The sequence below is a fragment of the Triturus cristatus genome, chromosome 4_2, assembly GCF_964204655.1.
Source record: "Triturus cristatus chromosome 4_2, aTriCri1.1, whole genome shotgun sequence".
NCBI classification, from domain to species: Eukaryota; Metazoa; Chordata; class Amphibia; order Caudata; family Salamandridae; genus Triturus; species Triturus cristatus.
The window spans coordinates 361,817,764-361,889,852 of record NC_140586.1 but is presented as its reverse complement, the minus strand read 5'-3'; positions in this window follow the sequence as shown (position 1 = coordinate 361,889,852).

Sequence of the window (72,089 nt, the reverse complement as noted above, 5' to 3'; positions counted from 1 at the left end):
TCATTGCCAAACCCCAGATTCTGGAGCACCGCAAAGAGGTAAGGCCATTCAACCATGTCGAACGCCATAGTTGCCTCGAAGGAGACCAAAACCACAGGTTCGCGTATAGTGTCTGCCCTGCCAAGAACCCCATGAACGCGGTGCAGGTTCAATGCTGTATTACAGCGCGGGATAAAGCCAGACTGATCAGGGAGGAAGAGAGTTGGTATGATTTTGACTAGGCGGTTGGCTATCACTTTCGCAGGGATTTTGGGTTCAGCGTTTAGAAGAGAAATAGGCCGATACGAGGTACAGGCCGTTTTAGGTTTGCCGTCTTTGTGGATGACAACAATGTTAGCTATGCGCTGATCCAGTGGTAATTCACCCAACTCCCTGCTCTCCTCAAACATGACTTTAAGATGGACTGCCAATTGATCTGGGCAGAGTTTAAACAGTTCTACGGTGATACCATTAGGGCCAGAGGCCTTACCCGATTGGAGCGATCAAATTGCCTGAGCTATTTCATCGGTAGTGAGAGGACTGCCCATCAGATGCTTGTCGGACAAGGAGAGGGTGGGTAGAACAGAATCTCTCAACAGCTCGGCGGAGTCATCTTCAGTATGTGATGCCCCCGTTGTTTACACTGCCTCGAAATGGGCAGCGAAGTGGTGAGCTATATCCTGGGGGTCCATTATGCAGGTATTAGTAGTGTCATGAAGGACTGGGACCAGCCTACTTGCCCTTTCCCGTTTGTCTAGCCAAGCTAGCAGTTTTCCAGCCTTGTCACCCAGGTCATAGATTCTCCTGAGTTTTCCTCTCTCCAGCGTCCAAGCTGCCTCTGTGACTAGCGTCCTATATTCGTCTTGCTTAAGGCGCAATAGTTGGGTTGCCTCAGGAGTATCCTGCCCCTCCAGCTTCCCTTCAAGTCTATGGATGTCGTCTTGGAGGTCGGAAACCTCCTTACGATGTTCCAGTTTATGGCTTTATATTAGGAATAGAGCTTCCCCCCCTGACCGTGGTCTCCCAGAGTGTCTGGGCAGAGGCCACTGTACCCACGTTTTCTTTGTAATAATTATCCCTTGTGGCTAGAAGACCTTTACGTATTTTGGCATTCCAGAGGTACCAGGGGATGATGGGAGCAATTCTACCCACGCGATTGTGGTCCAGAAGTAGGTGTACCCATAACGGTGAATGATCGGAGATGCCCCTGGCCAAATGCCAGACCTCGTGAATGTGTGAGATGTGGGACCAAAATGTAATCAAGGCGGGAGAAGCTGTGGTGGGCTCCAGAGTGTAACGTATATTGCTGTGTCTCGGGGTTGGATGCGCGCCAGGTGTCTATGAGCCCCATGGTTTCTAAGAAGTCAGGGAGCCAGCGAGAACTGGGTCCCAGAGCACGGGGGGATGTCGGTCCAAGCTCCCCGAGCCCACAGAGTTAAAATCGCCCCCAGCACTAATAGACCCTCTGGAAGAGAGAGAAGGGTAGTACGGAGGTCCTGGAAAGTGGTGTCTTGGAGGCCCAGTGTGACGTAAACAGAGAGAAGTGTAAGGACCCGTCCCTCCCAAGACCCGGTGATGCCAACATATCGACCCCTGTCGTCCGTCTATGCTAAGAGGGAGCGTAGTCTTCACCATAATGCACACCTCTCTGGAACCAGACGTGAAGCCTGCGTGCGCCACTAGCTTGTACCCACTCCTACTCATCGCTCTACAGGATTGACCCATAAGGTGCGTCTCTTGGAGAAGCACAACATCAGGGGCCTGTCTCCTAATATATTGTAGGACAATGCTTCGCTTAACTTTGTTCCCCAACCTGTTGACGTTCCAACTTAAGATTTTTATGCTTTTATCCCAGTGTGTGTGCATTGGCAACGTGAGAGGTTATGTGTACACTTGCCGAGCCTGCAATCATGTGTCGATGAAATAAAACCAAAACAATAACAGAAAAGCCCTTTCAAATCCCCCCACCAGCCACCCCCCTCCCTGCTTCCCTGCTTCCCTGCCCTCTGGACTCTGAACTGCCCATACCAAACCGGCAGAGTGCCTGTCGCCCAAAATCTGATACTAAGGAAACAACTAAAAGTAGAAAAGAGGAGGGGTGCCAGCACTCCATCCCCCGACAATTCTGTGAATCACTTGTCCCCAAACAGCCTATCAGCGATACAATGCCAGACATTTCAAGATCCTGTTCAGCTGCGGGACTCCTTGGGCCCCGTTACCTGATTGGGTCTGCATGGAGAATTACGCCCTCAATAATGTTCATACTCTGTCCTGCGACTCCAGATCGCCCTCCGCCGACCCTCCCCCCGGATCCACTGTCCATTCTGCTTTCTAGCCAGTCCGAAGCCACTGCTGGGTTGTCGAAGCACCATGCCCGTCCCTCCACCTCCACGCGGAGACGAGCAGGAAACCTCATTGCATATGTAAAGCCCCTCTCCCTGAGTCTCTTCTTGACGGCCATAAATGTTCGACGCTGCCTTTGCACCAGTTGCATAAAGTCAGAGAAAAAGGATATCTCAGCGTTCTCATAGTGTAGCGGGGTCGCGGTCCGCGCATGCCGGAGGATTGCGTCCCTGTCCCTGAAGTTCAGGACATGTGCTATGAGCGGGCGCGGAGGAGCACCCGGTTTGGGTCGTCCGCCCTGGAATTCTATGTGCACGCTCGATGGTGAAAAATTTCCCCAGTCCCTTAGGTTTGAGATAGTTCAGGATGAGGTCTTCGACAAACAGGTCCGGTGCTGGCCCCTCCGCTTTTTCGGGCACACCCAGGATGCGGACGGTATTGCATCGCGCGTGACCTTCATAGTCATCCAACTTGCGCTCGTTCGCTTCACAGGAGGATTTAAGATCTTGCACTTCTCGTTGGAGTAGGGATACATTGTCTATCAGACTGGCCGTCTTTATGTCCAATGTTTTAACTTTTTCATTCATTTTGGTGAGATCTGCCCTAATGTGGTTAACATCAATGGAGATAGTATCCATCTTATGTTCCAGGGATGATTTGACTCCATTGATGGCTGCCAGGACGTCTTGCAATGTCAAATCCGGAGTAGCGCCCTCTGGATCTTCCACAGTCTTAGGGGTGTGGCGCAGGTCTGTAGGTGAGCCCTTGGGGAGGTTGTATCGGTCAAGTTTATTTGATTGAACTTGTTTTGCGTTTCTGGGACCCCGGACCGGGCCCTTGTCTGTGTCATTTCTCCCAGCTATTGCGCACCCAAGCTGCCAAGCCCGCTGTCCCCACCCGCGCCGATCGTCACTTCGCGGGTGCGAAGGGGAGGAAGAGGGGAGAAAGGTCCGCCACTTAATGCTGCTGACCTCAAACAGGTGCCAAGGCCAGGTGTGTTGGGAACAAATGGTGTGTGCAGCAGGCTCCGCTGCCAGCGTCCGAGCTCCTCTCCCCAGGGAATCGCAGTCCCGGATGCCAGAGAGCCCGGGCAAGCAGCCAGCAAGGATGAAGAGGCCACGTGCACGAGCAGGAGGGGGGGCACTGGCGGGATGGCAAGGGCAACGAGGCGTGCCCCACTCGCTTGCTCCAGTAATTTACAGGGGATATGGCTCATCAGCACCGGCATTCATCGGAGGAGATGCAAACAGGCCCCAGGTCTCTGATTAGGCCACTCCGTTGATGTTGCGCACCAGCGCTATGGGGAGGTGCGCCCGGCTGCCACTGGCACACAGGAGCCCGCAGGTGAGGAGCAGCGCCCCCCCAGCTCCATGGCACGGCTCATCAGAGGACACTGCGTGGTGCAAGAGAGGCGCAGTGAGCAGCTTTCACCCCGGGGCCGGGCCGGGCGGTGCGGTGCAATGAAGGCCTTCACTGGCAGACATGCCGGCTCCCGGGCGAGGTCCGATTTGTGTACCGGTAGGTGCCAAAACTACTGAGGGGAGTCCAAGGGGATTGTGTGATAGCAGCGATACGTCCTTAAAAGGACGATCGCGCACGTCACCCACCGACCGGCGACTTCCGGTCCGAGCAGCCGGCCAAACCCCACACTGCCGCGGCCAGTCCCTGCACTCCAGCCCCCGGTGCGGAGCTTGCGTCTAGGCCCCAGAAGTCTGGACCCACAACTCCCAGAATCGCAGGGATAAACACCGCTACCTGTCAGTGGTCGATAAGGGATTCAAGCAGCAGGATAAATGCCAGGATATGGGTGTCGGGAGGACGGTTCTGACGGAGCCGAGGTCTTACACGTCCATCTTATTCCGGCTCTTGGCCACGCCCCCACTGTTGTCCTTTCTTATAGTAAAGCTTTGCCCTGCAAGAGATGAGAGAACATTCAGATTGCCTTCCAGACTACTATTAGTTCACTCCAGTTAGATGTATTTTTCTCCAGCAGATCCCAGCTACCATCTGTGGCAAGGTTGTCCAGAACCACTACCCAACCCAGAGCACTGGCGTTGATTGTAACAACTAGAGGGTTGGAATGGGCAAATATGGATCTGTGTCATAGGGAAGCTGAATCCGTCCACCAGGCCAACAGCTCCCGGATCAACTCTGGCACAGGAATCATCTGTTTGTAATTGTCCTGAGGCACCCCAGGGACTGCGTATGATCATGGACCATGTTTCCTAGGTGCAGGCAAGACCATGAAACAACGCTCATAGATGCCGCACAGAGAAGAAGAAAGAAAAAAACTGGACTTCAGTGGAAAAAATGGGTATAGGAAAATTTGGAACCTCTAATAGGATAGGGTGATCTCGTTAATAGATCTACCAGATGATCTAAAGTCTTTTCCTCCTGTCCTCTGGCAAGAAAACACGGCCAGCAGTTGTGTAGAAAACTGGGCCTATGTACTCGAACCTCTGGGACGGTGTCAGATGGGACTTCAACCAATTGATGAGGAATGTGTAGCTCTGGAGAGTTTGGATTGTTATCTGATGGTCTCCCAGGGCCTGTTCCTGGGTCTGAGCTTAGATCAGCATGTCATTCAAATAAGGATCGACCATAATGCCCTACAAGTGTAATATTCCTAGAACAGATGCCAGAGATTTCTTAAACACTCTGAAGGAGGTCTTGAGGCCAAAAGGTAGTACCTGAAACTGCCAGTGCTGGTTCTCTATGGCAAATCTGAGATGTTTCTGATGGGCTGGTAATAATGGAACATGCAGATATGCGCTCTGGAGGTCTATCTTGGTTAGAAAGTCTTCCTTCAAAATTATTAGAATTACCTTCTGAAGTGTATTCATTTTGAAGAACACCTTTGGCATAAAGGTGTTGAGGAAACAAAGATGGATTATCATCCTCTAGTCCCTTGAAGGTCCCCTCACCAGAAATACGCAAGATTAGCATCCCCTCTTTCTCTGCTGTGAAGGGACTGGAATGACGGCCCTTTTCTTGTTTAGGGAGGTAATGCTGTTGCAAAGAGATTTCCTCATCCCTTAATCCGATCGGCATGCTGTAGCCATATAGTGGCGGAAGACACACAATTGATGGACCAGAACCTGAGGAGATTCTTCTTTTGCGTAACCTTCTGCAGCTATGTATAGAACCCAATTGTTTGAAAGTGATTCTCTCTACCGCTGTTGAAATTGAAGAAGGCAAACTCCAACTGGGATCTCGAGCTCCTTGGACTAGTCAGGGCCCTCCTACTGTCTACCTACGGACTGACGGGATGAAGAGTTGGAACTGCACCGCTATGCTGAAATCTCGATCTATTCTGGTAGAAGTCAAGCTTTTTACTCTCGTAATTGCTATATTTCTTCTTTACACTCTCAGTAGATTTCTGCTTGTAGCACAAGGATTGGTTATGCTTTTGTGACTTGAATGACTTTCAAAGGACCTCCTCCAACTCCTCCCCAAACAATCCATTGTCCAACTAAGGCAATCTTAACAGACGACTCTTCTGAGCATCATCAGTCTTCAAGCCTGAGATAAAGATGACGGGCCCGATTCACAGAACTAACTTAAGACAAAATCCTAAACTTACTACCATTTTGGTATTCACAGAAGGCACTTACACATTTTGGTATTCACAGAAGGCACTTACTCATTTCGGTATTCACAGAAGTTAGGAGTCCTAACTTTAGGACTCCTAAATGCCTTCTGTGAATACCGAAAGCCTTAAAATTTGGATTTTTCTCAGTTTAGTGGTAGTATAGTTAGGACTCCTAACTTTAGGACTCCTAAATGCCTTCTGTGAATACCGAAAGTCTTAAAATTAGGATTTTTCTCAATTTAGTAGTAGTAAAGTTAGGACTCCTAACTTTAGGACTCCTAAATGCCTTCTGTGAATACCGAAAGCCTTAAAATTAGGATTTTTCTCAGTTTAGTAGTAGTAAAGTTAGGACTCCTAGCTTTAGGACTCCTAAACTGAGAAAAATCCTAATTTTAAGACTTTCGGTATTCACAGAAGGCATTTAGGAGTCCTAAAGTTAGGACTACTAACTTCTGTGAATACCGAAATGAGTAAGTGTCTTCTGTGAATACCAAAATGAGTAAGTGCCTTCTGTGAATACGAAAATGGTAGTAAGTTTAGGATTTTGTCTTAAGTTAGTTCTGTGAATCGGGCCCGACATGTTGCCGCTACTGCTCATCCAGAAGCCATAGCTGAGGCTCTTAAGTTATGGAACATTAGATCTGATACTTAGCCTCGATTTCCATTCCACCCAGAAGCTTAGAACATGGACTTAGGGTGAACAAGAAAATGAATGTGTAAAATCTCAAAAACTTCCTCACACCCATCCACCCACTTACATAAGTGAGAGGAAATACATAAAATAGAAAAAGGTAGTGGCGGGTACACCTTCTCCTAAAATATAGCAAAAGGGTTCCTTCTGCCTTTTTCCTACAGGCACCAACTGCTCCGGTAGTATTTACAACTTTAGGCTCCGCCCTGGCCTCTGTAACCACAGAGAACGAGGCAAGTGAAGCCTGCTGTTGGTAGGCAAAAAGGGGAACCAGCACTGTGCAAGAAATAGAGGCTCAAGGGACCCCATCCCCACGAGCAAGCAGCAGGCCGGTGCACCGCTAAACAATCAGTTGCTCATGGGATCCCAAACTTGCGAGCAACAACAGAATCAGGCTACTGCACCGTTTACTAAACAGGCTCGCGGGACCCTACCCATATGGCCAGAAAGCAAATCACAGTGGGCTGTTGTACCGCTTAATAAACAGGCTTGCGGAAACCCATCTCTGTGAGCCGAAACAACAACAGTTGCCGGCGCACCATTAAACAGTTGGGAGTTCCGTGCATCCCAACCAAGCGAGCAATAAACTGCAAGAGGCACGAGGAATTCCCAACCCTGCGAGCCTTACCCCCAAAGCAGGTCCAAGTACCAGTGGAAGCAATGGTAAAGCAGTTCAAAAACCACTAGAAATACATGCTTGCAGGCGCTAGCGAATCACAAGCAAACTCTTTACTGCAATAGAACAAAAACTACAAAAAGAAATAGATTTCTTATCTTAAGAAGTCCTCAGTAATGAAGGGGGTACCTGCACCCCAACTACAATCAGAAAGCACCCCAGCAACCTTCCTGAAGAGTCATGGAATGGAAGGGCACTAAAAAGGAACAGGATGTGAAGTTAGGGGAGATGGATTTAATGGATAATTGTGTATGTTTATGGAAAGTGAAGAAAGCGTTGGATCTGTGATCAAGCGGCAATAATGCTGCTACATTACTCACAAACGTAAGGAATGGGATGAGTGAACTGAAGAGGAGGTATTGTCTCTTTATCTCACTTTTGCTGGTTCTTGTTAGCCCCTGCTTTCTCCCTTTGAATTTTTCTATTTTTCTTTTCCTTCTCCTCCCCTCTCCCTTACATGACATTATTTATTTTTCTCAAGGCCAAAGCCTGAAAATGAAAAATAAATAATTGTTCCCAAAAATGAATGCTGGTAGCCACCACCTGCTACCACAGGCACAGAGGAAGCACTGGCGATAGCAGGAGACCCACAGTCTAATCGAATCGCCTATTAGCACCTGAGATGTGGTGTGGAATAGTACAAGCTTCCGCCTTGCTTGCAGTCCAATGGAAACATGAAAGTTCACTGTCCCACTCACACCAATGACTAAAGTGCAGCGGTAGCCAAGTCTGCACCCACCAGAACAACTGACATTGGCAAATATGCCTCGTTATCCCGCAGTCTTTTCCCCGCAGGGAATTACAACGCGGTCGTTACAACGACCACGTTGTAATTCCGCATACCATTACCCCGCAAGTCGTAACAACGACTTGCGGAGGGGGGGCGCTGGATGTTGAAATAGTCTAATTTACTATTCCAACTCCAGTCTGTGCGGACATTAGGGAAGGTGTTGGATTTTAAATCCAACACCGTCTCCCCCCTCCACAAGTCATTGTTCCAACTTGCGGAGCAATGGTATGCGGAATTAAAACGCGGTTGTTGTGACAACCACGTTGTAATTCCCTGCGGGGAAAAAGTTTAGTGGTAAACGTTGTTTACCGACATTGGCATGTGCCCCGTTGGAAAGAATGACTGGATGATTTTGATGACTTCATAAAAGCATCCGGATAGTTGTTAGCCTTGATGAACCTGACAGGCAAGTACATCAATAAAATAATCAAGGAACTATCACCCGAACTTTCAGCATCTTATCAAAAAGTACAAGAACCACCGAACAACAAATGTTTACTCCAAAAGAAACATTGACTACGAAAGCTGCATTAAACTTGGCATGGCAAGAGAGAGGAGAAGCAATGTGTGAGTTCATCGGTCATTTCAGAAGACTTCTGCTGCTTCACTTTGAATGTAATATTTTTTCCAATATAAAAGAAATCCACCTTAGAATCGTTGCCAAATGCATGTCCGTTGCCAAATGCATGTCTTAGTCACTTCTTTGACAACTACTATACACTGGATGAAATAGATGAATTGATACTCATTAATGATCAAGCAGAAATGTAAGGGTGAAAGATCAAGGCAGAAAAGCGTGAGCAGGAATTACAGCTACAAGAAAAAGCCATAAAGAAATATCACTGAAGCAGTTGTAAGAGATCACAATCAAGAGAACCCTACTGAAGCAGGTGGAACAAAGACTGCTCCTGTGAAATGAGAATACTATCACTATGGAAAGCCACGCCCACACTCGGTAACCTGCCTAGGCATGAGACAAGAGTTCCAGTGAAGTGACAATGAGAATCATTATGACAATGTGTGCAAAGCATGTAGAAGAGAAATGTCTCAGAAAGAAAAAAAAACAGAGGACACAACACCATGCAAGGGTAATAATAGGAGCGTTAAACCTATCAGCCTTTGAGTGGTCTTCCCTCAAATATTTTGCCTTCACCCTCCTATTTATATGAATTTGTTTTTGCTGGGCTTAAGACTGTGCACTTTACCACTGCCAACCAGTGCTAATATGTTTGTGCTCACGCCCTAAAACATGATATAATTGGCTTACACCTAATTGCCATATTTAATTTACTTATTAGTCCCTAGTGAAGTGGTATACCATATACTCATGGCCTGGAAAGTAAATGTCACTAGTTGGCCTGCAGGACTTATTGTGGCTCCCACTTAAGTAGTCCCTTAAAACATGTTCCAGGTCTACCATTGCATCCTGAATGCAGTTTACTGCCAGTTCGACATGGCTAATACCCCCCTTGCCAAGCCTTAAACACCCCTTTTATTGCCTTTAGGTCACCTCTAAGGTAGGCTCTTTACAGGCCAGGCCCGAGTGCATTGTAATTAAAGGACTGGACATGTACATTAAAGTTTTACTTTTCCTTTTAGGGACAAACACACATTAGTTTTTCACTATTGAGATGCCTACCTCTCCCATAGGATTACATTGGGTTGCCTTATTACGTTTAATAATTACTATCTTTTGATTTGGAGCAAGAAGAAAATTCATGTTTAGTGTCTGAGAAATTGTAATTTAAAGTTCTCTTTAACCCCTTCCATGCTTATGACGAGCCCAGCTCGTCATGAGTCGCAGCGGAGCTGTGCTCATGCCGAGCTGGGCTCGTCATAACGGCCTCGGTCCGCCCACGCGCGATTGATTCCCTGCCTGTGCGGGCGAATTAATCAGTGGGCGGAGTCGTGATGAGCCCAGCTCGTCATGAGCACAGCTCCACTGTGACTCATGACGAGCTGGGCTCGACACGAGCACCGCGGCGCCGTGGCCCTCCCACCCTCAGCCCGCACCGTGGAGGAATTACCCCGCGGCGCAGGGGTTAATGGTAAAGTCAGATTTTAAGTCACAATTTTGAAAATGTCGCTTTTAGAAAGCTGGCATTTTCTGCCCTAATTATTTGGTGCCTGCAGTCTTTTACTGGGTCACGTGACTGGGTGTAGTGGGCAGTTGGACTTGGTTTATTCCTCCCAGACAGCCATACAATAGAGGGATTAGGTAGGACTGAATGGGCCATCACTGGGGGGATGGGGATGAGGGGAGGGCTGGGTACAGCCCCACTTACAAGTTGATAGGCTGTGCCCTGTCTATGTCGGGGTATTTCTAGAGCGCACTGTTACTCCAGGGAATGTCCTGGCGCTGAATGCTGAAGGGTATCAGTGGGGGAAGAAAGGGTTACGTGCATGAATAAAGTCAAGGTTTCATTTTTTTTTTTTTACACAGTGGTGTAAATTCAATGTTCCTGAGGTGGATGGCCAATTTATTCCAGAGGGAATCTCCAAGGCAGGAGGGAGCCTTACCCCCCGTCCTAGCCTTTTTAATACGGTGGATGCTAGCCAGCAGCAGGTTAGAGGAGCGGAGGTTTCTCAGTGGGGCATAAAATGAAATCCTGCATTTAAGATACGCTAGTCCCGTCCCAAATAGGGCTTTCTGGGTCACTAGCAGAGTCTTAAAGATTACTCTTTTCCTCACTGGGAGCCATTAAGGCGACTCTGGATGTGGGACAAATGCACATTTCGAGGGAGCTCAAAGATGGTACATGCTGCTGCATTCTGGACAAGCTGGAGCCTGTCCAGCAGATAACTGGGCATGCCCAGATATAGGCCATTCCTGTAGTCCAGCCGGGATATAAACAGGACTTGAATCACCTGTTGTCTGGCAGCTCTAGACAAAAAGACAAAAAATTTCCAAAGAAGGCGCAAAAGAGCAAATCGTGCCTACTACTGAGTTTACTTGGGCGAGGAATAGCAGCTGGTTATCAAATTTAAACCCCAGGTTTTTCACCACCAAGTTGTTAGTCGTGGGAGGGGTGGGAGTTTCTTCTGGCTAGAAGAACTGCAGCGGCATCTCTGCATCCAAGCCGAAAAAGAGTAGCTCCGTCTTTCCTGCATTACATTTCAACTGATTCACAGCCAACCACCCAAAAACAGCTGAGAGGCAAGTACTGATTAACTTACCAGGACAGGGCTCGTTGTTCTTCCAAGTAAACAGCAGCTGCGTGTCATCTATGTGGGACACAATTTTGGCCCCTAACGATTCAACCCTCGAGGCCAGGGGTGTGAGGTAGATGTTAAACAAGGTCGGACTCAAGGCCGAACCCTGCAGGACACCAACCTTCAGCAAACGAGATGTGGCTGGGTAGGGATGGCACCTGACCTCCTGCCCCATTCCCTCAAGAAAAGATGCCAGCCATTTCCAGGCCCGACACCTGATGCCAATCGAGTGGAGTCAAGTAAGGAGAGAATGGTGCAAGACCGTATCGTAAGCGGCCGATACGTTTAGCAGAACCAGCAGCACTCTCTCCCCTGCATCCAGACTCAGCCAGATGGAGTCGACTACCTCCAGTAGAGCGGTTTCCGTACTGTGGTTAGGGCAAAAGCCCGACTGGCTAGGGTGAAGAAGGCAATTTTTTTCAAGAAAGGAAGATAGCTGTTGGTTCACATGTTAGCCCTGGCTTCACACAAAGGATTTCACACTAGCACATTGTACCTGCAGCAAGGCTAGAGCCAGGGCAGGGAACGCAGGAAACTCCAAGCACTTCAAAGGAAAATCTCTAGAAACATCTCCTACTTCAAATAAGTCACCAAGTATAAAAATAGGACCCTCAGAACCACTCTTCAGGGTACCATCTGGACCTGCAGAAGAACTCAGAGTACTGCATGCTGCTGTGACCTGCTGTGTACTTCAGAAGACTGTTTTGCTGCACCTGGAAGGACCGCTCTGCTGCCTGAAGCCTGTCTTGAACCCTCAAAGGTCTGCCCTTCTTCTTGAGCCCCATTCCACTTCTTGAACCCAAGGCTGCCTGAGTGAGTCCCAGGGCTAGTTGGCTGATTACCTGATCAGAGCTTCAGGAACAGAAAAGACTCCAACTATCTGGTCCCAGCCTGAGCGATTCTTGACCCTCCTAGTGGTGACCGTCCAGTCCTGGACCCTTAAAAGTAGTACTAAAGATGCCAAGATAGCCAAAATCCAAAACTTGGGACTTTGAACATTTTTGGCTCAAAAGTGCTCTGAGACCCAAGAAGAGACCAGGACCTATCTGCTTGTCGATCCGCCCAAGGTACCTCACCGGCTGGCCTAACTTTGTGGCTGCTCCCGATATGCTCTGCTCCGCAGCAACAAATCCTGTTCAGCGGCTCCCTCAAGAAGGGGTATCCGGCCTCATGGAGCCCTTGGTGGTTACATCCTTCAGTTTTGTCCCATTATGGGTTTTTGACGTTCAAAAAGAGACTAAGTCTGAACACAGAAATGTTCGTCACAGTTTGATCCAGCGGCTCCCCGACGATGATGCCTCCTCCTGAAATGAACGCAAAATTTGAATTTCAGCAAGGGGTCCTTTGTGTAGCTTGCTTATGTTTTTCATAAAGAAACTAATCGTTTAAATCAAAAATTATGTAAAAAATTGGAAAAATAGAAATAAATGACATTTTCGTCTCTAATGTTTGGCTCCAATGGCTGATTTACAAACGTATTCTACTGTTACGTCTTTAAGATCCTTCTGGTCACAGGGATATGTAGTGTTTGTTGGTTCTCCAAAGACATGCAACTCAAGGAGACAACAACTGACCTGCCACTTATAATCATTTTTCATTGTGTATCAAAAATGCAGCAATTCATATGCTAAAATTTAGTTAAGGAACAAAGCTATGAGAGAAACCTATGCATTTTTAAATGTGCCCAAGATACTATGGTTAGAAATAGTTGTTATTTGTACAAATCTGAATTTAGGGTTACCCATACTATCCTGTGATTTAGATAAACTTTTTGCTAAAAGTGTTCTTTCTTGCCGGTGAGTTTACTCTTAGAAGCCAACAATAGAGAGTAATCTAATTGATAATAACACATGTACTACTTCTCTGTATTTCCACTCTTCTGACAAAAATTGAACCCCTTGTGCCGCGGGGCTCATTGCCCTCAATAGAAAAGGCCCCAAAACACAACACAGAGACATCTAAATTTTTGCTTTACAAATTTACCCATTTTGCTGATGTGGGATAGCTGCGGAATTTGGGTCCAAGCTCTGTCTCCTCCCCTCCCCCGGAAGCCTACAAAACCCAAACGATTCAAAAAACTTGCCTCCCCAGGGAGTTGAGGGTGGTGTGACTTGCTTGCATCCCACATCATTTTCTAACCCGTAATGTCTTGCAAACGTTGGCTAAAATTCAACATTGTTCTCATATTTCTGAGGGGAAAGTTCTATAATCTGCAGGCTCCACAAAGTTCCTACCACCCAGCATTCCCACACTTCTCCCAATACAAACAGTACCCCACTTGTGCGCTAGGGCCTATTGCCGGGAACAGGAATCGATTGTGAAAGAGTGTGTGGGTGTTTAGGTTAGACCGGATAACTGGGTGGGCTGCCCCCATTTCATAATAAAAAAAATAAAAAAATCTCTGGTACCTAGTGGGCTTTCTGCCCTCTAAGGGGAAGGCAGAAAAGCTATGGAGCCTGTTATGGGGATTCAGCACAGCCCAATACCTAGGTTGGCCACCCCAATGGGGTGTGGGTGGGGTCCTGCCCAATGCATTGACAGGCCAGCCCACATCTTTTTTCAAAATATATATATATTTTGCATGGTGGCTAGTGTAGACGTTTTACTGCACTCCCTTGAATGGACAGATTGTTAGCAGGAGACAGAAAAACTTTGAACCCTTTTATGGGTGGGGACATAACCCAATGCCAGGGAGGGCAGGCCCACCCCCTTTTATTCTAAAAAATTGATCCCTGGCTTTGACATTTCTAGGGCGATCCTCAAGGAGGGATCCACTTTTCAACAGTACGTTTCCCACTTGGAGCTCTGCTTATGGGCAGAGTTATGTCACCAGAGCACCGATTACGGTGAAACCCAGCACACACTCGTTTCACTTTCAGTCGTTGTGACGTCAGTGCGTTGCGCAGTGATTGGAAAAATAATTATGTTGGGACGCAATGGAAGCTCTCCCTTGCATCTCAGCATTTTTAAAAACAAAGAAATCCCCTAGTGCTTCCACCAGAAGCATTTTCTTTGTCAATGCACTTGACAAAATGTTGGTTAGCTCCACTACGAAGGCAGTGCACATGACATGGTTTGCCAAGCACACTAGCAAGGTTTATGATTTTTCCTGACGCAGGCCAGTGCCTTTTTTTCAGAAGGTTTATGAGGTAACCTTATCCAGGCACTGGAAGAATTGGGGCAGAATGGCAGACACTGAGAGGCCAGATCTATTGTGTCCACAATTGCCAACAGGAGAGCTCCTTTCACTGACAGCCAAAGGACTTCCCCACTTTCTCAGTGGTGCAGTAAGCTGAATGGGAAAAGAAGAAAAGCCCGATTATGGTCCTTTCTCCTTAAAGACCCTCTCTACTTCAACAAGGGAGAGGATGTGGCATAATGGCCGGAGCTGCTGACTTTGGAACTGAGGAACCAGGTTGGGTCTCGGCATTGGCTCAACATCCTGGGATTCCGGACAAATCACTTACTCTCCCCATGCCTACCAAAAAATGAATGATTCCTTGTGTAACGTAACTGGTGCTTATGTAAAGCGCTGCAGTACCTTCAAGTTGAGTTGGCGCTACATAAAAATTGCAACAAAAAAAAGTCTAACAGTTTTTGGGGGACCACTGGCCACTGGGTGCGTGATGCATTGAACTAATCTTGGCTTTCTCGGTGACAACATTGTTTTGAGACTTACGAGTTTTTACTTGCAGTAGCAACTCTAAAATACAAGTTCTAGAATACCAAGTCATAAAAATTTATAATAAAAGACTGTCAGGGTTTCACTACTTCCATTGTGCATGCTTTTTGTTCTCAGCAAACTGCAGTTCTGCTAGTCATCACTTGCAGTCTGGAACTATTGAAGTTCTCCCTGCTTCAGTCTCACCAACTGTTTTTTTTGTTTAAAAAATGTTTATTTATGTTTAAAAGATAGAACATATTGTCTAAAGACCTGTGCATTCTTGTCTTGACAGACGTACGATAGTCATATTGCATGCAAAATGAGATAAATTGAAACATTCCATTATATCATATAATAATGTATAGATCTTTCGATCTGCTCGCTGGTAGGTGGCATCGTTCTGCTCCGCTTCGGTGGCGTCCGCTCCGGAACTGGCATGCGTGGAATCTATATAAGCGCAACCCTGGCACTCTGATGTCGGTTCTTTTTTTTCTTGCACCAGATAGTGCTGATCTAGTCTGGGCTACCTTCAGTCCTTTTTTGACTTTTTTTGCAACTTTTTGAGAGCTTTTCTCTTCTGGTGTGAGGAATGTAACCCGGGAAACCGTCTGGTTTAAAGCCATGTGGAGCCTGTCACAGGCAGATGTTTGGGACAGACCCAAACTTGGTGCATTTGTGGTGCTTGCAGCATGACCACGACTCGAAGATCTGTGAGGACTCCCATGCGATGCACCCAAATGTGCTGAGAGAGTGATCCCTCAAGCTCCTCGCCACCCATCATTCGACTCCATGACTCAAGATCTCAGTCATGCTGAATGTCCCAGGGTCATTTGCTGAGCCGCACCCGCAATTTTCGTCACACTGCAAGTCGTTGGGGTAATCAGGTAAGTCCTACACGCACAAAAAATCTAAGAAGTCAGAGGTCTTCGACTTCACAGCTTCCAGCGAAGCACCCAAAAAGGCGTTGGGAGCATTGGCACTTCAGGCCTTGTGGTTTAGCAGAGCCTGAGTCAGGGTCTGTTCCGTGCTTCCCTCACTTTCTGGGTGCCGGAGCAGCCCCTGCCCAGCTCAAAGATTTTTATGAGGCCATGCACCTCATAACTGGGCAGCCTGGCCCCTCTGGAGCACCATTGGGCTCCACTGGTTTGCCCTCTGTGCTATTCAGGACATGGATTTCTTGATGAATCTAGAGCAGAGCCATTGGAAAGACCAAGACCTTCCTTGACGCACGATCCAGTGCCTAGGCCCCACAGCGGCACCATCACAATCCTTATTCCCAATCCAGGGCTGGATAGGTATCGCCCGACGTGGGTTCTGGCACCTACCATGAACATGTTCTCCGGAGCGAAGCCAGTACCTTTTACTCTTGATAGGCCTGGAGTGGGAGCAGAATGGAAGGGGTCTGGGGTCCCTTATGGTTAGCGGCCTCCCTTAGATGAGGAGGTCAACTGTTATGAGGAACTGGCAGAGAGTGGGCTTGAACCTCGCTAGACACTGGTTTGGTCTCTCCTCCTTCCGTGGCTACGTGGCCTCTTTTGCTATGATGGTGCATAGGGTAGCTTAGGTCTTCGACCTTAAAATTCAGTCAGTGTTGCAGGCCCACTAGTAGCATTTGCTTTACAAGCCCTGACAGGGCTTTAAGTGGGATGAAAAAACTAGGGATCTCTCATAGGGGCGTGGCTGATGTAATTAGGGCGTGGCTTAAAACACTTAAGATAGAAATCTGTTTTTAGTATAGTGTGCTGCCCCAAATGGTATTTTGCTGCTTCTGTAACAAGTAACATTACACCTGCAACAAGCCAGGACTATTGGCTTTGACAATGGTTGTACATTGCATATTATAAATAAGCAACAACTATGACTTCATTGTATATCATTTTGAAAATGTTGAACATTTTTCACTTCTTGTGCATGAGGTTGTAGCGTAAGGCTAGAGCTGCCGACTTTCGGACTGAGAAAGCAAGCTCGAGCCCCACGTCGGCTCAACATCCTCGTATTCAAAACATGAACATGTCGTTGTGTGGTGGAGCTCATGTAAAGCGCTCCAAGGTTGCGCTGTATAAAACTGAAAAACAAGTCTCTTTCAAGTTACATCAAAAACAGTGATGAATGCAGGGTTTTGTTTTTTTCACCCTGAGGGTAAAAATGGAGAGCTTGATAGGGACCCTTCTTGGCACCTGCTTTTAAGAACTGCCGGTGCTGAGCAGCTGCCAGACCCGGCCCATTTAAAGCCCTGGGTCCTGGCCTCACATAGTGCACTTTACTAGGGTCTTACTATTAAATGAATGTCTTTCGCCCCCGCCAGCCACGCCCAGATACAGCTCAGAATCTTCGTTTTCACCAGTGACTGTAAAGAGAAAAGCCGGGACAGCTGTCCTACCCGTGAACAGGAGAAGACGCTACGCTGCTGTGGGGCTCCAGACTCGCCTGAACACATCGGGACTGCGAGGACCGGGGAGCATTGCGCTCCGCTAATCAGGCTCACCTGCTCCTCTTCCTAACGACCCGCCCCTCTCTTATTATTTAACCATGTCCACGTGAATCCGCAGCGCGGATCGCAGCGCGGGCGAAGCCCGGGCCAAGGGCGGGCCCGTTGTAGCCCGTTCGAGACCGAGAGAGACCGGACCGGGCTACCCCTCTGTCACCTACGGCTCCAGCGCGTATGGGCTTATTACATGTCATTTTTATTGCATGTGGTTGTATCGTTTATATTGTTTTGTGGAGGACATATCGCTGCCAAATCAGAGTAATTGTGCACTGTGTTGCATCCTAACTAAGCATGGCAGCTAAAGAGGGTAAGAACCATGCGACCAAAAGCAATCTCACTGGTACATTAGATCAATTCATAGTTAGAGCCAACTCGGTGATTGACCAGGGCATTGTCCTTATGGAGCGCAGAGTGTCGCAGGATCTGGCCCTAGCAAGAAGATCTTCTTTGGGCCTCCTTGCATCTGCACGTACCCCAAATGGCACTGGTAGCAATGCCCTTCCTCTTACTCAATTCATTGATGAGACTTCAAGCAGTGAAACTTCTAGTGACAATGAACCCGGGGTCAACTTTAGAACTACATCCCCCCCAGTGACTAGGTCGGGACAGATCCTACGGGAAAAAAGGGCCACTAAGGTAGGGCTGTCCACAAACTCCAAGCCAAAATCCATCAGGCAAGTTCGCTCCAAGCCAGGGGGAGCTAAATCTGCACATCACGGTGCAGTTTTGGTGGCCGACTCGATGGCTAGAGATGGTCAGGGCAGCTGCTCCCTCCCTCCAGCTTCGTGTTCCTCGTTTAAGTCTCCTGGGGATCATTCAGCTCAGGCATCAGCTCCTCCTGCATTGGTGACACAGTCACAAGAGGATGTAGTAGTACCGCAACAACTAGATCTAATGCTGCGCGCGCTACTGGCACCCCTGGAATCCAGGTTGGAGGGAATAGCGTCCCTTATTACCAAGCTTGAACAAGGAATTAAGGAACACACTGAGGGTGCTAACAATAACAAAGTATTCCCCGCATGCTTTTGCAACTGCCACTGTCCCACCATAGCCGGGGCTCTACCAGCCCCGGCGGCCCACTGTGCAGCTCCACGGCTACCATCTGTCCCGAAAGCTACATCACTGGCAACTCCAGCCACACTTAACGCTCCCTCATTAGAACATCATGAAGCTAGGTCTCTCACTGATCACCACGCAGACAGTAACACCTTGGGAGAGGCCACTTTGGGTAATATTAGTGACAATATGAGAACAGTGAGAAAGCGAACCCAGGATAAGGCTAATAGGATGACTTCTAGAATAGACTTGCCCCCGGAAGCTAGCCCTTATATGGTTGTCCTAACAGGGGTTCCTGAAATAAATGATAATAGTATTGAGGAGTTCTCGAACCTAAAAAACAAGGCAATCCACTGGCTCTCAAACCACAGGCCCCTGCCACCGCAGGTTAGTTGTGAGGTCATTATGGTTAGAAGGGTGGGGTGGGTAGGGCACACTCCTAAAAACTTAACTGGCGATTGTGTCATAGTTAACTTCCGGGATGCCAGGATAGCAGACTACATCTGCAACTGGAAAAAACCACGCTTAGACACCACTATTGCGGTTCGCCCCCTCTCCTACTTCTACCCAAATGATCGTATGAGAATAGAAGAGAGCGGTTGGACATATATTCCGCATTTACAAAGGGGAGGTGCTGGGAAATCAAGGCATCTGCCCTCTGATGGAGACTGGGCTTATCCTGTCTGTTTAAACAGGTTTAGCTGCCTCGACCAGGTCGATTGACTGGCCAAGCCAACCCAGGTAGCTCAGGATTCTATGGGGGATAGTATTCTAGGTTTAGAGCCCCTTGGGCTGCATGACGAAGGGAAATTGACTCTTGACACCATGGGGTGCACCACTAGTACAGGGGAGACCAGTCTCGGCAGTACTAATGGCAATCCCCAAGCGTACTCTTAAAACAGGCAAGGATAGATTGGGATTGGGAGAGATGGGAAAGTTTATCATCAGCCCTTGCTAATAAGGAATTGAACAGATTCTGGGCCATTGTGAATTCTGGGTGCGCGGAACCCCGCAATGCAATCGAAGCTAATCTTGACCCGGGGGTGTGGGAATCCCATTTTAAAACCTTGTACGCTGCCACCTCTGATTTAGATCTCTTGCCTTTTCGGCTTCCGTCTGCGGGGGATGCCGAAGCTTTGGAATTCACTGTAGATGATGTTTCGATTGCCATAGGGAAACTGGCACTGGGCAAAGCACCGGGCATAGATAAGATACCCGGGGATTTGCTCAAAGATCAGCCTAAGATATGGGCACCGTACCTTTGTGCACTTTTTAACTCAATTTTGCACGGCACGGAGGTCCCTGATTCGTGGCTGGGAGCGGAAATTGTACCGATATATAAGAAGGGTTCTCCCTTGCTCCCCGTTAATTATAGGCCTATCAGCCTCATTGACGTCCCCCAAAAAATAATGGCAAGACTTATTTTAGATCGCTTGCAGGACTGGATCAATGAGAATGATATCCTTTCTCCCTATCAGGCTGGCTTCAGAAGCAAAACATCTACCATGGATCAGATCTTCCGCCTAGTAATGTTGTACTGGAAGACTGTGGCGTTGGAGGGTGGCAGTCTCCACATGGTATTTGTTGATTTACGCTCTGCGTTTGACACTGTTCCTAGGGGCAAACTTTGGGCTGTTCTACGCGATCTAGGTGTACCCATCTCCCTATTGGGTATATTGGTGAGGTTAAATACCGAGAATTTTGCCCAGGTCAGGTGTGCAAGAGGAGGTGTACTGTCTGACAGGTTTGCTGTAAACAAGGGAGTCAGGCAAGGGTGTGTCTTGGCCCCTACTCTCTTCTGTATTTACGTGAATGGTCTGATTGCCAGCCTGGACGCAGTCCCTAACAACGATGCACCCAGGTTGGCAGGTAGGAAAGTAGCAGCCATAATGTTTGCGGATGACACCCTGCTCCTTTCCAAAACACCAATGGGCATTCAACGTATATTGGAGGGATTCAGCAACTTCTGTAGGGAGCATGGACTACAGATCAATGTAGATAAGACCAAATACATGATTTTTAATCCCCCAACACACACCAGGCCACCACCTACCCTTGATTCAGTTGCACTTGAGAGAGTTCACACCTTTCAATATCTTGGTGTTACCCTAGGTGAAAAACTTTCCTGGGGCCCACATCTTGCAAAATCTCAACTTAAACTGACCCAAATATCTGGGGGAATATTAAAGATGACAAACGCCTCTACTTTTAAACCCATCAGCCCTAGTCTTGAAATCTACAAGATGAGGGCCAGAGCGGCTGCACTATACGGAGGGGAACTATGGGGGCACGTTACTAGACCAGGATTGTCTAAAGTTGAGAACAACTTCCTGAGACAACTGCTCGCGCTCCCCCAAAGTATACCCCTACTACCGCTGAGGCTTGACTTAGGTATTCTTCCCATCCAGGAGGTACTAGCTATCAAACCTCTCAGGTTTTGGAGGAGGATCTGGCTGACCCCTGAGTTGGAGCAGTATAAAACAGAGCTCCAAGAAATACTGAGATTAGGTAGAGCAGCACATATCCCCTGGCTTTCCTATATCAAAGATGAATTTATGAACATGGGTCTTGCAGATATGTGGGTGAACCCAGCAATAGCTTGCAGAGAGATCTCAGGGAAAACATTCACTGAGTTATACCGATTTCGATGCTCTAATGCGTGGCTCCATGACTCAAAGAATGGTACCATGGTGAAAGCATTCATTGAGATCAAATCTGTTTATTCATTTGAAGATTTCATGGATGTAATTTTCCCTGTTATGGCCAGGAAGCTGTATATACAATGGAGGTTTGGTGCACTTCCCCTAGCGTGTTTAACAAGCAAATGGTACCCGACTAGGTCCTCACATTGTATTGGCTGTGGTATGAGTAAAGAGGATGAAAGCCACATCCTTTTTTTTCTGTCCTCTCTATACTAGAGCGAGGCAGAATTGGATTGTACCTATCTGTAGGAACCTTGGATTTAGGAAATGTTCCGACGCACTAAGGGTTTTTAAGACTGAAACTGCAGGTCACATTGTATTTGCCTTAGCCAAGTATCTGCATGCTTTCTGGATTAAAAGGAGTTTTATACTATCTAATACCGCCTAGTAGCCGGGCATGTTTTCTGCTTGTGTAAACTCAGTTCCAGATACAATGCTGTGTTTTAACACTAATATTAACACTGACATTGATTTACATTTCTGATTTGCATTGTCTATGTCATTTTAGGTGCTCTTTTTTAATATTCTAATTTTAATGTGTATAATATGCTGTGTATTCTTTTATGGCTGAAATATTGCCGAAATAAAGATTTAAAGAAGAAATGAAATATGCCAATCATGGAGAAACTAATTACCATTACGTTTTAAACACGGAGCACTTGTGCTTTTGCACTGGTCAGCAGTGGTAAAGTGCCCAGAGTTCTAACACCAGCAAAAATGAAATGCAGCACACAGTCAAAAACAGGAGGTCAGATGCAAAAAGACTGGGGAAACCGTGCCAAAAGATGCCAGGTCTAACAGGAACCAACATTTCTCGGCTCGGCGAATCTTCTTTGGAACCGGTGTATCGCCATCACCTTGTTAAAACAATTGACGCATCCCCTCGACTGCGGGATCGAAACCGACGCATCACTCTGCTACACCCCGCATCTCGCTGTTGTGACCAGGATCACGGTACTTTGTTCAGAATGACTTGCATGGCTCCTGTATCTGTTTAAGGCTCCACCATGGTCAGCCTGAACTCGACTTTTCCCCGGTCCAGAGCAACCAGATATCCCCGATAGGCGCTTATTGCTTGTAAGCTCTGTTTTTGCATTTAATTAAAAAACTTCATGACTTGACTTCTACTTATTGGATTTTTGTCATTTTGATCTTATTTTATTTATAAAATCACAATCTATTTTTCTAAACTGGTGTGGAGTCTTTTTGTGGTATTTTCACTGTGTTAATATTTGAAGTGTTGCACAAAATCTTTACATATTTCCTCTTAAGTTAAGCCTGCCTGCTCTGTGCCAAGCTACCAGAGGGTGAGCACAGGTTAATTTAGGGTATGTATCTGACTTACCCTGACTAGGATTGTGGTTCCTGCTTGGACAGGGTTCATACATCTGCCAACCAAAAACCTAATTTCTAACACAATTGTTATAAGTAAATCAGTAGGGAAGAGGTAGGACTCTAGATGTTTAATTGGAAGGTCAATCATCAATATATCAGGGACCAAGAACAAAAACAGTCTCCCCAACTATTAACTGTTTTAACTACAAATTGTACATGGCTCCACCTCTGGCAACTTTAGCGACGTGTGAAAATGGCAGGTGTCACAAAGATGTATTTTCATGGTTATAATTCTAACTTTCTAAATACATCAAGGGACTGTCTTTCCCTTTCTTCAATCCAAGTTAAATTGCTATTTCACCCTACCACCACCAGCCATGGCTAATTAATTTCCCCAAGTCAAAGATAACAAATGTTTTGTAAAACATTCATTTACGATTTAGGCCACCCTTAACTTAGGTGGGCTGAAGGTGGTAGGAGGACAGGTGAGGTAGAAACGAGGGGCTACAAAAGAGGAAAATAGTTGACCACGATTGAGGGATTGAGTTGACTTATGGAAGTTAGGCTCTCATCAACAGTAGTGGGTTGGAGACTCCTGGCCTAAACTATGCCTACAGGGAGCATGCATTCCCCTACCTCTCTGGAAACACGTCACAGATTTACAAATGACCATGATCTGCAATTGATAATCACTTGTTTACTGTCTAATTCACGAATGGGAGGGCACTTTGACGCCCCGGGCATTTTTTCTGTCCCATTGCGACAGTGTAGAGAATGGATCAGAGTGTGTATTTTTAGTGTGTCAAAGGTATGTGGCTGGGTGGTTCACTGTGTATGTGTTCGAGCTCACAATGCGCGAGGACCGTTACTCTCTATAGGACGCTCAATGTGTGTTCTTAGGGGCTCACTCCAACGAACGTTATTATAAGTGTGTTGGGTAATCTCTCTCATTTGAGTGTCTACGTGTGAGTGTGAAATGAGGCTACCATGGCAGGAGACGGCTAGATCATGCTAGACCAGGTACCCAGGGCTTTATTTTTTAAATGCAGATTTATATAGTGCAAACTTGACCCGAAGGTATTGGAGCGCTTTACATGAGCACAATCAGGCATGGGGAGATTAAGTGATTTGCCCAGAATCTCAGGATGTGGACGCAACCCTGAGGCTCGAACCTTGGTTTCCAGCACCAAAGTCGGCAATCTAGCCATCAGACCACATCCTCTCTCTAAGTGGGCCGGGTCTCACCGGTGCTGCACCGGCAGTTTTTTTAAAGGGGCCTCAAAACGGGTCTCTATTGGGCTCTGCTTAGTGCCCTGGTACAGGCGGTCCGTTTTTTCCCGGACTACAGTGACAGCAGGGACATTGATGTGCGCGTGCTCACACTGCTCACTTCTCACTAGTGGAGGAGTTACAGCATGACGTCACGCCAGGTAAGCGGTGTAGGGGAATGGAAATCCTTTAAAGAGTCATTTTCTCTCTGGATTCCCCTTCTTTTATTGACACTCAAGAGCAGCAACATTGTTGTGGTGTCACCAAGGCTTTAAGTGAAAGCTTTTTCAATATTATATACAAGCAGGCGCGCAACACCCATTGGGCTCAAAGGGCTTCAGCCCCTCCGTCGTGTGTGGTAGCCCAGGCTGATAAAGCTTCCCGGGCACACATACAGCCGCACCCGAGTACTTCACAGGTCTTTAAGACAGTTTGCTTGTTAATGAGGCTTTATTGTTTTTTTCACCTGTTCTGTCAGCCCCTGCATCTCCACTCTGCCTATAGCTGGTAGAATTAACACCGCCCTCCCCCTCCCCCCGGAATTTTGCTCTAGTTGCGGCTCTGTATACAAGCCATAGTTGCTGCTTATTTATCTTATGCAATTAACAACCATTGACAAAGCCAATAGTCCTGACTGTAGTGATCGTCCGATTAGCATTCTAGTGTTTCAGCCTGTTGTAACATACACTGAACACCCACCCACCACAGGCGTCACCAGTCAGGTGACCCTGACAATAAAAGGGGCCGAGCGCACGTGCTCTGGGCCAGTTATCCAACCATACCAACTGTGTCTGTGTGATCCTTATCTGAGTCTGTGGACCTAGCGCCCACCCACCAAACTCTACATTGGTGACGAGGGGGCTCTGCCCGTGCGTGCAGCAGCCCAGCAGCTGTGGAAAAGGGGGAGAGAGCTGCCTGTGTCGAGGGCACCCCCAGAAGTCGGCGCTAAACGTGCCCGATAGCCCGCGGGGCATGTGCCAGGCCCCAGGGTGAAGGCGAGGTGACCGGGAGCCCACCCCTCACCTCGTGTGCCTGCAAGTAAACCCGCCCCTGTGCAGAGGCACCCGATGACCCGCGGGGGAGTGTGAAGTGCCCCGGGAAGAAGAGCGAGCCGATCAGAGCCTACCCGCATCGGCCACGATGACCCGCCAGGCCGGCGGCGAGCCCGGTGAGTGAGCAAGGGGTTGTGGTGGAACCGAGAAGTGATCCCGAATGTGAGGAGGCCAGCGGGAGCCCACCCCACATCTGCGGCAACAGGGGAACATTAGCCCGTGAGATAAGGGGCAGTGTAACAAGCCCGCCGCGAGGAAGACAGAGGGTGGAGTAGCTACCCACTCCTCCGCCCCCTGCAAGGAAGAGCAGACTGTGCCCAATGCCCAACGACCCAATGGAGCAGCCCCGGGTGCAGCGTGCACCTTTCCCACCCCGCACGGACTGAGGAGCGAGCCGGCGGCGGTGGGGTGAGGCAAGGAAGCGAGACGGCGCATGGCCTGTGGCCGTTAAGAGCAGCCAGCGTGAACTGAAGCCAGCCCCTTCCCCCGCTCCCACGCAGCGTGTGAGCAGAGAAGCTGCGGCGGTGGGACAGAGGAGAGCAGAGACAGCCTCTGGTGTTGGAGGAATGGGTCTGGTCCACTGTCAGAACGAGGTGTGCCCCCCCCCCAAGCAAAGTAAACAGCCTGCCGGTAGCAACGCTGGGCCACGCGCAGCCCGTGAAGCGTGAGGAGCCTGCTGCAAGTGGCCGAGAGCACCAAGGGACGGTGTGTGCCCACTGCCGGCAAAAGCGTGAGTGAAGGGACAGCAAGGCGAGGCCCGCAGCGTGGGTAAAGCTGTTTGGCCGATCGGAGCGCTGCAGAGCATGTAAATAATTGCAGCAGAGAAGTACCCGATTGTATATGTGTGCCACCAAGAGACTCATGCAAGCTGACACAAGTGAGAGAAAAATAAATTAAAAAATGCTACCGTGTGTGGAGTGCCAGCGCAGCATGAGTGAGGGACAGCCAAGCTTAGTGGTAGGATTCAGCTGGTGTGTCCCTCAGAGAGGAAAGCAGGAGAACCACCGAGGGGAGACAGCTTGAAGACTGCAGCATGTAGAAAGCTGCAGGTATGTTGAAAGGAGAGCAGCACAACCATCTATTGGCCATCTCGCGCAACTGCGCCCCTGAAGGAAAGGAAGTGCCCCAGAACTGAGACACTGGGAAAAAGTAACTAGAGAGCACAGGGGGCGATCAAGCAGAGGCAGCTCCAGCGTGATTGAGTGAAGGAAGGCAACACTGGACAGCGAGGACTGCCAAGTACATAAAGAGATAAAGAGCGCGCAGGAAGCCTGCTATGACAGGGTGGCGCCAAATCACTTTACAACTTTGACGAAGGGAAGGCGCAGGAACGCACCAGGAGTGCAGGAACTCCACACAGGGGCAGTTGTGGGTACGCTACCCAAAGCAGATAGTGACAGTGAACAGGATTTGACTGAAGGGACAGGCAGACCCCTAAGACATTGGCATTTCGTTGTGCAAAGGAAGTAAGCAAGCCCCCCTTTGGCAAAGGGAAACCGAAGACGCCTGGGGATATCAAGCGGAAGAGTGAAAGGAAACTCACAGCTGAACAGAGACTGCCAGGGCCGAAGACGGAGAGTGCGGTGATGCCTAGTGGCCACAGGTGATCACCGCAGAGGCAAGTCTACAAGACAACCACCCAAAGCAGCAAGTCTCAGAAAGAACCGAAGTAAGTGCGCAAGTGCGCCCAATGAAGCAAATGAATGGCGCAGTCAGAAGCGCGCCGAAGCAGTGCGGCTGCGGAGAAGGAGTAGTGGTTGCACAGACCACCACAAGCACGAAGACCCGCAAAAGGAGGAAGAAGCCGACCTGTCAGATGGTCGCAAGGAGGAATAAGCCGACCTGCTAGTTTGGTCGCAAGGAGGAAGAAGCTGACCTGCCAGATGGTCACAAGGAGGAAGAAGCCGACCTGCCAGTTTGGTCGCAAGGAGGAAGAAAACGACCTGCCAGATGGTCGCAAGGAGGTAGAAGCCGGCCTGTCAGATGGCCACAAGGGGGTAGAAGCCGACCTGTCAGATGGTCGCAAGGAGGAAGAAGCCGACCTGCCAGATGGTCGCAAGGAGGAAGAAGCCGACCTGACAGATGGTCGCAAAGAGGAGGAAGCCGACCTACCAGACGGTCGCAAGGTTGACACCGACCTACAAGAGGTCAGAGAGCGAAGTAACCTGCAAAGAGGTCAGAGAGAAGAAAGAGATCTGACAAGAGGTCCGTGAGGAGAACGACCGAGGAGATATCCATGAAGAGGACCCCAGGAGAGGTCCGCGAGGAGGACAGGAAGAGATGGAAGAGAAGTCTAACAATGTTAACAAGAAGTCAAAAGTAATCAAGCGAGAGAAGGTTGCGACGACAGGTCCAGTCACAGAGCAAAGTGAAGACAGTGTCCTAGTGCTGCGACAAGACCAGGGGGAAACGTGTGGAGTGCACGCTACAAGGAGAAGCCTGGTTAGGGCGAACAGGCATGAGAGAAGACTAGACCGCGTCACGAAGGAAGGAAAGAGAAGACAAATCTTGAGTGGCAAGACGCCATGACGAAGGAAGAGAAAAGAGGAGAAGAGCAGAGAGGTGTGCGGGACAAGTCAACTCACACACCAGAAAGGAAAACACCTGAAGAAGAAAGTGCGAAGGTGCAAGAACATCGGAACACAGTGCCTGGAAAACATCAGCACCACTGGGAGTACACATCTACATGCGAATTCGAAGGTAACCCGGGGACGACAGAGGCTAGCAGGCCGGTCCATTGGTAACAACCACCTCTGGGATGGAACGAACACAGGACCGTGGATATCCAAGGGGCAGAGGCCTCAGGGACACCGGTGGCAGCGGGTCCCGACACGAGATATGGACTGTTGAAGCTTGCTCTGGAAATCCTGGGAGGACAAAGGTAGTATGCAAAGGAGCAAGTGCCAACAACACCCCTTTTCAGGTGGAGCTTGGGACACGGAGAAAGGACCCATAGCGATTCCTCCAACGTGGTTGGAGCGACAAGGCGGAAGTCCACCGGTCCAGTGGAAGCCTGGCAGCAAAGGGCCTCCGGGTCGTCTGGTGAGAGGGACGTCCTGCAACTGCGAATCCCGTTGGAAGAAGAGAATCACCAGATGGAGAAAGTACTTCACCCAGGACTGTACAGTGGAAAATAGCACATAACTGATCCACCATCATTCCATCTGCACTTTCACTAGATGTGGAATAGGAAGAGAGAGACTGTAGATCACACTTCCACATTGCAAGTCCAAGAAAGACTACATCCACAGGGCACCCTGACATCGTGCCAAGGAGAACTAGTGGTCCCGGCTGCAAGGATACCCTCGTAGGCGGTTGGCCAGCAGCGGAAGAGACTACGTGGAAGTTGTCATTATTATGTTGTGTTTGTTTCCAAATTATAGTCTCTCCCACAGGTTCGGACTTCATTGTTTTGACCTTTATTAAAGTTTGGGAGGGATGTAGTGATCGTCCGATCAGCATTCTAGTGTTTCAGCCTGTTGTAACATACACTGAACACCCACCCACCAAAGGCGTCACCAGTCAGGTGACCCTGACAATAAAAGGGGCCGAGCGCATGTGCTCTGGGCCAGTTATCCAACCATACCAACCGGTGTCTGTATGATCCTTATTTGAGTATGTGGGCCTAGCGCCTGCCAAACTCTACACTGACTTGTAGGGATGTTACCTGTTGTATCATATATCTGGATGCAATGACAGAAACAGTAAAATACAAGTTGGGCGGCACACTATTCTAAGCACAGATTTTTAGCATACGTGTTTAAGCCACGCCCCTTTGAGAGAATTCCACGCCCCCTTTTTTCATCCTACTTAAACCCCTAGAGGTACCGAAGGAACAACTCCTTTTGTTTGTTGGAGCGTCGATAGTGCGGTGTGTGTGAAAGCTGTGCTTGGGTGGTCCTGTGGGTAGGAGGCTTACGTCGTCGTACGTGGGGCAGTTCTGTGGCTTAGAATGAGTGCGTCAGTATTCGCGGGTTTCAGCGTGGATGTACCTCACGGGTTGAGGTCAGCGTGCACGTTTTGTGGGGTGAGGGGCAGTCGTCCTTACGAGCAAAACATTACACGCTCGCAGCAGATTTGTATGTTTTTCCTGTTCAGGACACTAGATCATCTTCCCGTTTATGCGGCCTCTCATTTTCCAGCTAGCTGCCGTTGTTTGTTTTGACCTTTCCGCTAAGTGAGTGCAGCGTGCTCTCTGGAGACTGGGTTAGAGAGCGGGCGAAGCGAAGCCGCGATTCTCCGGCTCTGTGAGCGGCTCGGAGGCGAGAGCAGAGGCCGTGATGGACGCGCATAGCTGTGCGCTTCGAGCTCTCGATAAGTGCGCATTGGAGGACACACCTCTCCTCCCAAAACACTCTTCCTCCATACCCAACGGAAATTGAACGGCTGCCATTGGTGCAGTAGCACCAGGAACCGGGGCCCATGGAACCTTGATAATTGCTTGTATTTTACTACAACAGCAGTCCTAGATGATGCGAATGAATACATATGAAGCCGCCTCACCAATGTAATAGGCTTGAACTTGAGATCTCATGATCAATGGCTCTAGAGAGTTCGGAATATAAATTCACACGGAGTGGAAACTAGAAAGTCTGTTTGGGCCGCCGGACTCTGCCGCTGACTGCGGCCCCCGCAGGGGGCCAATCGGCGGTCGGCGCCTTAGTGGCCCCGGGGCACCGGTCACCCCTCCCCTCCCCTCCCACTGGGGGGGGCGGGGACGCAGACCAGAGCCCCCCTCCGTTGGCAGGGCCGGAAGTGACGCGCAATGCGTGTCACTTCCTGGCCCAGGTGTGAGGGGGAGGCTATTTAGCCTTCCCCCACCCTCACTGGCGACCTCTTTGTCGCCCACCTCGCCTTTTACCTCACCCACCAGCATCGGTCCGTCGTCCTTCGCCGTCCTCGTGTGACTCCGGCCCCCTTGATCGTCGTCGCCTCAACCCTACTTTGTGGTGAGTCTTGCAGCACCCACTCCGCCCCGGCCCTGTCCCTGGGCAGTGCCAGGTTGACGGGGCCCTGTGGCGAGGTTGGCCACGCGCGGAGGGGATGCAAGATAGGGGCATGGGGGGTTGGGGAGGTGGCCGTGGGGGTAAAATCGCACTGATTTATATTCGACGGACCGTTGCGGAGGTTGTGGGTGTGGGCCTCGCAGGGGGCAGTTGCGGCCCCTTTGTGTCGACAGATGGGCCCTAGGGCCTGCCGGCTCCTGGGCGTTAGAGACTCTGGTGCGTGCTTTGGGTCGCGTCTTTTCATGATATTGAGGTAATCTGGGCACTGTGCAGACAAAACGGGTAGCGAATATCGCGTGAAATAATGTCTGCACCATTACCGGGACCAGGGTAGATCGGCGTCGCCCTCCGGTGGAGGTGGCGTCAACCGAGCAGCAGATATTATTGCCGGAACTAGGGGGGAAGGGCCTGCGCTGCCACCTCTGCTGCAGGAATACAGAAGGGGCGAGCCGCGAGGTCGCGTCCACATTCAGTGAGGCGCGCATGGGGGGGTGGAACGGGGTCAAATAACACTGCTGCTGTTACCGATACTCCCCCCCCCCCCCTTTTTTGGCAGCAAAAGCACACACCGCTTGCCTGATTATGCACCCAGGCCCGCTTAGCTTCCTTGCAGGCACGCGGGGAACACAGCACACTGTATCCTCAGAGGTTGCTGTGGTGTCGTGCAATCTGGGTGCTTCCTGAAGGTACGCTCCAAGACCTTCCTTCGCCAGCCGTGGTCCCGGTCTCGGGGAAGCACGGCGCAACGTGGAATTTCCGATGGGGGTGATCGTCGCGCCAGCGCGGCAAGGATCAAGCTTGCGGCGCAGGCCCCATCCCCGACAGTGGGGGTAACCCGAGTCATTGTGGCTTAGCGGTGAAGGTCCCTGACTCTTCCATCAGCATGTGTACCACTGAGGGAGGGGGGGGCAGCGTCGCTCCCCCTGCTGATCGTTACGGTGGAGCTACTCCTAGACGCTAAAACCACAAGTGGTTAAACGCCCATCACTGACATCTGCTGTAATCTGCTGGTCGGGAGATAATAATCCCACTCGACATCCGTCAGACAGTTCATTTGATGGAATAAGGCTGATGCAATATATGGGGGCAGTGCCTGTATGTATTGGGCGGCGGTAATGGTGGGTCGCCACTGTTCCCTCGATGTTTAGGGTAAATGCGGTGCTCAAGATCAGGGTCATTCGAGCAGGTAATGGGGTACTGTGCTCCCCGTGCCGTGTGTAATGTAAATACGGTGCTCATGTAAGGCGCTCCATTCCCATGGACGGATGCGTGCTGCATAGATTGCTTGGCCACACGAATTTGGCGTCAATTCCTTCGGGTCGTGTTGGCGCTAGATGAATGCAAGCTACGATTGCTAGCTATAAGCGCATGTGTAGGCATTGCTCGCAAGATTTCGATTGTGATCATATTCCCGCGCATTAGGCGATTCAGGACCTTACTCGTTGGCGCGTATTACTGTTTAAGGAACTTCGTCGCTGCGCTGCCGCCTCTGCCATAAAGTTGAGCTCACGTAATCTCCCTGGCGAGGAGGTGGGCCGTGGGCTGCGCTGCCGCCTCTGGTGCGAGTAAGAAGGGGTCGAGCCGCGAGGTCGTGTCCTCATCCGGTGATCCTGGGCAAATCTTCAACCCCCCCCCTCGAGTGGGGGCCGGTTATGAAGTAGTGCGTAGGTTCGAATACTTGCACGCACGCGAGACATAATGGGATCGATGCCCGCACTCTCCGTTAAGAGGATATGGGCATACATTTTGAAATCATGTAATCCCCGTGATGAGGTGGTGGCCCGGCTGCTGCGTGGCCGCCTCGGGTGCGGTACAGCAGGTTGCGAGCCTCGTGGTCGCGTCTACATCCTGTGATCCAGAGCAAATCATTTATTCCCCCCGTGCATCGAGTAGGGTCCGGGTGGGGCTTCGACTCCTGGGTAGTAGTTCCGGATGGACGAGCATTGGATTAGCACGCGAGGGGTAGAGGGATAGAGGCCCGCACTCTACATGGAATTTGCTTAAATTGTCAATTGACGTAATCGCCATGACGAAGTGGGTGCCCTGGCCGCGCCACCGCCAAAGGTGCGGGAATCTTGGCCGCGATCCTCGGGGTTGGGTTTCGACGCAGGGGAAGCTGCTCCGTATGGTGGAGCAATTGCTTTGCACGCGAGAGGTAGCGGGATCGATGCCCGCACTCTTCATTAACATTAAATATAATAAAAGCCTCGTGCGCGTGTAGCGCGTCTGCCTCGCTCCCGTGCCACACGCTAGTGGGTCACAGTGAGTGCCGTTATAGCACGTGAACGAAATGTGTAATGTACATAAGGTGCTCATGTAAAGCGCTCCAATACCTTCGCGCACGTTAGTTGGCTTGGGAGCGGCCGCATATAGTAGGCAACAGGTTGGTTGGCTGCATACAAGGGCGGATGCACGATGCATCAATTGTATGTGCACAAAATCGCCGCCAAGTCCTGCAATGTCGGCGATGAACACGTAAAGCGCTCCAATACCTCATTTGCGCGATATATTAGGCATCAGGTTGGTTGGCTGCCTAGCAGGGTGGATGCGCGATGCTTAGATTGTATGGGCACAAGAATGCCGCCAATTCCTGCAAGTCGGGTTGGCGCTATATATTATGCAGGCGGTGTTTGCTGGTTGCCTATCAGGCATTTATATGATTCACGATGCATGGTTTTTGAATCCGGACTCACATGTATGCATTGTCACGAGAGGCGCTTTAGGTCACGTCACCTCCTTTCCACCTCGCGTCCATTTGGCACGGCGCTCTTATACGGCTCTGCAATACCACAAGTACCTCCCTCCCAGAGCTGCATCAACGGGCTCCCTCCCGGATGGTGCTTGCCCCTCAGCCCAACTGCATGCAAGGCTGCATAGCCAGCCATGGGCCTTTACTTAACAGCAGCCACGACTCGCGGCACACGGTATGGCGTTGCAGGTGGGCAGGCTACCTCCCCTACCGGGCTGCGCGAACCGGTTGCGGGGGAGGGAGAGGGGGCTCTTCCAGTGGCAGCATCTTCCCCCCCCTAGGATGGTAGGTCCATGCAGCCACGGAAGCCAGCGTCGTGTGCTGTATAGTTTTTTTTTTTTTTTGAAAAAACAACCTTTATTGAGATATAGTAAATAGACATAGCAGACTGCCGTAGGCTCCTTATACAATGGGTTGCTCCAGTGAGCACGTCCGTTACGGTCCTGCATCTCTCACACAGCCATTTAGCCGACATCCCGGAGGACCGGCGGCATTGCAGTTCTACATAAAACAGTTCGGGCTGAATCACTTCCAACTCGTGCAATACGTATTCACCCCCAACCTGCACTGTGGTGTAATCGTCCCACTTGTCCAACCCGCCAACAGTCCGCTCAATCCCCTAAAATTTCGTAAACCATATCTCAACACCCAACCCCCCACCCCGTTCGCCATCATGCCACAGCCTCCTCCTGTTTTGTGTCTGCTTGTGCACGCTGTCTCAAACCAAGGCGCCGAACTCCGACCAGACACCACACCCCAAGCCTCCAGACCAGACCAACCCTGCGGTTCTAGTTTCGCCCTCGCAAGCACACTGCTAAGAAGCACACGCCGTATACAGGGGACACCCCGACCCTCCCTCCTCAAACCGGCCGCTCTCCCAAACGTTTCACTAACAACATAGCCCATCTCACCACTATTGGGTCCTAATCCGGTGGCACACCCTCCACCGCCCCACTGCACACCCCAGGGGCTTCATGTTGTGTCTCCCCCTGACCAACCTCCTCAGAGTCTCCAGCTGTCATGTAAGTTCTATACAGCGCCCAGAAGTTCTTGGGGCGACTCCTAGGGGGTAACAGTTCGCTATACGTTTCCGCCTGCGTGCTACAGTACAGCATATCCCTGACCCACCGTTTCTTAGTGGGAAGAGGCCCTCTCATCCAGCAGGCCGCCACAACGCGTCTCGCGATCAGCAACGCCACGTCCGTCAGTCGCCTCAGCGCCCGCGGAAGAGGCCTGGAGTAGCCCAACAACGCCAGGGCCGGATCAGGGGGGATCTCTTTTTCCAAGATCTGGCTCAACTCACGGAACACCGCCGTCCAAAACCGGGCCACACCGGGCAGAGCCAGGCCATGTGTAGAAAGTCAGCCACGAGGGTATGGCAACGCTCGCACTCCGCCGTAGGGCGCAACCCGTACCTATGTAGTCTTTCAGGGGTGTAGTAGACCCGCTGCAAGAACTTAAAGTGTATTAATCGGTGTCGACCATTCAAAGAGACCTTTTTAGTACTGGAGCAGCAGTACCTCCACATCTCATCTGAAATGTCCATTTCAAGATCCGTCTGCCAGGCTCGCCGCGCTGCACAACACTGGTTCTCCCTGTGTTGATCCCCAAGCTTTTTGAGTATCGAGACCATTTTGGATGGCGCCGTAGTTTTAATGACATAGGAAAGCTCTGGGATCTCGGGAGGCTCCGCCCCAGACGACCCCAAAAGAGACAGCAGCGCGCCTCGAACCCTGTGGAATTGAAAGCGCTGGAGCAACGTACTCCCCGGCTGCGTCGACACGACACTCTCCAGCGTCTTGGCCACTCCGTCTTGGAACAGGTCCGCCATCCTAACTATTCCCAAAGCACCCAACGCTCGTGTCACCCCCGCGTTCCGCAGAGGAGGGAGCCAAACCGCCCACTCCACCCGCATCAGCGGGGAGTATAAGAGGTCACGGTCTTGCCGTCTCATAATCGCGTGCCACGCATGGTTGGTAGTTCCGAGCGAGTCCAACAGCCCCACCCTCCGATCCGCGGGCAGAAAGATCGTCGCCGGAAGTGGAACCGGATCCGCAAACAAGCGCTCCAGCAGCACATGCGGGACGTCTGGTTCGGCGTGTATCCACGCATGCAAATGGGACGCCTGCGCCACTCTGTAGTAGCTCTCCAGATCCGGAGCTCCAAGTCCCCCCATCTCGTATGGCAACGTCAGCACTTTCCACTGGACTCTAGGTTGTCTACCACCCCAGGCCAGTCGGATCAGGGTCTGAGTCAGCTGTGCAAAGAAAGACCTGGGTAGCACTATAGGGATGTTGGTAAAGAGGAACAGAAATCGCGGTAGGATGATCATTTTCATGATGGCTATCCTGCCCATCAGCGACAGAGGTAGCCTGTTCCACTCTTCCACCTCGTCCACGAGTTTGGAATAAGCCACCCCATAGTTTTCCCTCAGCAAGACCTCCGGGTCCCTCTGCAGCCGGATTCCCAGGTAGCGGATTGAGTCCGTTGTCCACTGCAAAGGGTATTCCATAGGGAACGGCAATGTAGCCGGGGTCAGCGGAAATGCCAGCGATTTGTTCCAGTTGACCCTGAGGCCCGACAGCGCCCCAAACCGGACCACCTCCTGCAAGATAGAAGCAAGATTCTCCTCCGGGTCTCTGATGTACAGCAGCGTGTCGTCCGCGTAGGTGGAAATACCAATCTTATAAGAGGGAAAGTTGATTCCCTCGAATCTGTGGTATTCTCTTATTGCGCACGCTAGAGGTTCCGCCACCAGCGCGTAGAGAAGTGGGGAGAGAGGACAACCCTGTCTGGTCCCTCTAGTGATTGCAAACAGCTCCGTGACACGATCTCCGAGGCGCAGCCGGGCAGTGGGTCTAAAATACAAAGCCCCAATCATCTGCAAAAAAGGCTCTCCCAGCCCAAGCTTCCTCAGCACCCGCACCATAAACGGCCATTCCACTGAGTCAAACGCTTTCTCCATATCCAGGAAGAGCGCTATGGCCTTACTCTCTGGGCGCACATGTTGCATGACTCCAAGGACCGTGCGGATATTGTACGTGAGATTCCTGGATGGAACAAAGCCTGCCTGCTCCGGCGCCACGAGCTCCGGCACCAGAAGCGCCAAACGCGTGGCCAGCACTTTGGCATATATCTTGGCATCGACATTGATCAGCGAGAGTGGCCTATAGGAGCCGCACTGGCTGGGAGGCTTCCCGGGTTTTAAGATTGTAACAAGCAGGGCCTCTCGCATCGTGTCAGGCATACTGCCTTCAAGACATATGTCGTCGAAAAGGGCCATAAGGTGCGGGAGGAGCTGGTCCTGGAAGGCCTTATAAAAGGCCACCGTCAGCCCGTCCGCTCCCGGGGCAGCGCCCGCCCGCATACTTCCCAAAGCCTCCAAGATCTCGTCTTTTTGTATGGGCAGCGCCAAGAATTCCCGCCGCGAGTTGGACAAAAACGGCATTTTAAGGTAACTGAGATAGTCGTCTATCTCCTCTTCCATGTGAGAGGACTGAGATTTATACAGTCCAGCATAATAGGCCCTGAATTCTTCTATGATCCCCGTCTCATCGGTAATCACATCGCCCGAAGCAGTGACGAGCTCGTCAATGACCAGGGGCCGCCTAGAGTTACGCAGTATCCCCGCTAGTAAGGATCCCGGGCGCTCACCCTCCCCGTAAGTGCGGGCTGTGGCGTACTTCCCCATATGTTGCACCTCTCGGTCCGCTTCACTGTTGAACTCAGTGACCAGGTGCTGCAGCCTCGTGACCACCTCGGGGTCCGCCGAAGCCCCCTGAGTCTCCTCCAGTTGAGCTATCTGCGTCTCCAGGAATCCAAGCCGCCGCCGGATGGATTTAAGCACTCCCGAATGCTTAGTCATTGCTACACCGCGAATATAAGCCTTGAACGAGTCCCACACCGTTTGGAAACTCTGGACCGAGCCTGCGTTTATCTCGAAGAACGAGTCTATTTCGTCCGCCAGTTCCCCCCGGAACACGTCGTCCAACAGTGAATACGGCGGCAGCCGCCACGTGAACGGCGGTACTCGCCGGTGCGGGGTTGCCAGGGTTAGCAGGAGAGGGGAGTGGTCCGACAAGGTGCGCGGCAAAACCTCGCAGCCCTTAACGCACGCAAGCAGTGACCGGGACACCAACCAATAGTCTATTCTGGTATGCACGTCGTGGAATGCCGAGTAATGCGTGTAGCCCCCTTTACCCGGGTGGCAATGCCGCCAGACGTCTAGCATGTCGAGCCTGATCAACTCCGCCTGCATATGTAGGGCGGCGGTCGCCGGGCGGCGGGCTGGCCCCGAGGAGCGGTCTAACTCCGGGTTGAATGTGAAGTTAAAGTCACCACCCCATACCATGCCAGTGGGCACGTGCAGCCTACATTGTGCCGCCAGTGCATCAAAGAACTCAGGGGAGTCATAATTAGGGCCGTACACATTGACCACTATCAAGTCGTGGCCCTTACCCACGCACCTCACTATTAAGTAGCGCCCGCCCGGGTCGGAGGTCAGCGACGTCAGCCGCAGTTTCGATCGTGGGTTTACCCAAGTAACCACCCCTCTGGAGTGTGACGTAAAGCCTGCCGCCGCGCTGGTGCCCACTAGTCCCTTCGCCGCTAACAGTTTACTTGTAAGAGGGAGGTGAGTCTCCTGAAGCAGCGCCAGGTCAATGTGATGCCGGCGGAGATAATTTTAAACTTTCCCGAGTTTGCGATAATCGTTCAGCCCCCGGACATTCCACGTCAGCGCTCTAAGAGCCTCCCCACCAGTGTCACCCATCCGTTCACCCGTTCCAGTCATCCCGGCAGAACATACAACAACCGCCTCTGCACATAGGCCAGATGGGAGTCCCCGCCCACCACTCAGGTCCAGACAGTCTGAAACAGCCATACACCTGTAAGTCAAATAGCTTGCCACTCAAGAGACAGTGCGGATCACAGATACCTATGGCAAAACGTCCCCCTAACTTCCCAACCCACCACCCACAGCCGACCGCCCCCAACCTGGCCAGACAGATCCCCCGTCCCCCCCCCCTCCCTACCCCACAACAAACATACAAAACCATCCCGGAACCAGCCCCCGGAGGGGCCATGAGAGCTATCAGCACTGGGGCAGAGGCCTCCGATGAGCAGCTACTCTAAACTCTCAAGAGTCCACCATATGGCCGTGCTCCCGCCGCTAAACCCCCAGTCCCAGTGCAGCTCGAGCTAATATCTAATAATTAGGTACGGGGGGTACCCCTACATTCCCATCAGTGGCGAGCCCCCGCCTATCTGAACTTGCACGGCACCCTCCAAACGCCCCCAGCAAGACATCCAAGCCATAGCCCATTTATCTCGCTGATCGGCCCGTGCGGTGAGCTCCAGGCGCCACACAAACCAGAGTCTCGCAGTTATTAGAGCCGCAGGGCTATCCCGCCCTTGACCAAACCGTGAAAGAGGACCAGCCCCCGTCTCCCCACCAACTCTAGGGCTTCGACACCCGGGCATCTCCCAACACAACAGAATGTTCTCACCCAGCCGCAGCCTCAGAGTCCTCCAGGGCGGTCGTCGTCTCCTGCACGACAATAATGTTCCAGCCGCTGCAGTACCGCCAGGGAAGCGGCAGCCTCCACGACAGGGCAACGTCCCCCCCGCCAGGAGACAGAGCGTGTCAAGCGGCCACTGCCAGCGATCTAGTCCTGCTCCCCCAGGTCGGAGACCTCCGCCCGGGCAGCCGCGCCGTCCTGCGGCCCACGCCGCTGCTCCCTCGACCACTCTTTCAGGGATCGCTGCAGCTCCCTCGGGTCCGTGAAGAAGTGCGATTGCCCCTGCCTGTTGATTCGGAGCCGCGCCGGGTATAACATTGCATAGTCCAGGCCCAAGTCGCGGAGTTGTTTTTTGTAGGGTGCAAACTGCCTGCGCTCCTCCTGAACCTTCGCCGTGAAGTCGGGATAGATGGAGATTTCCATCCCTTCATATTGCAGCTTCCCCTTTTCCCTCGCCACGCGCAGGGCTGTGTCTCTGTCTCTATAATTCAGTAGTTTTGCTATTATAGGTCTTGCAGGCGCCCCAGGCTTGGGGCGAGGGCCCAGCGAACGATGGGCTCTCTCAACAACAAACATTGGGGAGAACACGTCCTCTCCAAGCAGTGCCCGAAGCAGTTTTTCCACGAAGAGTTCCATTCGACCGGTGTGCGTCGATTCCGCCACACCAGTGATGCGGACATTCGATCTCCTCGAACGGGCCTCCAAATCTTCGGACTTGTCCTGAATGACCTGCATGACCTGCAGAAGCTTACTGAATTGCCTGCGGTCCGCGTCCCATGCTGTCTGCGTCTCCTCCCATGCTCCCCGCCCGCGTCCGTTATTCCACGCTCCTCCACATATGCCGTTGCTATCCAGGACAGGGGGGGTGCCCCCGGGGCCGCAGCCGGAGAACGCCAGCAACGACGGCCGCACCTCAAAGAACCGTGGCAGCTGGCCGCCCCCTTCCGCGCGACAGCCCCAGCGGCCCCTCCAGCACACTCGGCCAAGTCGCAGCGCCAGTTACGCAGTCTAGCACTCCGGGCCGCCGCCGTCGCTCACCGGACCATCCACGGCACAGGCGTCGGGCTTCCGCCAAACAGAGGGTATCAAGGGAGGGCGCCACCTCACCAGTACGCCGTCCAAATCAAAGATGCCTCGGGGGGGCCTCCGGGCCCGCACTCCAGGGGTGCCTGAGGTCCAACGCGGCGTGGGCAGCCGCTCCCGCCAGAAGGCCCACTCAGCAAGTCAGCCAGGGGAGAAGGGGGGAGGGGGGTGACACCACAACTGCCCCTCCGTGCCCCATGCAGGTCAGCAACCCTCCGCTCGAGTGTCCGGAGCGCCGGACTCCACCTCTCCGCCGTTTCCCGGGGCCTCGGCAGTTGGACCAGGACGGTCGGGTCCGCCCCCTGCTAGTCAGCTGCACGTCGACTGACGCACGACGGGGAGAACCACAGGACAGCCCGGGGATCGCGGCCCAGACCGCCCCCTCGCTCCACACTCGCCGGTATCAGCACACCAGGTCTCGTTCGCCGCCGCCGGGCCCCCGGGGTGACCCAGCCCAGCTCTGGAGGGGACCCCCACGTCAGCTCTCGGTTCAATGCCGCTGTTCAGGATCCTGTGATCGGATATTTAGGGGCTTAGAGCGGGAGCTCCGCGTTTACACGTCCGCCATAGCCGCCGGCTAGCTCCGCCCCGTGTGCTGTATAGTTAACAATGTAGGAACCGCTCTCCCCTATCTGATATTGATCGCACCTAATGTTCTGCTGAAATAATTCCCCCCAGCGTTTTCGCGGGCACGGCAGGCCATGGATTTAAGTGATCCCTTCGTGGGTTCCCGGCCCGTCTGCTGCACTGCCGCCGAAGGGCGGGAATGCGAGCCGCAGGGTCGCGTCGCCATCGTTATGCGAGTTCATGTATGTATATGCGGGGCCCATGTACTGCGATCCAATACCGTTGGGCGAGTCGCGCGGTGCCTCTGGGCAGATCACATAGTCTCCCCGGGCCCGATTATGTATGTAAATGCGGTGCTCATGAACTGCGCGCCAATACCTTCGGATCGAGTTTACGCGGTGACATTGTCTCTGGGTACATCAATGAGTATCCTTGTGCCCGAATATGTATGCGAGCGGCCGGACCTGGTTATAAAAGAGCTATTTACTGCACGGATCGCGCAGTCTGATCCTGACTGCACGTGACGCTTTGTAACCTACATCGCGATCCCTGCCGACTACGAAAATCTTAAAGCCAGTGCGCTCCCACATGTGCGGGTCTGACTCCGCCCCTCGCCTTTGCGCCACGTACCCTGCTCTCCCCGAGTATGCCGCTGACCGCGGCCCCCGCAGTGGGCCAATCGACGGTCGGCGCCTTAGTGGCCCCGGGGCACCGGTCACCCCTCCCCTCCCACTGGGGGGGCGGGGACGCAGACCGGAGCCCCCCTCCGTTGGCAGGGCCGGTCGGTGCTTGTGTCCGGCGCTCGAATAATTTCACGCACATTACGGTTTGAGCTAATCACTAATCGACCGTGCCCGAATAGGTATGTGAATACGGGGCTCATGTACTGCACTCCCAACACCTTCGGGCAGGTCACGCTGTGACTCTGGGCAGATAATTTAATATCCACGTGCCCGATGATGCATGTATATACGGTACTCATGAACGGCGCGCCATTACCTTCGGATCGAGTTCGCGCTGGGTTGCGACGCTGGGTAAATCAATGAATATCGCTGCGCCCGAATACGTATGCGAGCTGCTGGACCTGGTATGCCTGGGTTCCCGAGGGTCGCGGACCTGGCGGCTCATGATCTCACTCCCGTGCCCGAATATGTGTGTAAATATGTTGCTCATGCACAGCGCTGCCATACCATTCGGGTCGAGTTCGCGCAATATGACAGTGCTAATTACAGCAAGGGTCGCGCGGTACGATCCTGACCACACGTGACCACGTGTAGCTCGTCTCCAACCTTTTGCTGAAAGGGGGCTTGGGTCGTTTGTCAGTGTTGTTGTTGTCTCGACACCCACCCCCATTGCTTACGGCCTCGCGCTCCCAAGTGCATCAGTCCTTGGGTAGGACGGACCAGAGTCGGGATAGTCCTAACGTAGAACGGTCATTGCCATATTAGTAACAGTTAAACACGGGTCGCTGCCGACAGTCTATAAGAGGTATGCTTATGCCCGCAACTCTGCCCTGCCAACATGCTTATGTGGGCCGCCTTCAACTGTCACTCATAGTGGCACTGATATGGGGGAAACCACACATAACTAACTGTAACCTAGACACCCAGGTGGGTGCCTAGTCGGGCAGGGCAACGCAACTGAGATAGAATGGTAGTTATTATCTAATGCTAAAGGAAGTCTGGTTTGAGGCACTAGATGGGTGTAGATATGGGTGTAGCTCAGTGCCCCAATCGCATTAAATACGGGGACGCACTGACTTAGCACCACATAGATTACCGGCGTGATTGACCAGGTGGTTGCGGGTGCGCCGCTCGCGAGCAGATTTTAACCCGTGGTTATTCGGTGTCTTGGAGTGTACCTCTGTCTCAAATCCACCGATAGTTCATTGTTAAGCCGATTAGCCTGCAGCACACTGAGCTGGGCACCATAACCAAGAGTTAGGCCTGCAGGAGAAGTAGCGGAAAGAACCGTATAGGAATAGGTCCAGGTGTACTTTGGGGGGCATTCCACTGCTACCAAAGACAGATTTCGGGTTGCTTCAGTGAAGACCTTCCACCCGCGCTTTAGCCAGGCCGGCTTGTGGGTGATATAGTTGTTATATAGCAAGGGTGCGGTCGTTCAAAAAGTTTGGTAAACACTACGTAGAGCATCATGGCGTCAGGGCATATGGACCATGCAGCATTCGCAACATTCAGAATAGGGCCGGTATTTGCACCAAAGTTTCCGGTTGGTTCCCACAGACTTGTCCGCCCCCGAGGTTACCCTTTAGGGGTAGAACCTGAGACTAAGGGGGCATCTCCTGCTCGGGCGTCACAAATAAGCGTTAGCTACGCGGGGATGGAGTACCATGCAGGTCCTGCCACCACTGGGTTCCCTCCAGTCGATGGGATCATTTTAGGTGGGCCCACGAAGTCTACGGTTCCTGGGAAGCTTCCAGCCGTGGGCAGTTAGCAACAGATGAAAGTATCAGCGTGTGGGTATCGGACATCTGCTTTCTGGGAGCACCGTGCCCTGGGAGCACGCGCGTTGCCCTAATTCTGAGGCCTACCCATAAAGGGGCCGAGTAGCAAAACAAGTAAATAGGCTCCATAGGCGGGCCTCGGGCCTCACAGCTGGGCCCAGGGAAAATAGGGCTTTTCTTAATGTCTAGAGGACCATTGCGGTTGGGGGTACCCCCCACCGGATTCACTGGTCGCGTACCGCAGATGCGGGAGACTGGGATCCGGGTTTACGGACACGTTACCGCGCTAGGGGCGCTGCCAGCAAACATAGGGTGCTGCTGGCACAGTAACTGGGGTGTCAGTGGGGCAATCGCAAGGGGACAGTATGTCAATAGTACATTTGACACGCCCAGGGTGCACTAAATCTCCACTTCAACGGAGCAGGAATTTGGCACTGCTGGGGATGCTCTGGGTTTGTGGGGGAGGGCACCCCCCGCCACCCTCCTTCTGAGGAGCATGATGAGAGGGGCGTAGTAGGACTTAGTCAATCCTCAATGCTTGAACTTTACTGACAGCGCGCAATGTTTAAGCCAGACAGATTCCCGAAGCTGGTATACCTAGGGGGTTACATCACTGAGGGATCTGTAGGGGCACAATTCCCATAAGGAATAGGGGATGGTGGGCAGGGGCGAGAGTCGCCCCTTGACCATGGTCACGCGCTGGCAGCCAGGAGCACTCCGGTGCTCCAGGTTTAGCAATCAGAGGACTGGCCAAAGGTTAAGTAAAAACCCTTCTCGCCTTCATAGCCAAAGAGGGCAGGCCCAGAATTGTGAAGAGGGTAACCTGCCCGCATGAGGGGCGAAATAGTTCTTGGCATATCTCCCCAGGCCTTGGGGGCATAGATGGGGCCATCTACAACACCAGGAGCTATTGCTCACTGGTAAGTCTTGGGCCTGTGGATATAAGGGATCTCACAGGGTTTGAGTCCTGCTAGCGCTGTCACACTGTCTTGAGGTGGCAGAATTTCAAACTCTTCTTTCTGCTAGGATGGTTCCCTTCCAGCTAGTTGCAGGAAGCCCTAGATAGGAGAGGTTGCAGGTAAGACTATAGCAGGTGGTGGGGGGCCCTGGCTGCGACGGTGAGCCGCCTCCAGGGCTGTGGCGGAGTTACAGGGCGATCTGGAAGCAGGCCGGTACAAAGGGTACCTCTGCGCGGCACCATAGGGGGTGCCTGAGCCAAAACCGAGGAGCCTCAAGGGAGGTCCCGGAAGCCGTGTCGGCGCCCCGCTAGTCCTGCGGGCGGTTGTGGGCCTGAACAACCGGGGGCTTGCTATGCGACGCTCCGCCCCGAGAGGGGGGGCGTGAGTAGAATTACCAACAGCACGTGATCGTAGAAAGAATCACCTGGAGGGCAGCACCGGCGGGCATCGCTCCCGCACTGCCCGGCTCATCAGGCGGGCAGGCGACCCAGTTGGTTGCCTGCCCTTGGATCGCCCGTAAGATAACCCACCCATTACATATCTTGGAATTATGTAATAAACCTGCAGCATTTGTTACCCAACACCAACTGTCTCGTGTGTGTCATTGGGTAACCTAATTTGGGGGAGGGGGGACAGCGGGGTGCCCCTGGGGGTACTATGCTGCTGACCGCGGCCCCCGCAGGGGGCCAATCGGCGCCTTAGTGGCCCCGGGGCACCAGTCACCCCTCCCCTCCCACTGGGGGGGGGCGGGGACGCAGACCAGAGCCCCCCTCTGTTGGCAGGGCGGAAGTGACGCACAATGCGTGTCACTTCCTGGCCCAGGTGTGAGGGGGAGGCTATTTAGCCTTCCCCCACCCTCACTGGCGACCTCTTTGTCGCCCACCTCGCCTTTTCCCTCCCTACTGCTTACCCGGCGTAGGCGTGGGTGGGGGGGGTTTCTGAGGGTTGTAATGTTTTCTTTTTTCGTTGCAGGCGGAGTTACAGGGCGATCTGGAAGCAGGCCGGTACAAAGGGTACCTCTGCGCGGCACCATAGGGGGTGCCTGAGCCAAAACCGAGGAGCCTCAAGGGAGGTCCCGGAAGCCGTGTCGGCGCCCCGCTAGTCCTGCGGGCGGTTGTGGGCCTGAACAACCGGGGGCTTGCTATGCGACGCTCCGCCCCGAGAGGGGGGGCGTGAGTAGAATTACCAACGGCACGTGATCGTAGAAAGAATCACCTGGAGGGCAGCACCGGCGGGCATCGCTCCCGCGCTGCCCGGCTCATCAGGCGGGCAGGCGACCCAGTTGGTTGCCTGCCCTTGGATCGCCCGTAAGATAACCCACCCATTACATATCTTGGAATTATGTAATAAACCTGCAGCATTTGTTACCCAACACCAACTGTCTCGTGTGTGTCATTGGGTAACCTAATTTGGGGGAGGGGGGACAGCGGGGTGCCCCTGGGGGTACTATGGAAGTTGCTGTCCATCAACGACGACACGTTTCTGGAATTTATCTAAAACCTTTTTAGACCTTGATTCGAGTGACGTAGGTCCCCTCTAGGTTGCCGTTTTCAGCATACTAACAAACCAACGAAGTACAATTCACCAAAAATATCATCAGGAGTTTTGAGAAGATGCACGCTGGAAGGTAGAGCCTTCTTCGTGATTGGTGTTGATGTATGAACTGAGCGCATCCTTGCAGTTCACCACCTTCAGCAAGAATTTAAAAATCTGCTTCCATTAACCTTCTAAAAAATGCTCCATATTTTGTGACCACTTTAAGTAAACTCTTTCCAACCTAGAGACATATATAAACTGTCATAAGACACTGAATGAATGAAATCACAAAATATGATAATGTTTTATCTGTGATTAAGAAGAAGAGCATCACAGTGCATGGGTGCCTCAGGTTTAGTGCTCTGAAAGGAATGCACAGCAAGACATTGATTTTTTTTTTTAGGTCTTGCCTGGCTATCGCGTAAGCGATCGCTCAGCGAGACTTATGTAGGGGCTTCAGAAAATGCTCCCAAAGGCTTCCCAGGCGGATCGGGTGGCGGTTACGCGCACAACCAGGCGCATTCCATTTGCCACCAGCTACTTCCTGCGTGTGCGCCGCATCACGCATTCAGAGAGATTTAGTAAGGGGCACAAGACCTTAGGAATGCGGTTTATGGCCAGTGCATGTGAGGCATTCAAGCGCGAAGCTGGCATCTGGCATCGGACTTGAAAGCAGCGGACTGCTTTTGCCAGCGCGTGCTCGGCCTCACTTCCTGCATCCCCTCTTACAACAATTAACTTTCGTTATAACTCACACCCCATATGCTCGTTCCCTCCCACCCTTTCTTTGATGTCCGCTTTTCTTGTTTACAAACCACGCCACAAACTGCTGCACGCCACACACTGCTGCACGCTGCACACTACCGCACGCCACACACTGCTGCGCACACTGATGCATTACACACTGCTGCACGCCGCACACTGCTGCACGCCTCACACTGCTGCACGCCTCACACTGCTGCACGCCGCATACTGCTGCGCGCCACACACTGCTGCACGCCACACACTGCTGGACGCCGCACACTGCTGCACGCAGCACACTGCTGCATGCCGCACACTGCTGCACGCCGCACACTGCTACACGAAACACTGCTGCACGCCACACACTGCTGCACGCCACACACTGCTGCACGCCGCACAATGCTACACGAAACACTGCTGCACGCCACACGCTGCTGCACGCCACACACTGCTGCATTACTCACTGCTGCATGCTGCATGACACTGCTGCACGCAGCACACTGCTGCACGCCGCTGCACGCCACACAGTGCTGCATGCCTCACACTGCTACACGAAACACTGCTGCACGCCGCACACTGCTGCACGCCGCACACTGCTGCACGCCGCACACTGCTGCACGCCTCACTCTGCTGCACGCCTCACACTACTGCACGCCGCACACTGCTGCACTCCACACACTGCTTTTATGCGAGTTTATGTTACTGACATTGTAAATGACAATGCCTTTTATTTGTTTTAAAACCAAAACATAAATAAAAGGCATTGTAATTTTACAATGCCAATAGCTCAAACTCTTATAAATGCGAGACCTATTGCATTGCAAATGCTTGTTAAGTCTGAAATTAACTAGATTCTTTTGGGCTGACTACAATTATATATATATAATGTATTTATAGGGACTTCCAGCAAGCTCTCTTCATCCATTGGTCTGTTATTGTGTTTTTCAAATTTTTCTTCTGCACACTACAGTATACAGCATGGGGAAATGGGCTAGCTCATTTGAGCCATTGGTTAGCTTGTTATGAGTAATGGCATTCTGTCCTATCACTAGGAGCACAAACATGCACACATGAGTTCCTTCATTGCCAGGCACTACTATGGCAATGTGTGCTTTTTAAGACCAAAATAATGTCTTTGCTTGTAGTCATAGATTTGTTTTTTTTTTGATTGACGAGGCTCTGGCAGTTGAATAAAGTTTTGCCGAAACCATCACAATTTTTTTTGGCAGAGCCAAAAAGCTGGTAGACAATGCTAGACCTAATGGCTTTGCAAATGCTTGTTAATAGGATTTTATTGTTGGTAACTTTTTTCATGCTTTTACTTTTGTATTTCTTTTGAATGTAGCATGTTGTCTGTGGTTGTGAAGTTATCTGTGCTAAATACTTCAAATGGTCTGCTGAAACTTTATACGTCTCACTGGAACCTGGGAGATTAAAGGTAACCAAAATGTTGCTCAATATTCCTGCCAATCTTGCTATTCAAATAAGAAGTTGGGAATATAGCAGGAGCTGTGCTTCTTTAAAGTACATTTTTAAAAATTCCATAATTATCCGTCCATTAGCACTTTGTAGCTCTGTAGGCCGCATCAATGTGCCAACACGCATATGCTAAACTTTAAAGCAGAAGACCATTCTACTGGAATCCACTCCAGGTGGAACTGTGCACCATCTCTTCTCCAGCTTTAACATTTTCTTAAAGCTTACCAACTCTTGCTTGAAAGTTGCCACAATTAATTCCAACCCACTCTTGCATTCATATGAAGTTTCATTATCTCCTAATGTAAATATGTAGTTAGGTTTATCTCCAAAGGTGTCTAGCTTGTCTAGTGTTAATTTTTTATCATTATCTTGTCTGCAGTATTGTCCCTCAATCAACAAACATCATGCATTAAACATTCAAAATACCACTGAGCTGTACATTACTTTTTGTAATGTGGTTTTGTTACTAGGTACCACATCTCTTGCCAGAAGACTTATCTCTTGCCAAATAATTAAAACAACTGAGGAAGGAAACTTTTGAGTTCAATATGAATCTAAAGATTGCTCCTGGAGTATCATTCCCACTCATCACTGGGAACTCATCTTAAGCACAGTGTCTGCTTGATGGTGAGATCTAAATTAGTGCATTGTTTCCCTGTTAGCGAGACCTCATCAAGTGTACAGTAGGCACTCATGAGTGTGACCTAGCCTGGTTGTGTTTGGTCTACTTATTAATGGGTCCGCAGCTGGCGTCCATAACTAACACCTCACTTGCAGCACCATGTCTGCTCATTAGGGAGAAGGCAGCTAGAGTAGTGTGAATACTCGCTAGTGATCACCCCCACCCGTAGTCATCACGCCAGCTGTATCATGCCCACTTTTGACCAGGGCATGATCTTGTTCAGGTCTTTTAGTTCGCAAATTGAGGACTTCAGGGATTTGGTAATGGAACTTATTTTACTTTTGCAACACTGAGCGGTGAGATTGTTACTCCTGAAATAATGGGGTCAATTCCAATCATCAACCCTTAGTATTATACAACTTCCTGCCAAAAATTATCACAGTGGGCTCTATGGGCATAATGTGCTGAGTTTGGTCACTTTGGAGCTAATGATGTAGATTGATAATCAATCAATAATTTGTAAAGCGCACTACATACCCACAAGGGTTTCAAGGTGCTGAGGGAGGGGTAAGGGGGGAGCTGATGCTACTGGTCAAACAGCCAGGTCTTGAGTTGTCTCCTGAAGACTAGCAGGTCTTCGGTTTGTCGTAGGATGAGGGGGAGGGTGTTCCAGGTCTTGGCGACTCGGTGGGAGAATGATTTGCCTCCGACAGTGGTTCTATGGATGAGTGGACTCTTGACTTTTCTTGGATAACTTAACTGTAGGTCACTACAGAGAGCAACAATGTGCCATGTGTTACACAGCCTGAGGTTAAAGGTAATTTTTGTGTGTATGTACTTCAGTTTTATAACTCATACAACTTACTTGCTGACTGGGATTTGAGTGCAGTCAGCAGCATTCAAGTGACCACCTTGGGGTCTAGAACTCAAGCAACCAGAAATGTGACCCAGTCCTTATATCACTGCTCAATCACTGACATCCGTCTTTCATGTGACCACCCTGTGACTGGCACTCAAGTGACCAGCCTGATGGCTGACTTCAAAAGACCCACCACCGAAACTGGCACTCTTGTGACCACCCTAGTTACTGGCATTGGCATAACCAACATGCATTCAAGCGGCCAACCTAGTGACTCGTCCTGTTCTGATCAACCCAAAAACTAGCATTCAAGTAGACATCCCAGGAAATGGCAATTATATTGTTTGGCAGTTAAGTGACCACCTCAATGATTAGAATTCAAGTGACCATGTTAGAGGCAGCCGTTCAGTCCACCACCACTGTAAATGGTAGCCATGGGACCAATCCAGTGACTTGAATTCAAGTTTTCCCCCCAAATGTTTTTATTAGCAGCTTTTTTTTGTTGTATTACAGTATTCGTCAGTGGTGCTCCTGACTTAAAGTTCCAGTGCTACAACACCATTCAGTAGAGGAACATCAGGATCATGCATCACCTTCTATTAGCCACAGGTTGTAGTAAATATATAAATGACACATTGCTTGGCTTACATCGTTGTGCAAAGGATATCAGATCAAAAACGCAATATGGTATGAACTATAAACAATAAAACATTATAAGATCTCAGTAGTTCCAAAGCAGCTATTCGTGATATGTTGGCATTTACGCAATTGCCACACTATAGCAAACGTTTCTGATGGTAAGTAGTGTAGTCGCTCCTATGAATAGGAGTCTGTGGGTGCGGGAGTGCAATGCATTGTCCATACGTTATAAAAAGCTGAGAGAAATGTGGATGTCTTATGAGCATTAGTAGTCTGTGTCCAAACGTGGTAATAGCCGCGAGGATACATTGCGGGGCAGTCATACAAGCCGGAATATGAAAAATCGTTTGCGTGCGAACCATTGCATGTCGTACCTGTGTCGGTTGAGCAGTCGGTGTAATGCCCCTCAGGCTAAATTTATTCAGAAAAGGGAGTGGTTGTCGTTCTGCGGGTGGGGGGTTCGCTCATCTGTTTTAGCCTCTACTGCTAGTAAGAAGGTTTCCCAGATCTCGACCACTGCTTGGGAGTCATCACTCATACCAAGCAGTATAGCCTAGTCTTGGCTAACAAGTCACCCAACCACCGCTGCTTATCTGGAGGTGCAGGAGACTATAAAGTCGTAATGGAGTGGTGGGTATAGGTGGCAAATAAGATGACGTGTAGCTTCGGGGCAGTGGGAGGCTCAGAGTCATCGGCATTCCAGGTTTCTTGGATAATGTTCAGGAGAACCCTGTACATTAGGAACTGTCCATTGCTTAACCCATGTGATTCCACCAGGTCCTGAAAGAACATAAGCAAGCCCTCGTTGAAGAGGTCACTCAGCAGTGTGAGGTCCACGGAGCCGGGTCGGGACACAGTGCCTCCCTGCATAGTGTGGATAAATCCCAAATAATTGCCGGAGAGTATGGGAGTACAGAGCCCTTGGAATGTACATATCAGCGCCAGCAGGCACGCGCCACCTCCATGTGCCTGAACTCATGTTGGGCACTGGGCATTAAGTCAAGACAGCCAGGTATAAATACTTGCTTCCTTCAGTACTTCACGCACCAGGATGATTTCAGGATGATGCGGGGTGCTTATCCACGCCATCAGCCACTGTAATTGTGCAGAGGTTGTTGCAGGGATTCTGCTGATACACAGAACTATGCGAAGAACCCCAGGACCTCAGTGAATTGTGGTGTACCAGAAACTCACCTCAGAACCCAGAACCCAGTATCCGGCTAGCATAAGTGTCCCATTAGTTATCCGAGATTTAGCTCGGCGGTCCCAATGTGTAGACAACCCAGAACAAGCGACTCAGTACATACTCAGGAATGGTGGGAATCGGAAATACCTGTTCGTATATTATTCTCACATCAGTCCACAACAATAATCAACAGAGACACGTTGTAAATAAAAGGGGTTTATTTTTATAGACCACGTGTCCTAAGATGCAGTACTTTGGCTAATACAAGCAGACAAATGATTAATATCAAAACCAGCAACATAGTTACAATACCATAGAATATAAAAGGGGTGATCATATTATAATGTCAGTGGATACTACCACCTTCCCTTTACTAAGAAGCTAATATTATTATTATTATGCTAATAGAAGGTCTCTTAGGCTTGAATAGGGGACCCCATACCTCAAAGATCAGCTTAGTGAAATCACATCACAGGAGCATCAGGAGACTTCTCGCAGGAAGGCTCGTCTTCGGTCTGAATAATAAACATGATGTCTGTGATACTAAAAGCACTAATTTTCAGGCATTTGCAGCTGCGCGTGTGTTATGGCTAAATAGTGGGCCGATCAACCTAGAGCGAAAAACATGCATTGTGTAATAACCCAGACTGTTTGTCACACCATGTACAGACCAAGGTCGCTGCGCAGAGCCTGGGATAGTGACAACAGATCGCGCTTGTGTGAAGCAAGTCTCGAGTCAACAGTTTGTTTTAAGAAATAACATGTAAACGCAGTGCCGTGTGCAAAAGCAAAAAGATGGCTTTCTAACATCTAACGTGGTTATGCTAACTTAACAATGCCTGTACGTATTCAGAGAGAACTCACTACACGCCCCCTTGATCGAAGCACTATTTAGTAGGCAAGAAAAGAGAGAACGCAGAGTTCAGTTTCGTCAGAGCAGAACAAGGCGTAACCAATTCAAAGGTTCAGAATGAGTTAAAGTCTGAAACGAAAAAAAATTGAAAAGCAACAGGGGAAACTGTGGTGTCCGGAAAAAAAATATAATCAATTTTAAAAAAAAAACTTAAAACAACCATCATGGAGAAAGCAAAAAAAGTAAATGCCGCGGCAGGGTGCTGTCCAGGAGCGACAGGCGCCAAGGACGATAGTTCAGTCAATCCATGAATGTATAGGCAGCATATGTGGCAACCGCTTCCAACAAAAAATCATTTGCAGGGCCAGCGAAAGTCTCAGCCATCCAATCCATCAACGAGAAGGAACACACGTGTTCTTCAATCAGCGGAGCTTCCAGCACGATCAGAGGGCACCCGGAATGTACTTCCAAATAGCTCATAGCCAAGAAGTTGCAGGCAGCTGTAGAGATGTCCCAATTACCCAGGATCCCATGTGCTGCTCCACACGCCATTATCCGGACACCAGAACAGGTCAACTCGTGAGACACTAAGGGCCTCATTAGTCGATCGAAATCCGGCACCGGAGACACCAGGCTGGTCAAGCACAAATCCAAAGGCCATTCAAAGGGGCAATCCAGGCAGTGTAGCACAGGCTGTACGCAGGTGAAGTAGCAATACCGGAAGGACAATCCATACGCCAGGCTTAAAGTCGCCAACGGCAGAGTTCCATAAAAGTCAAGCATCCTATCCCGAAGAAGCTGCAGGCGGGACAGGTGCACGAGTGGCACAGATGGAGCAGCCATTTCGTAGAATGAAAAGGAAAAGCAGCACACCTGCCGCTAGCGCCAGAAGTAGCGGAACACCTCCAAAGATGCTCGAGAACAGGGAATGAAAAAAGCCCGGAACCACACCAAAAATAGTTTGGAAAGAGGTCACGAGACCCGAGCCCACAAGTTTAAAAAAATGAGCCAGGCCGGTCGTGGACGAGGCATTAAAAATAGTTTGGATCAAAGAGCCGAAATGTAGGGGGAGGTCAGTATTCAGAAGCGCCTGTACCTCTGTGCGCGTATTAGCAACGTGAAGGTCGAATGTTTCACGAGAGGAAGTCAAAGACACCTCTTTTTGGGACAATAAGGCTCTTATTCTGCTCAACTGGTTGAACTCTGCTTTCAAGGTTGGAATCGAAGGCCAGATAGAAACATCCAGCCGCCCATGCGGGGGTGGAAAGAGAACATTATTGCAGCAGACAACTTTCTGCGAGACAGTTACTATGTATGGGATTCCCACTAACATCCCACAGCAAGCTTCAGTATTCAAAATTAAATAACTACCGTTAGCAAGCAGCTTGAAAGAAGGGGTAATCATAGGCACTGGGATACCTCGCAGAACGCAGGCCAAATTCGGGGCTTGTACATTGCACGCGCCGTGTAATTGAATGTGCCTACAAACCAAGGAATGGTCTGGTGACGTGGTGCATTCCTCGCCTTTCAAATAAACCTCAGTTCCGTCCCTAGTACATCTATACGTAAAGGGGAGGGACCAAACCTCGTGTATGAAGGCGGTGCCTAGCGGTTCATATCTACCTAAAGCATAATGTTTCATACAAGACGTAAACTTAAAAAGCGCAAAAGGGAGAGTTATCAATCCGTGTGCTAGCCACGTAGCCGAATTGATCTCCGCTACTGAGAAGGGCAATGGCTCTAATTTTTCAATATGTAACAATGAATATGTAGCATCCTTCATGGACATAAAGCGCTGCTTGTCAGTAAGGTTAAAGGGAAGGAATAACGATGTAGTGTTCAAATAGTCCCAAGGGACCCTCCCTGCCTTTAACGTCTGCAATGTCCACGCAAACTGCATAACAGAACGCAACTGGTTTTGACCATGATATAACACAGACATATCATCATGCACAATATCAACAACTGACGAAACAATATTATCTAATGTATAAATCCTAGAAGAGAGAGTGCTAATGCTATTATCTATAACGGCTAAAACCTTCTCCATGTTTGCTTGGTCAATAGCTCTCAATCTGGAAGCCGCCTCAATCTGTGACAACTTCCAGACTTCGTTGTAAATAGCATACGCCCACCTTTTCGTTCTGCCGCTCACAGGACCCTTAACAAAATCATTCAAATCTATTCTGTCATGTAATTGTGATAAGTGATCCTTGACAGACGCCAAAGTGGAATGTCGCAGCCAAGATTGACATAACTTGCCCACAGAGTATGTAGTGACAGTATGTGACGACTCAAACCGAGGGTCTACACGTTCTTGAGTATATCCCGGTTTCAGTCCCAGAAAACGTCGTTGACAGATATCTGAACTGCTTTGCCAAATTAACCAACCCTCACTATCAACTTTCGAAATATTGAAAGATGTATTTGAAACTAAGGATTGCAAAGCAGCGCGGGACAGATCTGTGTGGTTATCCCAATTGGGATAAGCGCCCAGATCCGGCACAGAAGGTGATTTTAATTGTTTAGAAGTAGCCAATCCAAAACAGGTGGTTTGGAAGATGGATGAATTTAAAAATAAAATATGATTTGGTATAAGACAGGCACGATGTAAAGCCTCTGTACCCTGTACCTGCCACGGCTTGGAACCCCAAACCGACTTTAGATCAATAGTAGCCTTCCATACATCATAACCTTTGATTGACAACTCGTCCATGAAGGACTTAGAATAAAGTAGCTTCGTGTGTGTCAGTCTAACTTTTGCGGCAGACTCAGGCAGCACCTTAAAATAAAACGCTGCCGGGTTGGAAACACTGAAATCGGTAAAATATGAATACTTGTTAACCAGTGTTTGTGAACTTCCGAATTCGGGAGTAGGACAGTGTTCCCATTGGGTAAAATTTACAAAATTTCTAAACGTATTTGCTTTATGCAGGAAATGATTGCCATAATGTTGAAAACAATACTGTTCCGCATAATTAGCCGCATTTTCGTATAAATCTTCAGCATCAAAAGCGGCATAATATTTCAAATCAGAAAACAGTGATTCAATGGCGTGTACATCCCAATCATCAGAACGTATGTTCTGCCTAACCACATCACCCATAGAAACACGAAATACATTAGGTACATTAATGACCTCTGTAGGCCCATGAATTTGGAATTTAACAGCATCCCATGCGATTCCATCCAAGACGGGCCAGGCAGTAATATTCACAAAAGTCTGGTCCCTCTTCATGATGTGGGACGAGGAGTGGGGGGCCAAAGTTCCATTGATAAGTCTAATTGTCGATCTCTCACTCAGATAGTGGCCATCCACAAGACGGAAAAAAACTATTACAAATCCAATGGACATAAACAAAAAAACACTGAAAAGCAACAGCCAAATGTATGTCCAAGGGGCAATCAAAAAATGTCTCTTAAACCAGCTGAAAAAAACTGCAATGTTCGATGGGGGGCTTGAGGGCAATGAGTTAGTGTCAAAGGAGAAACGGGACTGTCCAAGCGCCGTAGATTGTAAAACAGGTGAGGGACCACGTGTAGGATAAGCATACTCAGTCTCTTCGGGCAAACCACCAGCCGATGGTATCAACAAGGGATCAGTAACCGACTGCATCTCGATGGCAACATCAGGCAAGGTGTTAGAAGCAAGAGTCAACATTGAATTTCTTTGCAGCGTCTGGCATGAAACTGCTGGAGTCACACTAAGAAGTATCGGCCACTCGCTGAAGTTTGACATTGTCAATAGAGATGTACCTGTTTTCTTTGCGACCAGGAAGTGGAGGTAAAACGACTGTTCTTGTACCCTGCACTCCAAGCACTGGAACTGGTGCACGATAAGAGGGGCCGAACTCCTTCTTGTTCTCCACCTTCTCACGGACCAGATCACCAACTCGGGGTAGCCAGCCGACTACCGGAATCTGAACTTCAGCTTCAGATGTGGAGGGCATGTGTTCCTTCGATAGAGTGTCTCTGGCTTCTTGCAGAGTCTGTAAAACAGCACAGTGATCATCTACGTCAAAGGGTGCGGTCGACGCCGCCATGTCTAGACCATCAAGGTCTGGTACAAACATTCTTATTCCGAAGAGCATCATGTACGGGGTCCGCCCACCCAGAGACCTTCTAGGGAGATTATTAAGTGCACGTTGGACGTTATACAAATGGGCTAGCCAGTTTCGGCCTGTGCCTAAAACACGGGCTGTCAATGATTGCTTTAAGTCACGGTTCATTCGCTCCACCACACTATTACCCTCAGGTCGGTAGGGGGACGAAAATTTGACTAGGACCCCCAAATTTCTCATAGCCTCCTTGTAAGCCTTAGAGGCAAACGCAGGGCCCTGATCAGAATGGAAGGTACCACACGCAAAAGTTCCCACAAAGACACGCAAATCTCTGATGACAGTTCGCGAGTCAGCACTCCTTTGTGGCCATACCCACAGAAAACGTGTGCACGAATCCACTGCAACCAAGATGTACTTGTACGCAGTATCAGAAGAAAAAGGACCGCAGTGATCCAAATAAACACAACCAAATGGTTTATTGGATATGTACAATTGTGTTTGTGATGGGCGCGCAACAGTAGAAGGTTTAATCTGTTGGCAAATGTCACAATCGAGAACATAAGCGCGCGCTTGTTTATATAAACCGAACCACCAGTAACGTTGTTGTAGCAGAGATATAGTGGCTGACACTCCGGCGTGGGCTGACGCCAACCCCTCATGAGCAGCCAGAATCAGTGCGGGTCTGCAGTCCGCGTTGGGAATAATTCTATCACCAACGTCGTTAATCCTCACTAATGGGACATTATCAGGACTTAAATGGTAAATGTAACGAGAAGGAAAACCCTTCGGGTAATCGCCTCCCTTTTCTGTAGCAGCAATAGCTGCCAAGATGTCATCATCAATCTTACTCTTTGATCTGGTTACTGCTGCCACTAAGTATGTAGCCACTGCTGTTTTTGCTGCCTCGTCAGCCAAGCCGTTGCCGACAGCATGGACACCAAGTCGTTGGTGACCAAGAGTGTGAATTACATTCACGAGTGGGAGACGTTCTTTAAAGTCTGCCACTCGAACCCAAAGCGTTTTATGCTTAATTGTGCCACCTTTCGTGTCTCGATAATCATTCTGAGACCAGAAGTGTAAATTGTCATTATAGGACTGGACACAGTAGAAAGAATCACTCACAATTAGAGTAGTGACTCGGGGATCGGCAAACTCCAGTGCAAGCACTAGAGCCCGAAGCTCCGCCAATTGCGCGGTACAATCGCCCAATGACTGCGTATGCACTGCATCAGATTGGAATTCACCATTTACGAAAGTACCTACGACAATTGCGCAAGCCGCTGAGTAGGCGTGCTTTGATCCAATTGCGGGCTGCGCAGACCCGTCAGTGTATATGACACAATGGTATTCTTCGAGCGGGCGCAAAGACAGAGGAGCCGGATGAACGAATTCATACTGCAAGAACTCTTGAGTCTGTAATGAGGCATCAAAGATGTAGGTGACGTCTGGCGACGTCAGCGTTGTGGCCCATTGTATCCACCGAGGATGCAAAGCTTTAGAATTTGGTACACTTGCCTTTGTCACCGCTTCTAAGGCGGGATAGGGTGTTACAACCAGAATCTGTTTCCCATGTGACAGTGCGCGTTCTTTAAGGATCGCCATCTGTACAGCAGTCAGAACTTTTTCGACCGCGGAAAAACGTAATTCAGCAGAGGTGTACAAGTGGGATTTGTACGCAATGGGGACTGTATCGCCCTCATTAAACGTCAAATACGTGAAACCCACGGCGCCTGGCACTATTCTTATTACCAGGTTGGTGCGGTTATCACGTGTCAGCAAATATTGTGAAGCAAGAAGGTCAGCCTGTAAAGACTGTAAAATTTTAGAATGTTCCAGCTGCCAGCTAGACTTCGAAAATGTGGGTTGTACCAAGGCGTAAAGCGGCTTGATACGCTGGGCATAATCAGGAATGTACGTACGGCCGAAATTCAGAAAACCCAGCAGAGATTGTAATTTCTTTAGTGTCGTTGGCGCACTCAAGCATGCGCACTTCTCCAGAAAGTGGGGAGCTAACCCCTTTCCTTCATTATTTAGCTCGTAGCCCAAAAACAACACTGTATATTCCGCGATGTGAGACTTCGCAAAATTGAATTTGTAGCCATAGTCAGCAAAACTCACTACAATATTGTCGACTCGAGACAGATGCGGCAACAGCTCGTCATCCGTGAGGTAGATATCGTCAACATAGGAGTATGCCTCGGGGTCTATTCTTTCTAAGAGGGAAACCACGCGAGCGGAAAAGACGCCAGGGCTATTTTTGTAGCCCATGGCTAATCTCGTAAACTGTTTTTGTTTACCGCCCGAAGTAAACGCTGTCCACTGGCTACTCAGTGTGGACAGGTTATGGCTAAAAAAGCCATTGGAAATGTCAAGTGTCGTTTTAAATCGTTTACGCACGAGACTGTCGACTAGAGCCGAGCTATGTGTATTTTGTACCGCGCAGGTCCGGCAATGGGAGTTTAGGTGCCGGTAATCCAAAACTAAACGGTACGAGCCGTCAGGCTTCGTCACAGTGAATAAAGGGTTATTCATAGGGGACACACATGTTTCAATTACACCCTGATATTCCAATTGTTCAAGGATCGCCGCGACGTGAGGTCTAGCCTCACGACGCATGGGATATTGGGGCTGAGGCTGGGGCATAGACCGCAATGGAATCTCATGGCAGGGGGACAACCGGTCCCAACCCACCTGAGTACGATATACCGCTGGCGCAAGCGCCAGCGCCCACTCACCAGCGTACATTTCAGCTTGGTCCTTAGGCACCGTGTGCGCAAAGGACGGGAGGATTTTCTCCTCCCCTCTAGGAGCTTCCAAAATGAAGGCCGGGGGCCAATCTGCCTCCGCTAGGAGGATATCATAGGTGGTGGTCAGATTATCCCAAAAAATCCCTTTTATAGTACGTTGTATGTCACCCTCTATTAATAAGACTATTTCATAAAGTCTATCAGGGGGAGCCACTCTGGTGTCAGCTGTTTCAACAGTAACCAATACATCAGTTGCTGTCGCCGCCAGAAATGGACGCAGAGCTTGACGGACTATGGTAATTTCCGCTGCGCTGTCTAGTAGCGTCAGCGCCCATGTCCGGTTCTGAAGCTGTGTCCGCACTATCTGAGGCATATGTTGCCGTCAGAGCCGCCACTTTCTTCTTCTGAAACGGGGGTCTTTGTCGAGCAAACTCGTCCTGCTTGCCTTTACCCTCAGTCTGTCGGGGTTGGTCACGCTGTTGTGGAGCACCCCGACCTTTGCCACCGCCTCCGCCACCAGACTGTGTAGCCGATGTTTCCTGTGAAGAACGAGGAGAACGCGGTTCAGAAACCTGAAATCTATCAGGAGACTTAATAGTAGCACGATCTCGCAGATCATAAGTGCGTTCACTACTTGACTGTACGGGAGAGGCAGGCCGAGAGCCCTGTTTCTGCTGCTGCTTGCCCTGTTGTTTAAACGGCCACTTTTGTTTTGGAAAAAAGGGTCGTTCATCCTTACCAGAAGTTCCTGCCTTACCCTGCTGCTTAGAATCGGGATTCTTGATCACAGGCTTAACTCCTAAAGAGCTACGACCCAAATCACGATATGCTTCTGCGATTATTTTAGCAAATTCCTGCGGCTTGTCCTCTTCAGCAACCTTCTTCAGTTCATTACGAACCTGAAAGTGCAACGCATCACCCTTAAGGTTTCCCATTATCATGGTAGCCACCAGGCCAAAATCTCCGAGGAGCCGCATCCCCAATTCTATCGCAGACTCCGCTCCATGGTCCTCTTGAACCTGTTTAATAATGGAGGGCAGCTGTAACATAGACGGAGTGCCGAAGCACTGCGCGTACGTCGCAGCAAAAATCTTACCCCAGGATACACAGTCATCTATATGGGGAACTAAGTCTTTAGGCAAACTAATGGTGAGGATCCTGTGTTTCTCCACAGGAGTTGTATGCGGATACACCGCCTCTATTTGGTCAAATTTTTCAGCAAGCCAAAAAGGATAATCATCCCTTGTGAGGGGGCGCTTGCCCACAACAGAATTGACCATAACAGGACTAATGACCACCGCGTGGCGATCACTAGGTTGTCCCGCACTAACAGGCGCCCCCGCCTGTACAGTGCGCGACACATACTGCACTAACGCCCTATATACTGTTATAAGGGCAGTGTGTAGTACACGCAATTCATCCACCGTCACCGTGAGGTAACGGGGATGAGGCGTAAATCCGGCTAGTACCGGCCAAGTGGCCCCCGCAATTGATAAAGGGCCCATTCTCGGCGGTATAACCACATGGGGGAGGGCGCCATTAAACCAAATCTGATGTTGCCAAGCAGATATTGGTATCTCCTGTGTCCTATAAGGCGCATAGGCGGCAGGCACGGCAGTGGCAGTGTAAGAATGAAATGTATTATCATTACCACTGACTGCCGGAATCGTCACCCAAGAGTAGAACAACTCAAAGGGGTGAGCCGCATCGGCTCCCACCACAAAGATGACGTCCATGCCCGCGTCCGGCACCCCATACTGCGTCAAGTGACGTTTCAGGGCCGCACGGCTATGCGCCGCAATATTAATTGCCATAAGGACAAGCTACACTTCAAGTATTCAGTAGCACAAGGGTTCAATAACCTTTTTAATAATCAAGCTTGAAGGAACCTATATCAATAGAACTAGGTAGGTTTGAAATCCGTCAGACTTGTTATCCGGAAACAAGAATGAGGGTGCTGTGGACTAAATGTAAGCACTACTAAGGCGTTTCAACTCATAGACCAAACGTTAGGTGCGCCATGTTGCAGGGATTCTGCTGATACACAGAACTATGCGAAGAACCCCAGGACCTCAGTGAATTGTGGTGTACCAGAAACTCACCTCAGAACCCAGAACCCAGTATCCGGCTAGCATAAGTGTCCCATTAGTTATCCGAGATTTAGCTCGGCGGTCCCAATGTGTAGACAACCCAGAACAAGCGACTCAGTACATACTCAGGAATGGTGGGAATCGGAAATACCTGTTCGTATATTATTCTCACATCAGTCCACAACAATAATCAACAGAGACACGTTGTAAATAAAAGGGGTTTATTTTTATAGACCACGTGTCCTAAGATGCAGTACTTTGGCTAATACAAGCAGACAAATGATTAATATCAAAACCAGCAACATAGTTACAATACCATAGAATATAAAAGGGGTGATCATATTATAATGTCAGTGGATACTACCACCTTCCCTTTACTAAGAAGCTAATATTATTATTATTATGCTAATAGAAGGTCTCTTAGGCTTGAATAGGGGACCCCATACCTCAAAGATCAGCTTAGTGAAATCACATCACAGGAGCATCAGGAGACTTCTCGCAGGAAGGCTCGTCTTCGGTCTGAATAATAAACATGATGTCTGTGATACTAAAAGCACTAATTTTCAGGCATTTGCAGCTGCGCGTGTGTTATGGCTAAATAGTGGGCCGATCAACCTAGAGCGAAAAACATGCATTGTGTAATAACCCAGACTGTTTGTCACACCATGTACAGACCAAGGTCGCTGCGCAGAGCCTGGGATAGTGACAACAGATCGCGCTTGTGTGAAGCAAGTCTCGAGTCAACAGTTTGTTTTAAGAAATAACATGTAAACGCAGTGCCGTGTGCAAAAGCAAAAAGATGGCTTTCTAACATCTAACGTGGTTATGCTAACTTAACAATGCCTGTACGTATTCAGAGAGAACTCACTACAAGGTGTAGTAGAGCTTAAAGTGGGGCGCCCCTAAGCCGCCCTCAGTAAGTGGGCGCTGTATTGTAGTCAAGGTGACCCGCTGATGTCCCTTGCCCCATTTCAGTTGGAGCAATAACCCATTCAGCTCCCGAAAGAAGCCCTCAGGTAGCAAGAGTGGAAGCACCACAAAGAAGTACAGTAGTCGGGGGAGAACCAGCCTTTTAGATATAGCCTCCCGAGCCGGTGGAGATAACAGGAATGAGCACCAGAAAGGCAAGGAGCCCCGTATGGAACCCAATGTCAATGCCAGATATTCTTGTAAAGCGCACACTTCACCGGGAGGTCTCATGGCACTAGCAGCAGAATGACAGTGAAACAGACAGCAACCTGATCCCTGAAAGCGAACTTATTGAGGAAAGAGCCAAGTTTTCAGCTTTCTACGAAAGCATTTGTGATCAACTATGGATGAAAGGTGTGGTGGTAATTTGTTCCATAGCGTGGGGGCAAGGTAAGAAAATGAGCTGCCACCATTGCGGTAGGTTCGAATGCGAGGCTGAACAAGGTATGATTTAGTACCAGACCTTAAAGATCTTCTCGGTACATACCATTGGAGTTTTTTTGCTAAATAGCTTGGACCAGTATCATACATGGTCTTGTGTGTAAGACTTAGGATTTTGAAATGGTCATCGCACCGGAAGCCAGTGGAGGGTTTTAAGACTAGGGGCAGAAGGAAATCTAGGGGGAAGATTAAGAATAAGTCTGGCTGCAGTATTTTGAAGAATCTGGAGCATGGAAAGGAGGTCCTTATTACATGCCGTAAACAAAGCGTTTCCATAATCAAGACGGCTAATAACAAGACCCTGCACCAAGGGTTTCCTCGCTTCAATGGGTAGCCACTTAAAGATTTTGCGGAGATTACGCATAATCCCATAGCAGACGCCTAAAATCTGGTTAACATGGGTTTTCATGGACAGAGAACTGTCGATGGTAATGCCTAGGTTACGTACTGCTGACTTGGGAGAAGGACATGCACCTAACTTCGGGGGCCACCAACCTTGCGCCCAGAATTGCTCAGCTCTACCAAATAGGATAATCTCAGTCTTGCTACCATTTAGTTGTAGCTTATTTAAACTCATCCAGTTGTTAATTTGGACCATACAGCTCTTAAAACGAGATCGTGTGCCGACGTAATCAGAGCCACATGTAACAAGCAGTTGGGTATCGTCGGCATAAGACACAGACTCAAAGCCGTACGATCTGATGATACCCGCTAGAGGTGTTAGATATAGATTAAACAACATGGGGCTGAGGATGGAGCCCTGAGGGACCCCGACGGTTACTGGATGACTACAAGAGACCATTGAGTCTACATGAACAGTGGTGGATCGGTCCGCCAAATAATCCTCAAACCAGTCTAAGGCCTTCCCACTGATATCTACTTCCCACAGTCGATGTTTCAGAATACTGTGGGAGATGGTATCGAATGCTGCAGACAGATGCAAGAGGACCAGAATTGCTGATTCTCTTTTTTCCAAGGTGAGCCTGATGTTATCAATAATCTTAACAACCGCAGTTGTCGTACTGTGGGCGGCCCGGAAGCCTGATTGCGAGGGATCAAGGAGACCGTGGTTCTCTAGATGGGCAGTGAGACACTTATTAACTAGGTGCTCCAGTACCTTCCCAAAATAAGGTAGCAGTGAAATGGGGCGGTAATTAGCTGGTAGATTAGGTTCAGCCGAAGGTTTTTTAAGAATTGGCTTGACTTGAGCATGCTTCCACCTAGTCGGAACATTGGCTTGCTCTAGTGACATATTGAAAATAACAGTTAATACATTCGCAAATAGGGGCATAATCTTAGTAAAGGATCGGGGAGGAAAAGGGTGAGCTGGGGAACCTGATTTACTCTTGATTAAACCTTCCACTACTTCAGTCATGGTTATGGGTTCAAATTCCATTAACAAGGGAACATCATTTATTTCCAGCAAAGGAGGTCCCTTAAGCATATTACTAGTTTGGAAGTTGAGGTCTCTGTCCTGGTGAGGAAAAGAAGAATAGATGGTTTTAATTTTATCATCAAAGAAGGAAGAGACAGAATCTACCCACTCTTAAGTAGGAGAGAAAGAGGACTGCTGAACCCAAGGGGAAGTCAATTCTTTCAATATTTTGTGAAGTTCCTTACTCGAGTGCGCGGTAATATTTAGTCGCTGGGTTAAATAGGTCTTTTTAGCTGATTTGATGTTTTTTATATAGTTAAGATGACACTGCCTATAGTTCCTCCCTATAGGTCCACAGCCCTATCCAGATTCCTCTCCTTAAGATCTTTCTCAGTGTGATATATTTGCATATCTAGATATTTAAAGGTGTCAAAGCACCATTTTAGATGGGTCCCCTGTGGATCCTCTCTTTACTGAACCGGTCTGTGTACCAGGGGGAATACACATGATTTATCCTAATTTACGCGTAGCCCAGGAATCTCACCAAAACTATCCAATAGTTCCATGAGTCCTGAAAGCAGCGTAGGACTTGCATTCAAGTTAACACCTGATGGCTGGCATTTGAGGATATGCTCAATAACTTGAATTCACGTGAATATAAAGAAGATTTTCGCTCCCAGTAAATATTGATTTTCCCAGATCCACCGACCTGGAAGCCAGACCGTCCCTCTTCTGTGTACATATTGAAGAAAGGTTGAGTCAGAGTGAGGGTTTAATTGGCTTTGATAAATGCACCATTGTTTGACGCCTTTTCCACCTTAAGTCTTTATGTTATGTTCTAAGTGTTACATAAAGTTAAATATTTGATCTAAGAGTGGCCTGTTGGCGCTAGGAGATTGGGCCACCCTCAAAGGACATGCCTCATGCTATTTTTAGTCCGATGCTGGAAAGCAACAAACTTTGAGCTTGTGCCTGAGGGATTGCTGGTTGCCTATTCACTTAATGTGACATATGAGTGACTGCTAGAAAAGGGTAGCAGAACTGGAAAGGCCCAAATTTCCTTTTTTACAATTTTGGATGACATATCACAGTATACATGTTAGTTTGTATACAGTAACTCTCATTGAGAGAAGTCTTGCTTCTTGATCCATGGATCATGCATTGTGACTTGAAATTTAACCTAGCTGTGACTGGTAGCAACTGTAGAGAGCTGAAGACATATTGTTTTTTTTTTTATTATTATTATTTTTATTATTGAGGATTCATGTTACATTGTAGCAATACAATATGAATACATTTTTGACAAGATAAGAAAACTGAATGAGATATAAGCAAACAGAAGACATATTCTCATTGTGCTTCATCACAATAAAGCTTGTGATTTGATATTCTACTGCAGGCTTTTTCGTTAAGTGTTTGTGAATGCCCAAATAGACTCTCTTGGCATAATTCAATCCTGAAAGCACTGAAACCATTGTTGGAATTGGTGAGGAAAACTCAGGTACTTAAAAACTTTTCTTTTCTGATACTTTTCAAGATCTTTGAGGTTTCAGTAGGGTGTTTGCCCATCAGCACCCCCAAGTTTGAATTTTAGTCACAGCCTTGGGCTGCAGCCCTCATTCTTGACTTATGTTATTTTATGTGGGACTTGATAAGTGCACTATCACCCAGAGAGCATATTGGTGCTAAGAGGGAAAACTAGATAAATGAGAGAGAACAGAGCTAAGTTGGGACTACTGACTGGATAGATGAGTAAGGCGGGATGGAGTTTTCCCGAGTTCAAACTGCGAGTTTCCGATGAAATGGAGAGTTTCAGATGAAGGGTGCAAGTGAGGAGAAGAATTGACCTCCTAGCCTAGATTTTATAAAACATGGAACTCTGAAGTGAAAATGACTGGAAGGGTTCAGAGTTCGAGGTTGAACGTAATTGACCAGATGCTATGACAGAAAGGCAGACAAATTACCATAGATAGAACAGTAAACAGAATGTGTCGTTTTAAGAGAGATTCCTGCACAAATGGGGAGCCAGTGTAGATGTTTATCTATAGGAGTTGCTTTACTGAGACTAGGTTCTACGGTAATTAGCGATTGCTTTTGTAGAATTTGTCGGTAATGAAGGAGGACAGATTTAATGCCTAAAGCGGCAGTTTGACAGTGATCTCAATAGAGCCTCAGCAATAGCATGGATATGTGCCTCAATGCGAAATGGAAACATTTTGAAGATGTTTGTCCTTTAAAAAGGGCACGATGAGACAACAGCAGATGCCTGATCAGACATTTGAAGAGCGGTTTTGATTTTAACTCCAAGGTTTTTGACCACTGTCCAAAGTGTCTGACAGATCTCAAAGTTCTAAGGGTCGAAATGAGGACTTCCAGAAAATCTATCTTCCTTTCTGCCAACAGATCCTTCATCTTTTGTATTTAAGTGTTTTTATGAAAGTTTTAATAGCACACATATCATTATTGTCAGCCAGCCAGCTGGAGATGAAAGAAAATGTATCAACAAGTTACCTCCCTCACATACACCCTCCTCTTTTAAGTGAGAACATCTCAAGATCACCATGAAATAATTATTCTTCATTTGCTGACCCAGAAATGTGGCCCCCTCTCCTGTTTCAAACCAAAGTAAGACCAAAACTCAATTTCAATGATAGAACATAGATACTTCTGAGGGAATTATGCAGTACCTTAAGATATGACAGACAAATGGGCTCCCTAATTTCATTTGCTAAGCATCCCAAAAGTAGAGATCAGTCCCTATCAAATGCTTTAAGTTTATGCTCTTACGATAATGTAATCTTTTCCATTACCAAGAATTGTGAGACACTGTCCTGTAAGACTCCCCACCTCGGGCCTTTAGTTGTCTCCAGTTTGCTAATACACATCCCAAGACAGCGCAATCTGTTCTCTCCTTTTAGATTAAGGAGATTGTTCATCAGTGCCCTGAAAACCTTCAACTAAACCCCACCTTGTTTTAGACAATGCCAAAGCAAATGCACAGGGGAGTCCGTGGCCCACGTCCCCTGTGTCATTTGTGAGCTTTTTCATTATCCCACTCGTGCATTATCCCTGGTACAGGATACCACTACATAATAATCTTAAATAGGGTTTCTCTTTTCTTGACATTTTTGATTGATTTATGTGTTTTCTCACAATCGAATCCCCTTAATTCCCTCTGCCACCGTCTTTGCTTCGGAGATTTGCTGTAAGGGCATTGTGTATATCTCAAAGATCAAGTAACTACACTTCATCATTCATCTTTCAAAGATTGTGAATCCCTGTGAAGCACCATGTCTATTCCAAAGGATGGAGAGCCCAGTGTTGCATTTGAAAATTCTTAAATTGTTCCGTCTCAGGGAAGCTCAATTCCCTCAAACTCTTAGAATGTTTTAATCTATTATTTTGTTAGGATCCAAGCATCACCATTTCTTGTCCCACGAGACCCCATATCTTTTAGGCAAATTGGCTTAACCAATGTCTTGCCATCCACTTCCGGAACACCTCTAAATACCTCTGAAGGTGTCACCCGCAAGGCAGCCAAACCTGAAGTTGTGTGTGATCAGTATAGATGTTAAATTAGAAGCTATTGGAGTGGATGAGGGAGACCTGTATAATGTATAGGTTAAAGAGGCATGGACAGAGCTCAGAGTCCTGTAGAACACCAAAGAAGGCAGAAAAGGTAACTCAGTTGAAGGGGCCTAGTGCAACTCTCAAAGTACTGTCTGAAAGAAAAGAGGTAAAGAAATTCCACCCCACATTGCTTGACTGTCAGTATTCAATAACTGGCAGCGTCAAATACCACTGATAGGTCTAACAGGGTCATGGTCTTGACACTTTCTGTGTTAATGGCCAAGTGGAGATCGTTTAAGGCTGCAGCTAATACGGCTTCCATTCTGTGACCAAGATGAAAACTGGCATGGGCGTCATCCAGCACTTGGCTGGTTTCTAGAAAAGTGGTGTGACAAAAATGTGATCAAACAGTTGGAAGAGATGGACCCAAATGGGCCAACAAGAGATCAATCAGATTTACAGTTCTGAATGAAGTAAACTAAAGATGACAAGGTAAGGAGTTTAAATTCATTCTGTAGAGAGTCCCTACCTGCATCATCAATACCCAACACTTACTACCAGAATTTCAATTTCACCCACAATCATCTTTCAATTTTATTTATTCATGTAGGGGTTTTTTTGCACACAAACGCCAAACCATTTCTTAAGTGCTAAAAGGGAGAGTACAAGAGATTGTAAAAGAGTGCTGAATAGCAAAGGTTGATTGATACAACTTTTTTTGCATTACTAGGAGGATAATGAAGCATTAGTGGGGTGATGGGTAGAAAAGAGGTGCCCTCTAAGGATGTTTTGAACACTCTGGATCGCAGGAGCAGAGACTGGTCTTAAGTGCCTGAGGATTTCAAAAGATATAAGGAGAGCAGAGTTCCCACTATTACTGGTGGATGAAATGGATAGGTGGGGGTTTAGAGGTCTGCGGAATTTGAGTATGTTGCCTTTGAACCTGAGAGGCAGAGCTAGGGAGTTTGAGTATATACCCTTGTCTATACCTCTGTGTGCACATTAACAAGAGAATTATCTAGAAGATCTGATAGAGACATCTCGCCTCAGCTTTCTTATCTTTGAATTTCCCAGGCGTTAGGCTGGGTCCGGAAGACTTTTCCCGAGCAGAACCCTTGTATGCTGATAGGTGGCATCTGTAGGCTCTGTGTAACACCATTGGCATCGTACGTGCCGGAAGTAACATCTATTTCACCTATATAGGCGCCAACTCGGTGCACTGACGTCAGTTCTTTTCTTTCCGCATCACCTTGTGCACATCCATGAAGAGCTATCCTCTATCACTTTTTGACAGGCTTTTTTTGACGTTTTGTAGACGATTTTTGGTGGGTAGGTTTTTCAAACATGTCGAAGAAGACTTCTGAATTCAAACCTTGCAGCACCTGCCATCGCACCATCAGTGATGGATCCACACTGAATTTGTCTCTGGTGCCTCGAGCGCGATCACAACTCAAAGCCATGCTCCGACTGCTGGGCCATGGCTCCGAAAGCTTTGAGAGAGCAGTCCCTAAAGCTGCTTGCAGCCCGGTGCATGGTACCACGCTGTTCGCCCCGGAGGTCTCGTTCTCGGTCCCGGTCATGAGGAAGGTCTGGGCACCGCTCTAGGGGTCCTAAGTCCTCATCCTCCCACTCAAATCGTTGGGTCGGTCAGGTAAGAGGCAAAAGAAACACAAAAATCAATAAACATCACCTCCTTGTGTTTGCTTTTTTTGCCCTAAGTTGGCAGGGTAGGCCCAGACGTGGGTCCCTTGCTCACTTTGCCACTGGATTCGAGCTAGCCTGGCTGATGATGGCTGTAAGCCCGGAACCGGTCCAAGGATGCTTGCTTCCGGTCCAGGGAAGACGTGGCTTGGCGGTTCGGGCTGGACTGTTCCCATGAGGCACAGGGTCAAGATTGATTTGCATATAGCGGGTCTGAACTGGGGTGGCGAAGTGAGCTAAAGAACGATGATGGATTCAACCCAGATCTGTGACTTTGGGTGAGTGTCTGAAAAGTTTCAGTGCTCCATCCATCATCTCCTTGTGTTTGCGTCCTTCCCCGGCATCGGCCCCCACGCCGAGATTCCCGCCACCGCCAGCACAGCCCCATTCTTATTTCCGATGACCCAGAACTGGATCTGTCCCTACCGACACCGATTCCTGTGCCAACTGCACCCATGGGTCCAAGGTCGGTGTCAGCCTTATTTTGAAGGGCTAGGAATCGAGAAAGATTGAGAGGGGTCATTGGACCCTTCACAAGAACAGCCTGAGTACGAAATGGACTGGTATGAGGAATTGGGTGAGGCAAGTGGCAGTGGCGGCTGGTCCATAGGGGCGCCACACAAAATAAACTGCTCACTGTCTGCAGTACGGGCAACGGAATGTAAGCAGACAAATTGACAGCTTTCAATTTGTCTGTTTACATTTCCCGGGCCGGGCGGGTGAAAGTGCGCATGTCAACGCACAGCGCATGTAGGGGAGATGGAGGGAGACTGGGGAGAGCACTTAGAGCAGAAGTCCAGAAGATGGTGGTCTGACTGCGCATGTGAGTGAGGAGCGGTGCTCCTCACTCACATTCACAAACCATTAGGTATGCTGCGCATGCCTAGTGTAGCGTGCAGGCCTCTGAATAGGATCCTGCTCGGGCGGTGACGCGTTTTTCGCAAAGTCGCCCCATGCCCTATCAAATGCCAGGGTACAAAGTAAGTAAGTAAACAAGGGTCAGCCGACTCCCGTCGCATCCAGTCTCCTGATTTGGCAGTTTAGTATGCAAAAGAAAAGAGCGGGGAGAAGTTAGTTCCACCGCGTCGCAGAGGAGACGCGCGGGACCGGAGGAGAATGGAAATGCCTGGTAAATTAATTTTTTTATTGTATTCATTAAATTAAGGGAGGTCTACTGGCTAGAAATTGCTGCCACTCAGTCTACTCTAAAGCCCTCATTAGTAGGGAACTCCATTAGTAATACCGCACCCGGGAGTAACAATACCACGAAGATGGGTGTTTCCACGTTGCAAGATACTGGGCCACTATTATGTGCTCGGAAATAACTTCATGAAACTCACCTTCCGCACCAATTGCAGCAGGGATTCCCGCCATGCTGATCGGGTTTCTACATTTACATTTCACCAGACAAACCACAGTTGTGATTTAACGCACATTTTGTAATTCCTATTTAGGCAGAGACTTTTGTTCATGCCCGCATCCGAATTAGAACGGAAAATAGAATATGGGATACTGAAAGAAGTTACTAGAACACGATCTTTAATTAAAAAAGCGCTTTGCTTTCTCAGTTGAAGGTATTTTCTCATATGGTTTGATTTTTAGTTTTTGGTTTGAAATGCCGTCTCACTCGCTTAAGCCGCTGGCTTGTAACACGTGGGTATATTAGTGGCCAAGCTTTGCTCACTAGTAGCAAGATCTTGCACGTCGAAGGCTTTCCGTACAAAAGACATGTTTTATTATAACTCGTAAACGAGCCAAGGTGAAGGAGAGTGGTGTCGTGACATGATGGAAGCATATCGTAATTCCAGTGGACCTTTGCGGCATTCGTTTTTGGGGCGAGAGTACAAAACCCCAAGTAATTATTGAATGTAATGCAGTGGGTGGCTTAATTGAAAAATCTTCTCTAGTGTGGAGAAGTGTAGCTCAATGATTAGAGCGGCAGACCCTGATGTAGAGGTTTAGCCCGGGACCAGGGTTCAATTCCCCGCCTCGGCGGGTCTTGGGCTCAAAAATTCCACGGACCTGATAATTCTCGCCTCAGTGCCTATTCCAATCATGGAGTCCCACTCTGCAACTCTGGGCAATAGCTTGCTTAATCTCCACAACGGCCCCCAAAACGCAAAAGGATGCCTGGCCTCCACCTTGGGGGTGCCCAGAAGTGGACGCCTCACAGGGAAAGCCAGGATGGGTTCCACAGCGGTATTCGTACAAGCGCCTTGAGACCCTTGCGGGTGAGTAGTGCGCTATACAAGTATCAATTTACATATCAATTTACATTTGCGTGTTTTTAAAGCATGCTAACAAGTACACAAAGGAGCCAATAGAAAAGGGTAGAGTTGCGAGAATATCCAGCTGGATGAACCTAAAATGTAACACTCAGCAAGACAGTTACCCTGTCGTGTAGTACAACTAACTACCCCCGGCCCCCCCTAACCCCCAATATGCACGGCCAGTCTTCAAAAACCGACTGCAGCATTTCTACGGTCATTAAATAATAAAGCTTTGGCACACCCCTCTGCCAACTGATGTCCACATTACCAATAGAACAGCAAAACACACTTCTAGTGCGGGCAGCAGCACGAAGCCGATATTGTGAGCGTGGAACGTTAGTGTACACACGATGCTCCTAATTTGCCAAATTCAGGTGCACACAATCGCAAGTGCATGTTTTAAAGGAAGTCTTAGGGAACTGTACCAGCTTGTAAGCGCTAAGATGCGATTCAGTCTAGGAAGCAGAGCTACATAAACAGCCATTCACTACCTCCCTGCAGCACAATGCGCTATGCAAGCAGACAGTGCCGGTGACGAGAGGGTTAGGACACGGGCAATCTTGAATCCAAGGAGGGAGGTGGATGTGAGAGTTGTCAGTGCATTTATGTGACAGGCACTTAAGTGCAGAGCAATGCGGTTCTGCTCCGGGGCTTTAAACAAGGGCGGGCAGGACAGTGACAGCTGCAGAGGAATCCAGGAAGGGTTGGGTGTGGGGTTTTGAGCAAAAAACCAAAGGCGGACGCTGCTCACCGGCACCACAGACCTGAAACCATCCACTCAAGCCTCACAATTGTACGTGGCCACACATTGCAGTTCACCCCGCTGCAAGTCGCTGGCCACTGCCTAGCAGGCTAACGTGGGTAAAAGCACCGCAGTATGAGAAGCCACCACGGGGCACCACAAGCCCTCCCACCCATGTAGCTACCATTACTTATTTATAAGAAATCATTGTTGTTACTCATTTATCTTAAACAGCTAACACCCAGTGATAAAGCCAATCATAATGACAGGCTTTAGGCGTATGTCAGTTGCTGTGTCATTTATCTGGATAAAATTACATTTCGGAGAGAAACCAAAATACTGGTCTGATGGCACACTATGCGAGTCACAGATATGTATTGGGCATGTTACTTTATAGGGAGTACCCACTTTTTTCATCTCACTTAAAGACCTGTCTGCACATATTTCTATATGACTGGTTGTATCTTTGGGTTGCAGCTGTGGGTGCTTCCCAAAGTCTGGTTAGAGCATATTTTTCCAAAGTTAATGCTGCATGCAGTGCAAGACACTGGGCAAGTATACATTTTAAAGGGCTAAAGTTGTCATGCAGAACAATTTACATATTACAGTAACTGTTGAACAAATTTAATGCAAGAAGATACAGGGCAGTTTTAATGTGTTTAATATTTCAAGACTATACGTTCCCACTGCTTAATAAGCCTTGCGTTATCGCTGCATTCAGTTGCTTTAAAATGCACCATTTGCCAATCTTTTTTAAATTTCTTTCTCAGGAGAGGAACCCTCCCTAGACCCCAGGTTTGTCCATTGAACTTGTTCACATCACTAACAGACCCCCCAGGATATAGCGGCATGGATTAGCAAATTTAGCGGCACAAATATGGAAATTTAGCGGCACAAATATGGGAATTTAGCGGCACTTTAGCGGCGTTTTATTTGGCAGTTTATCCTACAACAAACACAGATCTCTTTGTTTTTTGAGTTATTTAACACCATGAAGCTATGTATATTTGG